This window comes from Melanotaenia boesemani, chromosome 17, assembly GCF_017639745.1.
Source record: "Melanotaenia boesemani isolate fMelBoe1 chromosome 17, fMelBoe1.pri, whole genome shotgun sequence".
Taxonomy (NCBI): domain Eukaryota; kingdom Metazoa; phylum Chordata; class Actinopteri; order Atheriniformes; family Melanotaeniidae; genus Melanotaenia; species Melanotaenia boesemani.
The window spans coordinates 28477905-28549993 of record NC_055698.1 but is presented as its reverse complement, the minus strand read 5'-3'; the positions used below and the strand labels follow the sequence as shown (position 1 = coordinate 28549993).

Here is a 72089-nt window from a genome sequence, read left to right as displayed (position 1 = left end):
TCTTTTTAACATAACTGGAGATCTAGCTTGACGCTGAGGTGAGGAAATTATATCCTGGGGGATCTGTCCACACCAGGAACCACCTCATCAATGACCACAGAGGGCGTCACCACAGGAACCGCCCAGATCAAGGCAAGCCAGGGTCAACACCACAGCCAGGTGTGCAGGGCTCTCCCAACCACCTCGACCAGGGCGATCCCCACAGCAACAACCCTGCAGATCGGGTAGGCATAGCCCCCGATGTGGAGGATCCCCATTAAGAAAACACCAGAGTTAAAAAGTAAAAACAAGATCAAAACAAAAATGGACTAAATCAAACAGGCTGTTCTACAGACAAGAATTATCCTGAAATAATATAGATTAAATAATTCTACCAAATTTCTAAAAGTCTTTTGCAATCATTTTATCTGTTTTTCTCTTTGTGACTTTCTCTCGTCATCTATAGTCTTTTTTTATTGTCCTGTGATGAAATCTTGAGCTTTTTTTAAAGGCCCAAAATGTGTTTTTCAATTTATAACAATTCTGTCTCAAGTTTAATTTCTATAAAGGTTATTTTATGAAATGGAATAGATGGAAATTGGAATAAAAGTTGAACTTACATGTTGAAGAGACCTTCGGAAGTCGTCGGAAAGGTGCCTGAGGTGACGGCTGGCGCCCTCAACTGCTTCAAAGGGCAAACTGTCATTTTCCTTTGCAGTTTTTAGCCAGTCTACATGAAATCTGAAGGACTCGCTGTACACATACAACTGAGAGTATAACTCGTCAACCTGCAAGGACATAAAACACAGATTCGCTGAATGAATGAATTTTTTTTAACCATCTATTCATCTGATATTTAAATGTAAGAATTCTAATTTCTCCTTCATTTCAGAAAACTAATGGTTACCTTCAGGGTGGTCATGGCATTTAGATGCGGTAACTTAGGAAGACTTTCCAGTCTGTTTTCTAAAGGGGCAATCCTTTTCAGTTCATCATCAGACTGGAAAGACAACAAAAAGAGGGAAGGTGGAAAAATATTTTAATGCACTTGTATGCTTTTTGCACCCTGCTCTAATGATTTATGTAAAGCACTCTGAATTGTCTTGTACATGAAATGTGCTACACAAATAAATTTGCCTTTGCCTTTGACCACATGTTAGTAATGATTTACCTTAAATTTGATCTACTCTGTTATGATAGCTACAACGACAAAGAAAAGTGACATTTCCTCAAAACCTAGATGGGAAATGTTCATCCTTTTGTTGCTTAATTGCTCCATCAATAAAAATCTAAAAGATTAAAATAATAAGTGAAATCTCACCAAATCATGGAGTTTTTTGGATAAGTTCGCCAAACTGTGAATCTGATGGTTCATTGAGATAAAATCTCTACACGTGGGCGAACTGTGGACGGGATGAGATGAGGAATGGACCAACAGCTCAGTCAACAGCAGCAGGTGGAATAGACAAGACGTGGACTTGTGAATTACTGCAAAGAAAAGAAAACAATACAAAAAATTAAGTCACAGAATCATGCTTTGAGCTTATACAAGTGTCACAATAAACAAATGCTAACCCTTCAGTGAAACAACATGTGATCTAAGATTTAGCTGTAATTGTTGCACACAGTCCCACAACAGATGTCTACAGGCTCATTCACAAGCATTACAGCATAGATTCCCTCCCTCCTCTTTGGCCCAGAGCCGCTGTGTGTGATTCAGACACAAAACCACGTAACTGGATGGATACTTGTTTTGATTTCTTAACCTCATGACCACATGATTAGTCTCAAAGCAGTTGCATGTAGCTCCTGTGAATGTTTCTGTCTGTGTTTGTCATGGCTGTAAAGAAGCCATTTGTCTGCCATAACTGTAAGCAGGGGCCAGAGGAGCATTAAGGGATATTATCCCATTTTTTCCACATGCAAGGCACTGCTGGGATTTTAATCCAGGATCTCCTGTTTACAAGACAGGCGCTTTGACCAACTAAGCCACAGCACCTGCACACAGCACTACCTGTACCACAGCAACTGGCATCTTTTTATGGACTTTTAGGATTTTTTATAAAATGAGGATTGTGACCTTTGACAGATGATCTATGAAGAGTGACATTTCCAATAATCAGTTACTAAGAGCCCATTTTTTCTGCTTTTTCTTGAGATCAATGAGGAATAAAGATGCACTCTGGCTATTTATCATAACAGGAGGGTAGAATGCACCAAAAATCTTGCCATGAAAAATTTGATGAAAAAGTTGATACTAGAAGGGATGGTAAGGTTTCCTCCAGTCGAGGTGTAAAAGGATGTTGTACCATCCTTTGGAATGTCAATTCCAGCACACCTGAGGATTGAGTCTGGCCAAAAGTCAATACTGGGATTATTTAGGTGCAATATCACTTTCGATCTAGCCTTGGAGGAATAAACCAGCTACTTCATCTTGCATTGGTAATGGACGCCGCTTGAGAATATTCCCAACAAGTCTACGTGTGTTTTGTGCTAATGAGGAAAGTTTATGACATGGTCCTTCACTGTGTCCTGTTGGATGTGATTTAATAGCATGGGATGTTGGGCATTTTGCTACTGCTCATTTGGTTTCTGACAATTTGGCATGACATTTGCATTGTCATCTGAAAGTTTGACTTCTTTCTGGAGGGTGTTGTACTCTGCCAAGCTTGCCCATGTCAGTGGTACTGATTAATGTCCAGCAGTTCAACCAAGGGCTGGTGGACTTGGAGTTCAGTTAGGTTGGGCTTGCTCCTTTTCTATCCTACAGATTATGTAGTTCTATTGGCTTCACTTCATGGGGAACAATGGTGCAGATGGAGGGCTAGAAAAGACTGACAAGAATCTGCAAGACAATTAACACATCCACATATGCCATCTGCAATGAGCAAAGGTTTGACTTTCCAGCACTGGTCTGGAATGAGTTGCTGTGACACTGAGCTGCTTAACACTTCACTGGATACTGTGAATGAGAAAGGCTCCACAGGGCCCAGCAGTACTTTTTTAGCGTAGTTACTTATTATTGTTTACTTTTGCACTGTAGTTTGATCACAATGTTTAATAGCACTTAAATCAAAGAAACTTGTGCTTTTAGAGGGTGCCAACATTGGGGATTCACAGCCTCACAAAAAAGGGAAATTACATTTAATATGATTTAATTGTCATTAGAGATAATGTGATTTCCTGTGGCCTAAACATCAGCTATTCTAAAGATAAAAATATGTTTGTTTCGGTTTAAAGATTAAATCTTTTCAAGTGTGAATGAATGCTTAGACATCAGTCAGGTCAGATACTGACTTCCTGTTTGCACATTTTTCTGCAAAATGAGCGTGGGTTAGTGAGAAGAGGAAACAGACACTGTCACTGCATTATCAATGCTTATGTAGCGTCTGGGAAACATAAATATCAGATAAACAGATGACGCAACAGGCATCTTTATGAGAATGCAGAATCAGTTTAACAGGAAACAGCAGCATCACACCTTTTCAACTTCAGTCTTTGAGATCATTAATCTCGTCATTACCTGTGAAGTTGCCCTGTTGGATTTTATTAAAACATTATTGCATTACTCCAATATTATAAAAATTTACTCCAGGTATTTGGTCAATAGAAGAGCTTTCCTCCCAACTGTAATATTTCTACCACCTGCAGTGGAAGTGACTGTGGAGACAACACTGATTTATTCAGGCCATATTATTTCTTTTCCCTTTTCTGTCTTTGGGGCTGCATGCACAGTAGCTGCAGACTTGAACTCCAAACTGCTGGCTTTTATGTGGTTTTATACATGCAGAAGCCATGCGTGGTTGCTGATGTGCAGAAAATCTGCAGGATCCCAAATTGTAATCTGCACACATTTTTCTGTGGAAGGGTTTTTATTTTGCAGGCTGGTGACCATAGTTGCACTAGACCAGGTGACCATGACTTAGTTTGATAAGCTCTTGTGAATTTAAAGTGAATGAGATGGACAGTAAAACCAAAAGGCTAAGCTTCAGAGGCTACAGAGCTGAGGCAAACTACAAAGCTTAATGATCATTCTTTGTAGGTTTGTAAATTATGTTTATAGGCAACATGGTTTAGGTTAAGAAAATACTGTAAAATATTACTATTCTGTTTTAAACATACAAGCTTAGTGTTCTTAAAAATAAATAAACTATCTTCTTGTCTTCGTATTATAAAAATTACAAAAGCAAGAATCATTTTGAGACATATTTCCCTCTGATCCTTTGTAGACTCTGGGTTTTGTCTCCTCAGCCTTTTTAATCATTGACTATTTGTCTTTGATCAAGATTAATTCATGTCTGAAAACACATTAACCTTCAGTTTATGCAACTTCAAAAACCCCAAACCCTGTGTAACAAAGAAAAGAACTGTCTGTTGGGTGTGTTAGATCATGGGCAAGGTATGAAAGGAATGCAGTGTTTTTCTTTTTTTCTACCCTGCCTGCTCTGGGCCTCCAGTTGGAAAAGAAAGGGGAAGCTGGCTATGAGGTCTGACTCTGACTTAATCTCTCTGTGGTGACATCAGCAGACCGACGCCTCGGGCTGCACTTTTTAGAAAAAAAGAAAACATCCACTTTGTCTGGAGTGTGTGGGCGCTTTAAACATGTTTTGCTACCACTCAGGCACTAACATTCACTTTATGAGTTTATATAAAGGTCAGAGTTCAACAGTGAAGAAAAACAGGCGCTTTTTTCACACTTTTGACATTAACCTTGGAAAAAAAAATTGCATGGTCTTATTTGTGTCACATCATTGTATTCCCATTAAATTAAAGGCTTTTCTTCCTTCAGTTCATCTCCGAATATTTAATGCTTTGTGGAACCAATTCCTCAAGCTTTATGCTTTGTTATGACATTTGTAAAAGATCCATTAAGCTTCTGTATGTTCACAAACTTCTTAAATTTGACTTAATATGAGCCATTGATTCATCACAGCAGAGATTTATAGAAATTAACTTCCTTGTTTTTCTTTATTAACAAACTGACCCAGCAGCTGTTTCACTCTTGGCCTACTTTGTCTGTGACCTTTAGCACATCTTACTAGATGTCTCATCAGTGTCAGATTTCACATCCGGATTTTACCAGCAAGACGAAAGTATAGCAGAACTGCAGCAGCCAGATGGACTACAGGTTTGTAAGCTGGCAGATAATGCTAGATTGTACTGAGATGGTGTTTCAGAATGGGCTGATTTAGTGTTGAATTATTAGGTTTGGGTGCATGGTAGCACATGAGAGGCTTGGGGATGAGTAAAAAATCAACTTCCACACAAAACTCACATTTAAATGTTATAAATTTGGAAAGGTAATCCTTTACATCCAGGAATTTGTTGTTTATGAAGAATTGTGTAGAGTCATGTTGCACAGGCTCACGCATTGTGCTCCATTAATCTGCTTTTCTCTTACAAATTACTGTAGAAATTTGTTGGACCTGATAAAATATATAACTTGATAAAAGTGTGGACTGCATGCAGTAATAGATGGAAAAGCACAATAAGCCTTAAATGATGTGATCTGCTTTTGCAAAAGGTCCAACAGATTTTTTACACTACTGAGCTAAATGAACAAAAAAAATTCAATACAAAATTTGGACACAAAACCTGGAAAACCAGACAAAATATCATGTTATTTCTTGAACTAAAAGCAACTCCATTGGATAATAAACTCAACAAACTGTAATAAAACACAGCTTTTTAAGCACAGTTAACAACCAAAAGCATTTGTACCAATTCACGCATAATATTCTAGCCATCGGAACTTCCAAATAGATCCAAGTGAAAGTTTCTGTATTAACCTAACCTAAAAATGATTATCCTATTATAGTGGCAGAAGATGTGAAAAGTGTCCATTTTATCCCAAGTAGCCATTAACTTTTCCTAAACCAAACCTAAACCAAAGAAAAAGAAGAAATGTGTAAAGTCCTGGGGAATTTAATCACCTGAAAGAGTGCATATATGGACTCTTTATACTTTTTCTACACTTAATGTGGACTTTTTGAAAACCAGATAAATAAAATTCATAGAAATTTCATTAGAAGCCTTCTGATGTAATCATATGGTAATTTCTGGTTTAGGAAAATCCTACTACTGAAGCCTGTGTTGTATTAGATAGCAGTGTTTCTGTAGCTTGTTTTTTATAAGGTACTATAAAACATAAATAATATTTATTTAATGTATCAACTTGTATTTATTAGTTTTTATTAGTGTTCATTGATAATTAGACAGCCTGACATGTTGGTTAGTTCAATAACAATTTCTCCTATCTTGTAATGGGTTCATTGTGGCTGAAAGTCCACTGGCTCAGACATTATGTAGCATCACTGTGCCTTCTTTTAATAAACTACTGTATCTCCTTTCTTATATAATGCTATGTTTATATGTTTGCTCTTTTAGCCTCATAAGACTTGAAAAAGGGTGCTGCATGACTGAAAAAACAATTCCCTTAGAGAGAGTTATGAAATATTGACACCTGTATTTCTCAGTATGAGTCAGACGTTAACTTTCAGACAAACATGGTACTATCTGGCCTGTGTGACGAGTTGGGGTGAGAAAATGTCTGGAAATTAAACCTTTAACCTTTTATGATATCTGTCTGCTTGCATTAATCAGGTGATTTAGTTAAACCAAATTGTCTCTGCATTTTGTGGAGCAAAGTTTAAACTGAATATCAGTGGCTTGAATGACAAATGTTTCATTACAAACACGTTTTCTATTAAGCTTCTGCAATGAATAAGTGCAAAGCTATCTGTTATCAGTTGTTGCATCATGGTCGTCACACACACAATAACAGGCTTCATTTAGCTACGGACACATGCTGGAAAGTTGGAAAAAGTTCATTTGGCTGTTGGAAAATTACTGAGGAAGGAATCAGAAAAAAGTCTGGGTCAAAGCAAAAAGAAAAACATCCACCGGCAGTGCAGCATACAGTCATGTATCTGGCAAAGTAAACAGATGTGACAGCATTACAGCTCACAGCAAAAGTTGCTTCAGAAGTAAAGTGAATGGGCCATCTTTGAAGTATTTACCAGGCCATTTTGTCAGAACACATTCACTCACGCATGAAACATCAACAAGTGTGAGCAGTGTCTCACATAATCACCCACTTCCACGGTTTCTGTTTGACTCTGTGCACACCCCCTTTTTTTTTTTTTTTTTTTTTTTGGCTGCGTCAGACAAACACAAGTTTCCTGTGTACTCAGTAAACGCCTTACTTCCTCTGCTTGCTTTACTTTTGCTCTCAAGGATTCCTAATGAACTTCTAAACAGGTGCTCTGTTAACTTTGGGAAACCTGGTGAACCACAAATGTGAGGTTTCACTTTCATGATCAGTTTTTTTTCATTCTGAGCTGAAAAATGCTGCAAAAGTTCAAAAACACAATTTGAAGAGAGTATAAATGAAATAAAAAATTCACAATTCCTCTCATCTGAACTTTTTTTGATCCTTAAGATTTTGTTATGTATAGTAGCTGGCAACCTCTGAACGTTAGTGGCTGTTTTAAACAATAACCTGCAGGAGTGAACCCTCTGCTCATCACCAAACTGCAGACAGGCACCAGTACCAGTACTAGCTGGTAAATATACAGCTGAGCATTAACCAGCTAAAGAGGCCCGATAATTCCCTTTGTAAGTGAGACAGCAACTGTTTGTTTGCAATAATAACTCTATTAATGATAATTAATAGCACATAATAAGCTGTTATGTAAAATATACAGATTGAAATCTGAAAGAAAGCATGTCTTTAATTATAAAAAAAATAACCAGAGAGAAAAGGTTATGATTTGAACAAGATCAGGTTTTGGCATGTTTGAAATCTAACACATTCAGTTTTGGTTATACAAAAATTTATAGAGAAATAGTGTGTTTTGTTGTGTGTCCCTTCAATTTTTTGAGGTTAATCATCTGATAAGAGACTTTCTAGCACTAACTTGTTGGATCTGACATCTTAAACACCCTAACATTGACAAGGAACAACAAACAAGGACATGTTACATGAAATAGGAAACTCAACTTTAACTGATTTTCCATGCAAGAAAAATGTGGTGAAACTTGTAGTTCCACAGAAAAAAGGAACATAATCCAAAACCATCAGGCATGCTATTTAGAAAATGGGAATTTCTGCAACTTCTTATATTACAATTATATTATAATTGTTTCCTTATACTTTGTTAAGCCTGATGATGGCATCAACAGCCCAGGATGAGGATATCTGAACAGTGTCCTCCAGAAAAAATGTGCCTTTATTTACCCACTACTGCACTTTAGTAATGCCCCACAAAAGTAGCCAAGGCTACATTGTACATATTAAACCATCATGGGGTACAGATGACTCATGAAATCACAGTTAAAATGAAGTATAGCTAAAACCAAAGCTTCTTAGCTACTTCAGTACAGTACCACATTGAGTCCCTGGGGGTAAACTGGCCTGGTGCTGACTCACCCCAGCTCTGAAAACATCATCATTCTGACCCCAAACAGTGAGTGTGCTCCCTCCATTACAGTAAGTGTACTGGTGATGTGCAGTGATGACATCACTGTCTGCAACATTACACATTTTTCATCTTTGCTGCACTTTCTCCTGATTTACTCTCTAATCACATTTTATTTGCCATTAAATGTGTCTTTCATGTCATATGAGTGTTATGTAATAGAACACAAAGCCAAAAGAGTCAAGTAATAAGCAACAGATGATAAAATGGGATAATAACTGGAGCACAGGTGAAAATATGAACAATAATGGCTCATTTCCAAAAAAAAAAACTTTAGAAGCATCTCAAAATCTTTTTATCTGCTCTTTTTGTGGTTGAAAACTACACAAGAAATAAGAATGATGGTTTTATGCCAGTGAACATTTTGCAGGCTTAAAGTCCACAGTAAACACAAGCACTTCCAGCTTTACTTTCATGTACAAAACTCTGTAGCGGCAATGCAAACATTCCTTGCTGGTGCCTTCAGATGGAACAAGGAAGTCTAATATGTGGTCTGAAACATCTCTCAGCAAACTAACACCACAAATTTATGACTCTGTGACCTCCAAATGACGCAATAACGGACAGAAGACAAAACACAGAGCAGTCTAACACTAGCTTGCTGAGGCATGTATTTACGCATGTATACATAATGTTAACTAGATCATTAAAACAGATGTTATTGCAAATTACGTCAAATATTTAGATGATGATGCAACACTCGGCCCAAACTGTCAGTGATTTTATTTTAGTATGTTTCCCCTTGATCCCTTTGCTGGCATAACTTTCATGTTAACCACAAAATGCAATTTGATATGAATCAAGTACTTCATACTCTTAAATTTAACCAGAAGTATTCATGTACTTCAACAGAATTCTCAATGAATCATTTTCACGTTGAATCTAAAACTATTTTCTTCACTGGATTGTTTCCAAGGGAAAACCCTAACACACACACACACACACACACACACACACAAACACACACAACGGGCCAGCCAATCACAGCCCAGCCTGAAGCTAAACAGCAGGTTATTTGTAGATTTTAAATTAAATGAAAAACTAAACACGTTTTAGCCACAAACAGCCATAATTATGCACCCTTTCATTCATTCATTCAATCATTCATTCATTCATTCATTCATTTACTCAATGATTTTCACTCTCAAACTCGCAGACTAAAAGTAAAAGTGAAGACCACGTGTAGTAAATCCCCCCTCCTCCACACAAACACACCGTCTTACATGCACACATACATCATGGTTCCTTCTCTAAAAGAAACAAGGACAAACTTACTCTTCATCTTTCTGCTGCTGCTGTAGTAAAAAAAACGTCTCTCTGAGTCCAGCGAGAGCCCCGTTCGTGTGTGTGATGGGGTTTGTGTGGACTAAATGTAAAAGTTCCCTTTTATAGTGTAGAGTATGACACATTACCTGAGTCATCAACCAGAGTTGCCATAGATGAATCAACGCCCACACTCACCGGGGCAACCCCCCCAACCCCCCACCCCCCTCCCTTCATCTCCAAAAGCTTACATTTTTCTTCATTGAGGTGATTTTGAATGAAATAAATCACATATATACTATTAAATTGAGTAATTCCTTTTGTTTCTTTCTGACTTCAGAAAGTAAAACTTCGTCTTTATGTTTCTATCTATTTCTATCCCTTTCTTTAGAAAGTTGTTAGAAATAAAACCAATGACAAATCAAAAGGATGAAAGTGGCCAAAGGAAGACGGTACAAACTTTGATCTCTGATATCTTCTTTTATATCATTCTCTTTTCTTCTTTGATGTGGTGATATGTCTATACATGTCCTCAAAACCAGGCAGAGTGCATTTTAAGTGACAACATTTCTACTGCAATGATAATTAATAGCACATAAAAGTGATTATGATGAACAAATAGTTTGTGGTTTCCTGCCAGAACTTAAATCAATAACACTGACTCGGTGACTTGAGAGGAAGTGATTTTTTTGTTTCTATCTTTCCTTTTCTATAATCCAACCCTAACCTTTATACAGATTTGGCTTGGTGAAATTTCTAAGGTTTTATAATGTAGTATTTTTTAATTTATGTTTCATAACTTCCTGGTTTGATGAAGCCAAAGATAACAGCACAAACACAGCTGATCTACTTTCCCAGGAAACTGAGGTTAAGCTGATGACGTTCTGCAGAGTTCAGAGTTAATTCTAAAGGATTGTTTGTGTGGTCCATCTTCAGGAACACATCATTTCCCCTCACCGAACATCATGACTTTTGTACAATAATGGAAATTTTTATTTGAGTTGGGTTTCAGAATTTGCAAAATTTCTCTGAATGAAATAAACTTTCATTATTAAGAAGTTGCATGGAATTTACACAAGACACAAGAGTTTCAACACCTTACTGCTCTTACAGCCTATTCACACCAGCAGGGCATCGTGCTGGCACATTCAGTCAGAAAAGAAGTTGGTTCAGGTCCTGAAAATTTGGTTCTCAACTTGAACAAACAAACAAAAACAAAAACACATGCTAACCCAAATAATCAACAAGCTTATAAAATGAAGCAGGAATACTGCAACGGTGAAAAAGACTTGGATGTGGTGTTACAGGTCCGTCTTCGGAGCTGCTGCACAGCCACCATTTCAGCCACCACCAAAGAAGAAGCCGACCGAGTACTGCCTCCTTCCCCAGAGTCTTCCACAAATGAAGATGGTGAACAGACTAAAGATCAGTTCAGATAGACGACCTCAAGCCGACCAAACACTGGAATCATTAATTCTGAGTGGAACCTGAGTGTTGCTGTGTTTCTATCTTGCCTGGAAACCTGTTTAATTTTTGGTGGGCTGGATTTATTTCGGTACGTGCTGACATCCCGACATCTTACAGAATTGTCTTGGTTCTCTGAATATGCTATTTATTTTGTTCTAATTGCAGGTTAGACTCAAGCTTACATCAACTTTCCTGACCAAATTGATCAAGCTGTTTGTTTTGATTCAGGTTAAATATCTGTGAACGCCGACAGGTTTGCTAGTAAGTACCGAGGTCATGAGACTGGAGAACAAAACCAGAACCAGATCCAGAAAGCACTAAATCTGACGAAAAACTTTACTAGTTTGATTACTCTCCCTAAAAGAGCAGACAGCTTCAAAATTTCTCTGCACAATGTATTAAACTGTGTAAAGACACAGTAAATAATGAATTTAGAAGATAGTGGATTTTGCCAATGGGTTTAACTGGAAAGATATTCTAAAAATATTCTAGCAGTATATTTACTAGTTGTCTGAATAAGCAATTATTAGTTTTTCCACTACCACTTCAGGTTGTCCACATGCTTAAAAACAAATGGCGAAGTGATGGGTATTCATAAGGCTGCAGTCTACAACTTTACTACTAGATGTCACTAAATCATCACACTGCTCATTTAAAGTTGCACTAAGCAACTTTCTGACCTAAAAAATGTGTTTCTGGCTCGTTTTGATGGCACAGTGAGTTATTATTATATTATTATGTACTTTTCTAGAGCTGTCTTTACTTAGCAGCATTCTGAGACTGAGAAAAAGCTCGACACAACTTTTATTTCCTGAAAAGTGTGTTACTTTACAGTTGAGTTTTCCCTGAATGACCATATCACACGCTAGTAACAGGATATCAACACACTGACTGTTTTGAATGCACACTGTGCCTAATTTGTTAAAGTAGAAAAGATAGAACGTAAGAGACAGCAAGATATTAGAGAAGAATCAACATCAGATTGCCCTTGTTTTTGGAGGAGAGAACTTAGTGTACAGGTAAGATGCATGATGGATACCGAATTAGTCATTATCAGGGGTCACCTCATTTAGAAAATAAGCCAAAGTTTAGTAATATGTTTTTTTGTTTTTTGCTTTTACAAATGCTGCTTTCACCACCAGATCTGAACTTGCAGTCGGGGGGTGGGTGGATATGTTGTTTGAATGATGGACAGGCCTTAATTATTCAGCACACTATTTGTGAAATAATGGCTCAAATTCTTGCACTGACTACAGAAATAACTGCAGATATTTCTGAGTTATGTCTGTAAGTTGCTAAATTTAGGATTTTTTTTTAAAATCAGTACCTTCCATGTATGTGCATATACTGTATCTAAGCTAATAATGTGGTGCTAGCAGAACGAAAGAGAAAAAAATGGAAATGTGGTTTCGACCTCCTCTTCTCCTAACTCCTCTATCTACACAGTGTAATGACTAATGATCTCAATTTCCTAATAGTATACACAGATGTGTTCACCAGATGCACCGGATGTCTATTTTCTTCCTATTTCATAGCTTTTTATGGCATTTAAATTAGATGACATTGCTAGAAACATGTTTTTGTCTCAAAATTCTTCTTTGTAATCTTTTCCAAGTGAAAGCAGTTTCACAAAGTCTGGGCATGGATTCAACTAGTTTCTGTACTGTAGCTGTGGGGTAACTTTCCACCATGCCAGTAAAGCTTTCACTTCTCACACCCAGATCAGTGATGTCCACTTCTGGTCCTCTAGGGTCTACTGTCCTACAGGTTTTAAGAACTTTCCCTACTCTAACACACCTGATTCTTATCCATTAGAACTCCTCAACAACTTGTTGTAAAGGTCTCTACACGCCTGTTAGTGATCTATTAATGTGAGGCGTATTGAAGAAGGGAAACCAGCAGCTCAATGATAAAAGATCAATGTGAAAACTGCTATTTAATAAAAAAAACAAACAAACAAAATCCAGACAGCTTGCTTATTTGAAGCTCATTTGTCACTGCAAATATTTTATTGATACTGATATAGAGCATTTACTAATACAGGAATAGTCTTATGGCACTTCTGCCTTGATTACAGTTCTCAATTTTGAAAGTTCTGACAAAAAGATAGGAGGATGTAGTGGTGAAATTACTCACTCAGTATTATCAATACTACGAGTGACTTTAATTTTAACTTTTCATGACCATCTAAACTCTCAGAAGGGAAAATTTAGTCAAACTGCACCAGATAGAAAATTGGTGAAACCAATACTAACCCTTTCTAGGTTGGGCTGAACAGCTATTTTATATGCACTGAAAACATTAAAGGCTTGCATGCTTTTACTGTATAACTATGAAATGTCTTATCTGCACAGATAAGACCCTTGTGCAGACCCTGTGTATGGTAAGTGTAGTTCAGGTTATTATTATTATTATTTTTATCTGCAAGAGTTTAACTCTTTCAGCCCTGTGTCTCATCTTAGGCCTCTGGTCAAAAACTTTGCTCAAGATGGCTGCGTGTGTGCATGCAGCGGCTCAGGGCTCTCGGCTTCGGAAGAAACTGCCAACTTTACGCACACCCTGAGCCGGATTTTATACCATCAGAGGTCCTTCGGACCACCACGGCTTTCACCATCCCTCCACTGTGGCCTAGGAGACGGAGGAGACAACGTAAACAAAAGCGGGGTAAGAGGAGCGGGGCGCGTGCTAGGCTAAAAGCCAACCCACACTGACCGGCTCTTCCCAGTCTCTTCCTGACAAATGTTTGATCACTAGCCAACAAAATTGATGAGATTCGGCTGAGGATCGTCTCATGGAGGATGGACAGCTGTGTGGCCATCATTACGGAAACCTGGCTGGACTACAATACACCCAACACCGCGGTGGAGCTAGCGGGACGCTCATTGTTCCGAGCAGACAGGACTGCAGCCTCGGCTAAAAGCAGAGGTGGAGGGCTCGCGCTTTACATCCATAGCTCCTGGTGTACAGCCACACACACCATCGGAACGCACTGCACACCCGACCTGGAATATCTGGCTGTGAAATGCAGGCCATTCAAGACGGTGAGAGAGTTGTGCTCCATTCTGATCATAGCTGTTTACATTCCACCGCGGGCTAACGCTAAGCTAGCGCTAGAGGAGCTCTACTGTTTGATCACCAGGCAGATGAACTCCAACCCCGAGGCAGCTGTGATTGTGGCTGGAGACTTCAATCACGTGGAACTCAAAGCAGTGCTTCCAAAATTCAAGAAGTTCATACACTTTCCCACCAGAGACAATAACATACTGGATCAGGTTTATTGCAACATCCCAGGAGCATACAAGGCGGCAGCAGCTCCTCACCTGGGCATGTCAGACCACATCTCTGTGAGGCTGATTCCAACATATAAACCTCTGATCTACAGCACAAAACCAACCACCAGAACAGTTCAGGTATGGACTGAGGAGGCTTCTTCAGCACTACAGGACTGTTTTGAACTCACTGACTGGGAAATGTTTAAAGATGACTCAGACCTGAAGGCCTACACATCATCTGTCCTGGACTATGTGCAGTTCTGCACTGATGCTGTTCTACCCACAAAGTCCATCAAGGTGTTTCCAAACCAGAAACCATGGTGTGACAGCACAGTGCAGTCTCTGCTCAAAGCTCGGGATGCAACCTACAGGTCAGGTGACAGGCTGGCCTACAGCAGGATCCGGACAGAACTGAAGAAGGGCATCCAGCAGACCAAACACAGGTACAGACAGCGCATTGAGGAGCATTTCACTGACAACAACCCACGTAAAATGTGGATCAAAACCTTAACAGACTACAGGAATAGCAACCAGCAGATCAGCCATGACCCCACCCTACCTGACACCTTAAACAGTTTCTTTGCACGCTTCGACACACCTGGCAGGAGAGAGACTGTTTATCTTCCACAGCGTGAGGAGCAGCCTCTCGTCCTGCAGCAGCATCAGGTAAGCTCCACCCTGAGGAGGATCAACACCAGCAAAGCAGCAGGACCAGACAAGGTATCAGGTCGGGTTCTGAAGCTGTGTGCACAGCAGCTGGCTGGAGTTTTTCTGGACATTTTCAGACTGTCCTTGCAGCTTGCTTCAGTTCCTGTGTGCCTCAAGTCCTCTATCACTGTGCCTGTGCCGAAAAAATCTGCTGTTACCTGCCTCAATGACTACCGCCCAGTCGCTCTGACACCAGTAATCATGAAGTGCTTTGAGAGGATCGTCTTAAGTCACATCAAGGACGTCATTCCTGCTACTCTTGACAGATATCAGTTCGCCTATTCACACATGACAGTTTTGCTATCCATCCCACAAACATGGTTCTGAAGTTTGCAGATGACACCACCATGGTGGGTCTCATATCGGACAACAATGAGACCCTCTACAGAGAGGAGATCCAGCACCTGACAGGATGGTGAACACCAGCAAGACCAAGGAGGTCATTGTGGACTTTAGGAGATCCAGGAAGATGGAGCACACCCCTGTCCTCATCCATGGGGAGGAGGTGGAGCGGGTGGACAACATCAAGTTCCTGGGCATCCACATTACATCTGACCTCACTTGGTCCGCACACACATCGCACCTGGTGAAGAGGGCCAAACAAAGGCTCTTCTTCCTCAGGAAGCTCAAAAGGACTGGACTCTCCTCTCAGCTTCTGATAAACTTCTACAGAGCCACCATAGAGAGCATTCTCTGTCTGAGTGCAACAGTGTGGTACGGGAGCTGTACTGCACAAGTTCCGCTCCTGGACTCAATATACGACAGCCAGGTCCAGAGAAGGGCCAGTCGTATAGCTGCAGACCCCACCCACCCAGGACACGAACTGTTTGTACCTCTTCCCTCTGGAAAGAGATACAGAAACATCAAAGCCTACACCAACAGACTGAAACACAGCTTCTTCCCCAGAGCTGTGAAATCCATCACCCCATCTCCCCCCACCCCCACCCCTCATCCATAGACTGAACACTAAACCCTTGCAGACAGGCAGACACACTCAGACTGCACTGCACTTTGGGACAATATGCTGCAATATGTGGATCACTTCCATTCCACTTTAAATACTTGATTTGATTTGCACTGTACTTGTTATTCCATTTTATTCCCTGTACTCTTTTATATATATATATATATATATATATATATATATTTATCTAGAGATATATTGCCTTTTGCCTTTCCATACTTTTTATCTTTGTGTATTACAGTGTCCTTTTAAGCCGAGAACTTCTGAAACAAAATTTCCTTGTGCCTTGCACAATGACAATAAAGATTCTTGATTCTTGATATCCATAATACCATGCCCAGAAATAAATATTTCTGCAGCTAAAATGTCTATTTGAATAGTTTGAAGTCAAAGTAAAGGAAACACTTGTGAGATTTATTAAGATGTGTAAGTATTAGTATATGTGTTATTGGTGAAGAATAAATAAAAATGGAACATAGCAGAAATGAAAATGAGTTTCAGACTAAATTAAAAATACAAACACTTTCAGTGTTAATGTGAAAATCTCTTTGCAATGATGCAGCTGTAGCTCGTAACCTCCATGAGATCATTATACAATGTGTGAACATTATCTCTGCAAAGGCCAATTCTGGTAAAGTGAAGCAGAACAAAATTAGAGAAGTTTTAGTACAGACACTTCAGGCAATATCTCCAAAATGGCCATCTGGTCTCAAAGTCCCCTAATTAAAGGACCTTTATTTCTAAAAAGTTAATAATGACTGAAGTAGGACTTTAAACCTAATGTTTGTTTTGGACCACTGTTTACTTCTTACACAGTGTTGGTTAGGTTTAGGCTTTAAGAACTTTATAGATTTAGGAAAACTATAAAAACTTTTTAAAGGAAAACTTTTTAAAGCTTCTGCTGCACAGCATGGGCAGCTGAAAACATGTAGGATAGATGACAAGCAGTTACAAAAAACCAAAAATGCAAATCTGATAACAAACATAACAGAAACCAGAAACTATGTCATTGTTTTGCTTTCTGACTGAAGCAGCTCCAGTCAGGTGACTGTGACTAAAAACTAGCCCATTAAGACTCTGTGTCAACTTGCAGTTGCATAAAACTGCTTTCACTGCTGCTTTCTGCAGCATTATCTGAAAAAATTACCTATGGAAATTTAAAGACAAGGCCTGATGAGGGATTTCTCCTCTACATTTCTGCTTATGTGCACACTGATCTCTGAAAGAGAAAATAAGGATCTGCAGAGTACCTTAAATGTTGATTATAAAAATGAAATGAGGTTTTATGTTTAATTTTTTCAAGCAATTCATTAGCCAATGTTGCAACAGTTGTCAGCTGGACCCAAATGCAGATGAAAACATGGGAGGAGGAAACTACTATGATTAACACAGAGCCACAAACCACAGAACAGCACAGAGGAAACAATGAAAATCTGGATGTGATCAGATGAAACCAAGGGGTATAGATATATATGTGCTGAGGAGCACTAACTAAACAATGAGCAGGTAAAGAAAATTAGCAAAGGAAATGAGCAGGAAGTGAACAGAACACAAATGGGAATGAACCTACAAAATGAAACAGGAAACAAGACAAATATATGTGACAATAAAAACCCAAAACTAAGATAATAGAACAAGAACTAAACCAAAAACCCCACAGACCATCACTGTCATAATAATGAATTTGTGTTTGGTTAATAGAAAACATAGGCAGGCAAAACTTTCCCTCTTAAACTAAATTCTGACATGTAGATGGGGCAGCTTAATATCAAGACATTACAACCTACTCATTCAGGTTCAGTCACTTTGGACCAAAGACTCAGCTTAAAAAGAGACAATTTTACATCATTAGAGCATCATTACCCCACTTTAATCATTAAATAGTGGTTTTTGGGCTGCTGAGTCAAAACTGCACGTCAGGATAGATCAAACATTTATCAGAATGATGTTGTTGAGCTTCTAAGAAGCTACTTGTTTCCAGTTTCTTCTGAAATGTTACATAGTTTCATCTCCACCGAGTGGGAAATGAACAAATGAACACGAGAATGTGAGAACTGTGTCCAAAAATGTGGACGTGCTTACTTCCACAAACCTCCCCACCAGCTTATGTGTTGTTATCATCAGACGCAATTGGCTTACAGATGCTGTTTCTTTTTCATTAAAATGCTGAGCCAGTGAAACTGGTGCACGGAAGCACGTCATAAAGATTGTGCATGAATCGTTCGCTCTCTTTTGTCATCAAAGATGGTGCCATATGTGGTAATGGAGGGGCTACGTGTGCTAGTGTATGTGTGCTAGTGTGTGTGCGTGTGTGTTTGGAGTGGCAGAAGGGAGCTCCTTCACAATAGCAGATTTTCACAGTTAGACCAACTTCTTTAATCATTTCCCCAACCTCCCACATTCTGGATATTTCTAACTTGTAGCTCCCGCCCCTTTCTGTCTTTTCTGTCCCTTGCTGAATGGAGGAATGTCGAGAATGTCGAAGTGAATGGGAGACTGGAGAAGCATGCAAATCAATGACGGGTGCAGTTTTATCCTTTCTCTCTGTTTTTTGGGATGTAATACCCTCAGTGAAGGAGTGTTATTTTATTATCCCTGGCAACTGTTAAACATGCTCACAGTCAGAAGAAAAAAGACCAAACAGTCCATGTATAAAATGATGTCAACCAGAACAAAGGGTTCACCATTGGGCATTTTCCCATAACCTCTTTGACACAGATGAACTATATTTAGAAACTTTCTTGTTTTTCTTAAATCACAGGTTTTTACTGGCACTACTACTAAATAATCAGGAATTCAGTGTGACAGCCAGATATCCATACACAGTAACTCAAGTATGTCATCAAAGCAAATTGCTTCAAGATGTGGTAATTTGCTCTTCTTTCTGAAACTCCACTGACTCTTGTCCCAATATCCATAAATGTAACATATGTTTTAAATTTACCTTCCCTTCCCTTCTAAAAAAAAAAAAACAAAAAAAAGGATCTGTGGTGGGCACAGAGCTGGACTTTGTGGTCTCAGTGGCAGAAAAGAGGACCTTGGACAAGATCCTGACCATCCAGGACTCCTCCTCTCACACTCTGCACAGAACTCTGAGCAGGCAGAGGAGTGTGTTCAGCCCCAGACTACTGTCCCTGACCTGCTCCACCAACAGACTCAGAAACTCTTTCGTACCCCGGGCCATCCGGCTGTACAACATCTCGCTGAGGGCGCAGGGGTCACAACCACTACCATAGTCTGAATAGTTTTTATGGACATGTGCCTTTTTCTCATTTGGAAGCACATTTGTTTTCATCTCATTCTGTAAACACTGTTTCAGCAGTTTTTGCACATCATGCACCTTGTTTGATTACTACTGTCAATATATGTACATAATTGATCACCTGTACAGTATAAATAGAATAGAAATACTTTATTAATCCCTTTGGAGAGTCCTCAGGGAAATTTGGGAATATGTACATAGACCATAATAATGACTCTTGTTGGGTCCAACTTGGAGTGTGTTTTTGCGTGATAGCATATCTAGCTGAGTATACATTACAATGAGTGTACAATAGTTTTTTTTTACCATTTTGTCTCCTTTATCTACCTTTGCCTTTATTTAATTTTAAATTAGTCTAGTTATGCTTAAGTACTAACCCCTAATGTCAAGTACTAACCTTTAATGTATGTATTATGCTACTTGATGCTTGAATTTCGCTCGGGATCAATAAAGTATCTATCTATCTATCTATCTATCTATCTATCTATCTATCTATCTATCTATCTATCTATCTATCTATCTATCTATCTATCTATCTATCTATCTATCTATCTATCTATCTATCTATGGAAGTGTGTTATCTCCCTTTTTCCTGCTGAAGGATTTTTGTGGTTTTGAACTAACATGAGGTGATGAAAACCAAACTTAAGGTTGAATGAGCCTGACTTGTCTCAAATCCATTCAGCATCATGACAATAATTCCAAACAGCCAGCCAGAGACATAAAAAGCTTTCTTTAGACATAAGACAAACAAGGATTCCTGCTTTCATACAGATGTTCTGAGCCTTGCGAGGTCCTGTTCTCAGCAACATGGGGTGAATCAGAGATAAAAATAGAAACACAAGACACTGAGATGTCCTAAATAAACACAGGAAGCATGGTTCGTTTTCCAACATGCATATTTAACATACTAGAAATACTGACTGGGATCCTTGGGGACACCAAGAATAAACTTGTAAGAAAAAATCACTAAAACACAAAATTTTCTCATATTTCTTCACATCACAAGTCTGTAACTGGAAAAATGTATTATTATTATTATTATAAATGTTATTACTGGAAACTCCTATCTGCTGATGAAGTGTGATGCTTTAAATTCAGAGCCAAACATTACATAATTAGTGATAAAAAATAAACTTGAATAGAGCATGTTGATGAAATTACAGCTAAGTTAAGTACTAATTAAGTGCTAGCTGTTACACCCGCACCAGGCCCTGCCAGGACCACACCTGTCACGCATCATGAGGTCCTTCTTAACACTAGCTTTCTGACACCACAAACAATTAAACAAGTTACCAAATGACTGATTCTGTCAAACTTGGACTTTTGCACAGAAACCTGGTCCAGTGCCACATCAGAACGACGTTACAGAACAGAGCAGCAGACTTAGCTCTCAGATGCAATTATAATATTAAATCCATGCATAAAGAGTTAAGCTGATTACATGTTAAAAAAGACAGAATTATATCCATTACTCTTATTTTTTTAGATCATTTTAGATTTCTAGACACCATTTTAAAAAAGACCCCAGTCATAAGTCATAAGAAGTTGAAATTTAGTGCAAGTAAACACACCAATCCCACTAGACATGCTGCACTTGGTAATTTCACTTTACCAATAATAAAAACTAATGCTGCCATATAACAAACCATGCAGAGGAATGCATCAGTGGAGTTTAATACCAAAATATTTCTTAAAAGCTAATAGTAAAATTCAGTATAAAATATCATTAAATACATTTTTACTGAAACAACAATGAAATGATTATTATATTAATGCTTATATAAAGCCTGAAGTTTGTTTCCATACATCTAAGAAAATCCATTGTAGTTGCTGGAAAAAGGTCAAGCAGATGGCGAAAAAAATAATGCTGCTTACACTTCACTCAAACATGTCTGAAAGCGACTAAATAAGCGACTTTGTGCACCTTATTGGCTGGTAAAACATCTCTGAAACTAACAGACAACTTTTGTATGCAATGTAAAAGTGTTTAACTGGCACTCAATCCTGCTATAAAAGGCTGGAGTTGTTGTGGGTTTTTATTGACTCTGGTCTCAGCCATGGCCCAGATGGGCACACAACACATGGCTGCATATGCTAATTTTCAGCAAGGATGTTGTGGTTGGAGCTACAACAGTGGCCAAAACATACATTCTTCTTACAGAAACTAATGTTTACTGACTGTAGTGTCACATAAAGACTCTAAAGCTGATGCTGCAACTCAGAGATAAATAGAAAAAAGATCAAAGCTTGCCAAACGTCAGATTTTAGCCAAATTTCCATCTCAATATGTTATGGAAAAGTACCAGGGGGCCTGTAGCAGGGACCACACACTCCAGTACTTGAGGGCCGAAGTTCTACAAGTATTGGATGTTTCCAATTCAACAACAAGCTAATTTTAGGTGTGTTGCAGAAGGAAATCATTCGATACCTGCAGGACACTGGCTTTCTAGGACTGAAGTTGGTCATCCCTGTGACCTATCGTCTTAAAAAAAAAACACCATCTATGAGTTATCAAAAGTATTCTCTTGTGGACTACAGGTAGTTATTGTCCATGGTTGACAGGTCAGGAGGAATGACACAAACACAAGACAGGTGGACGTTACAACTAAGATTTTATTTAAATATTAACAAATGGCAGGAATTTCCAGAACCTACAGTTAAACTAAGAAGAAATTAACTCAGGTGAGACAGAGGCTAAAAGGTCTGACAAAAAAAAAAAACTGGCAATACAATAAAGACAGAAGCAACAAAGAATGAACTGGCAGAAAAACAAATGAAACCAGACTGATTATATACAGAGAAACAAGACCTATACCTGGTTCCAAGAACTAGTTGTAACAGGAGAAGCAGTAAGTTATCCGACTACACAAGGAAATTAACTAAAAAAAAAAAAAAAAAGACAAAACAGAAACAAAACCAACACACAGAAAACTCCACCTGAACTTTAAAATAGTCACACATAGTTCTAAGAACTAATCACATGAGAACCAAAACTCACAGACCAAGACAGTAAGGAAGAAACTTATTTACAATTACACCTTATGATTGATTCCTTTCTCTCTATGTTGTTAGAGGTTTCAGGTTTTTGGTGACACAACGAGGGATGGATGCTAGAAACTCCCTGAAAAACGCCGTTCCAGTTGAAGTTTCTGTCTAATCATGTTAGGAGACAGATTCTGTCCATAGCCTCTTTTCAATCATGTCCCCTAACCTGACACAATGCTTGGAAATAAGCACCTTTATTTCACATCGGGTCATGAAAGTACAGAAGCAGAATGTGGGGGTTGAAGTTGATCCAGTGCTGATAGGCCTCTGTTCCAGCAAGGGAGGTAGTGAGAGAGGTGAAATGGCCATATCCGTTGTGAGCTTGCACACATCAACCTGCCAGTTTGATGTGTGGAAGCATACAGCAATGCAGAGCTGAGCTGCCTCTGTTTGGCGATGAGAAACTGTGACAGATTGATGAAAATGTCTTTTTTATTTTGACCAATTTGATGCAATTGACATGTAAAAAAAGGCTTCTGTTCTGACATTAGAAGAAAAAATTACTAACAAGATTTAACTCCTGAAAGAAAGAGACTTGGTTATTTTTGCACCTGGCTTTGTTGCATTTATATTTGTCTAAGTTTCTCTTTTCAAGGTGAAAAATTACAAGTGTTCTTGAGTATTTTAATGAAAAATGCAGGCTGTAGTGAAAACTGGCTGTTACCTAAGTCCAGATGGAGAATATTTTATTTGACCACTTCAGAATTCAATGACATTTCCTTCCATAAACACATTAATAAATTTGAATTTAAATGATATAGGACTTTTTATCAGTAGAAGTGATAAACTCTATTTAGATGAGACGCAAACAACCCATATTAAATCTTCTCATCAGGTTATCAAGTTTATGCTGATGTCTGCACCTGTGTCTCTGGGAAACTACAGTTATAGCTCTGAACTTGTGACTTTCTACCAATTTGGACAACTGCTGCGGTCATTATTAAAATGAACTGGTTGTGCCCGTGTTTGTAGATCAGTATAGTTTTACAATTTCACCTGCAGAGCTGGACATTTCTGTACTGCATATGATTTGCAATCATGCAGTAATTTGCTCAGTTCAATAAATTTGTTCCTTGATGTTTCACTCGACAGGGAACTTTTGCTCCAAAAATGCGGGAAACAAAAGTACAATTTTAGCACATCTGAAGGTCATCTGTGTTTTTAATATCTTTTTGATCACCCATGCTTACCTAATCATTATTTTTCTGCTACTTGCAGATTACATACAGGTCATGAACAGTAAAAATGAATCAGTGCATCTAGCATCCCATGGTCCTTCGTATGGTTTGTGCTGAACAGTTAACATCATTTTAGCAGGTGTTTAAAAGCTTAAAATGTTCCAAGAACATTGCACACATTAAACATGTGTCACTGCACACACTACAGGACTTGCAGCTCTCAGCTTGTTTTTTTTTTATTTCAGGGAAAATGAATGAGGCCAAAGCGACACTGATGTTTTCTGTGTCACAGAAGCACCTTTGAAGCTGTTTGCTTGACATGAATCTTGTATGGAAGCCAGTGAGGAATGAAAGTGGCTTTGCAGACTTTCCATCTGTCAGCTGTTTTTCTGATGACTTTACTCTCAGTGGTTCCAGTGTTTATGATGCACAATAGAAACTTTAACCTATTAAGTTTTTTTTTTCTCTCTCTCTCTCTCTTGATGAGCCATTAATCCATTAACTCTTTACTGGGACTCACGGTATGCATGAGGAGTTTGTTAGAACTAAGGGATGACTTGAAATAATATGAATCAAATTCATAAAGAATGTGAAATAGGGGGAAAAAAAAAGTATTTTGTTATATAAAAAAAAAAAAGACTTAAGCTTCACTTTCTGGGTTTCTTGTAGTCAAGAACTTCCAGAGACTACAGTAACTTGTTAACATACATAGTGAAGCAAACATATGTTCATCTGAAAATGTCTTCAGATCAGTTCAGTTTAGCTTTATCTCAAGACACTTTTACACACTTTTGCACATATCAATTCAATCAACTTCGTTGCAGTCTATTTACAATCCATTTAAAACAAATTCATTACATCCTCCACATTATTCAAATGTATGGTAACTGAAAAGAAAAAGAAAAAGAAAAAGAAGAACTGCCAGCTAAAGAAACCAAAAGATGACATTGAATCTTCTTTTATATTCATACGTTCATTCATTCAATGAATGGCCCCATTCATTCATACATACATTTTACAGTTTCTGTGTGATCTTCGTTTACAATTCAATCACCAATCCTACATCGACTGGACAGGTGGCAACAGTGGTAAGGAAAAAAACTCCCATTGACAGGAACAAATAACCTCCAGCAAAACCAGACTCAGGAAGGGCGGCCATCTGCCTCCACCAGTTGGGGTTAGAGAAGGACAGGAAAGAGGGGTCTACACTTGTACCGCAATAACCAAAGCTCCAAGCCAAGCGTATCTGAGAAACCGGAGAAAGAGAAACAAAGGGACTAGTTAATGACAACAAAAATACAATATATTTAAAGAAGAAGAATAAAAAGTAAAGACATAAAAATGGAGGATTGTGCTTAGTGCATCATAGGACATTTTCCAGCAATGTCATCCAAGCCAACCCTTCAAGCTTTATCAAAAGGAAAGTTCTCAGCCTAATCTTACAGGTAGAGTGTCTCCTTCCTAAATCCAAACTGGGAGCTAGTTTCATAAGAGAGGGGTCTGATAACTGAAGGCTCTGGCACCCATTTTACTTTTAGATACATTTAAAGCCACAGTGTGCAAGAATTACTCCCATCTAGTGGTGCACTAATATAATGCAAACAACCGAGTAGTGTTTTCTGGAACCTCACCATTTCAGCACATTATTACAACTTTGGAAGCCACGGAGAGTCATTAATGTGAAAATGTTGTGATGCTGATAAGCATGACAAGCCATGCCCTCCACATGTTTGGTACCAAGCTACTGCTAATAGCTAATGTTATCGTGTGAAATCGTTTTTCGTGACTTGCAGACTCAGAGATCATCTGATGAAGGGAGAGGAAGAGGAAAACGGTATGACTTCTGTGAAGAGTAACAACAACTGAAAACTGTTGTGACAGAGCTTTTCTACTGTAGGATAACTAACAAATTAGCCGTTTCTGCCATTTTATATAGCAAGTCACAGTAGAGGATCCTACTTAAACGGGAGGATAAAGTAGTTGCTGAACTACCTGCCCCGTTTCTCACATAACGACAAAATAGACTTCACTGTTAGATTTAAATAACTTACCTATCCAGCAGAAAGCCAACCTCCTCGTCAGTCCTTCTCCTTCAGCAATTGCCTCCATCTGGTAAATGCTCCACAGATGTACACTCTTGTTTGCTCCCGGTTATTATTTCTTTTTTTTTTCATGGCTATTTTTTCCTCTGTCTCGCAGAGCAAAGAGTATGGATGGTCCTCCATGTCAATGTAAACTGGCAAGTTGAATGATCTACAGTCATCTTTGCTTATAAGCTAATGGAAGCATGTACAATGTGAAAAGTATCGGTCCAAGCACAGAACACTGAGGAACACCATGACTTAGTTTGTTTACATAAACAAACTGGAATCTTTCAGAAAAATATGAAAAATATGACCTAAACCAGCCTAATGCAGTTCCATGTCTGAGAAGTTATATGTATAACTTATAAGTAAGTTATATTTAAAACTTTGTAGACTAGAAATAAATAAATTTGAATCTACATTACTCAAGCAAAACTTTTGTTGTGTAAGACATGATGGAACCCTTCCTCAGTGGTTTCTTCCTGTCCCAGGAAAAAAACTTTAAAGTGCCAATGAAATGACAAATCTTTTTTTATACCTACTTCAGCAGATTTGCACATGTTCAGACATACTTCATTACAACTTTGAGGGGGAAAACAATTAAGTAATTACCTGGAACATAAAGGAGACAGAACTGCTAATGGAAGCATGCACAATGTGAAAAGTATCGGTCCAAGCACAGAACACTGAGGAACACCATGACTTAGTTTGTTTACATAAACAAACTGGAATCTTTCAGAAAAATATGAAAATTATGACCTAAACCTATGAGGGGCCGTATAGGCCATAATTTATTCTTAGACTCACATATGCACATTTGAACTCATACACACATATATTCTTTTGTCATTCACGTGCATTTTAACTCACACACACATACATTCTTCTCACACATATATGCATTTTTCCACACACACACATGTATTTTAACTCTCACAGACATACATTCTCCTCTCACACACATACATTCTCCTCTCACACACATACATTCTCCTCACACACATACATTCTCCTCTCACACACATATATTCTCCTCTCACACACATACATTCTCCTCTCACACACATATATTCTCCTCTTGCACACATACATTCCCCTCTCACACATATATGCATTTTTCCACACACACACATGTATTTTAACTCTCACAGACATACATTCTCCTCTCACACACATACATTCTCCTCTCACACACATATATGCTCCTCTTACACACATATATTCTCCTGTTACACACATACATGCTCCTCTCACACACATATATTCTCCTCTCACACACATACATTCTCCTCTCACACACATACTGTACATCCCCTCTTTCATACACATATGCTGCTTTAACACATGAAATGTGTGTGAGATCTCTTTTTGTTTTTTGCTTGGCATCTGGCACAGGAAGTTCTTCTCTGTACTGGAAGTAATTCTTAAACCAGGAAATTCTTTAACAAGAATTGCTTAGCATGTCCAGAGGAGGTAATAATTTGCAGAAGAACATAATACAATGATGCTATTGAAATTCCATACGATTCCATTTTTAATGTTTTTCAATTTGGAAGTAAAAAGCAATGAAAATGATTTAAGATATTTTTTTGAAAATGTTTTGGGATGTATTGAAGAAATACAAAGAGAACCTGCAGACTTTTTTCATCAGAGGCTCCACGAAGACCTTTGTGATCATATTCATATTTTATCTGAATTACTGACAATCCCAAGTTTTGTTCAAGATTCCAGAAACAGACAAGTGGTTGGTATGTTAGAGTCTTTATATAGATGTCTACAATTTTTGGTGAGTGTCTATGAAACCAGGCAAAGAAGCAGGTCTGAGAACAACAGTTTGATGGCCCCGGAAGAAGGGTGACATCCTTGTTGAAAGTATTGTGATAATGCATTTTAGCCCTGAAAGCAGGAACACACATTACAATTTATAGGTAATATTAGATCTTTTTGGAATGTTACTAGTTCTTTTAAAATGTTAAATTAGCCATGATTGCCTTTACAAACCACACTAAACTTGAGGCACTGTAAATGCTTTGAGAGTTTTTCATGTGGGCATTATATAGATTGAGCAAATGTTCTCTAGTTGCGTTAGACATACAGTAAGCTTAAGAAATGTTTTGACTTCACAGAAACTGTTTTCAGAGCACTCTTTATCTTACTCATTTCACTTTGCATAAATGTGCCCGTTATAAAACTCAACCTAAAAAACACTGCCACTTTTCTATGTGTTTCACTAAGACAAGAAATAAAAGACAGCAACTTTTTTTTGACCTATAATTATTCTTATTTTTTATCTCCATAAGCTTTTAAATAAACTAATTATCGTCATTTGTGATCCAAATAAGTGGCCTTGTAGTTTAGAGGGTACCTGACTATTCAGTCTTAATTTCCTGTTGACAATTGCATTTTCAATTCATGATGGCCATATATCAATTTTCTATGCAAAATATGGTTTTATAATGCCATTAACTTATGAAAACTTCTAGCTCACACACATCATGCTGCTTTATTATTTTTCTTGCAACAGCAGAACCTGGCAACTCTTGTACTAAACAATAGCATTTACTCTCCTGTTTCAACCATATCACTCTACCTCGTCTCCATTATAGAACCACACAATATAATCTTAGCAAATGTGAAACTTATGTTAACTCAAATTAAGCTCATCTTAACACACCGTCAAAATCGGTTTTCGTCAGTAACGGCATTATAACTATGAAAATTGTAGTTGGATTACCCACAACTGAAAAAAAGTAAAGCCTTTAAGCAAAGCCGTTTATTTTAACGCCCAACTGTACCGAGTCTGACCTACCAGGTGTGAATGCACCTCAAATAAAGGAAAACATTTTGGTCTCCTAACAACATGATGTACCATGTGTTTGCCTTTGTTTTTTAAAAAAAAAAAAAAAAAAGAATCGGCGCTGGAGCGCCATTTTGTAGCTAACTTTGCAAAATGCAATGTAAGTATAGACTAATTGATAACCAAAAGTAAAAATGTTATTAAGGTTTAAATTTATTTTTACCTTTTCCTTGGTCGGGATGTCTAAGTACCAAAGTGCTTCTGAGTCTCATATCTTGGTGACTGCCGTAACCCTCTGGTCCTGTCTTGTGTTCTGGCCTGGCCTGCTGAGGCCAATGGCCTGAAGAGTCCTCTCATCTCGTTTTCCACCGCTGTATGAGTTATGTTAGGGACAGACGAGCCTGTCCCCTGTTGCTCAAGACACGAAGACAATGACGTAATGACTTCAGGAGATGACAAAATATTTCTTAACACACCAATAGCCTCTTGCAGTACCTCAGGCTCAATTCTTCCATTCATTTCGAGCGGGACCCAAAGACGACCCTGTTCCTGCTTCTCAGCCAATCACAATGCAATAAATTGCTTTCCTTCCATTTCCACTATACTTTTTCCTCACACATACATACATTCTTCCAGATTAAGTGTATATGAATGTGCAAGAAAGAATGTATGTATGTATGTAAGAGTGAGAATATGTCTATGTGAGAAAAAGAATATATGTATGTAAGAGTGAGAATATGTGTATGTGAGAAAAAGAATATATGTATGTAAGAGTAAAAATAGATGTATGTAAGTGTGAGAATGAATTATGGCCTATACGGCCCCTCATAGACTAGAAATAAATAAATTTGAATCTACATTACTCAAGCAAAACTCTTGTTGTGTAAGACATGATGGAACCCTTCCTCAGTGGTTTCTTCCTGTCCCAGGAAAGAAACTTTAAAGTGCCAATGGAATGACAAATCTTTTTTTATACCTACTTCAGCAGATTTGCACACGTTCAGACATACTTCATTACAACTTTGAGGGGGAAAACAATTAAGTAATTACCTGGAACATAAAGGAGACAGAACTGCTAATGGAAGCATGTACAATGTGAAAAGTATCGGTCCAAGCACAGAACACTGAGGAACACCATGACTTAGTTTGTTTACATAAACAAACTGGAATCTTTCAGAAAAATATGAAAAATATGACCTAAACCAGCCTAATGCAGTTCCCCGTCTGAGAAGTTATATGTATAACTTATAAGTAAGTTATATTTAAAACTTTGTAGACTAGAAATAAATAAATTTGAATCTACATTACTCAAGCAAAACTGTTGTTGTGTAAGACATGATGGAACCCTTGCTCAGTGGTTTCTTCCTGTCCCAGGAAAGAAACTTTAAAATGCCGATGAAATGACAAATCTTTTTTTATACCTACTTCAGCAGATTTGCACATGTTCAGCTATACTTCATTACAACTTTGAGGAGGAAAACAATTAAGTAATTACCTGGAACATAAAGGAGACAGAACTGGAGTCTTTTTTTAATTAAGTGAATTTATTTTATTTTATTTTATTTTATTTATTTTTTTTTTTGTCAATGAATATAAGCCTTGTTTTTTCTCTCAAAGCAGAAACTTATATGTCCAAAAATTCTAGTAGATCCTATTTGCTAAAGTTTCCATCTCCCCTGATAGCAGGTCACATTTTTTTAAAATGACAACGGCTTGTATAAGCAAGTGTATAATCTTCTTGACACATAAACACTGATACCATGTTGATTTATTCTTTTACTTATGACTCGTTATTGACCCTTTGCTATTACAAATGAATTGAACAACTTCAAAAGAGTGCTTCTCCTCCATAAAGACGTAATATAATCTCACAGGAGCTACATAACAGGAAAAGATGAATAAGAGCTTCAGATTCTTAAGAAATGATCTTTCAGCTAATGGAACTATTTTGTCATATCTATTTGAATCTGTTTATGTTGATAACTTTAGGCAGGATGAACTGAAAATCAGACGCAGATACATCCAACCACTCACCACCTCCACTCTCTTTTTAGCTTGTCCCTCAGTTTATTATCATGTTTCCTGCCAACAATTCATTTGAAGAACAACTTTTATCTCACTTATTTATACGTTTCATTAGAAATGAAACATTTTGACATTTTTATGAGGGCTGCAGAAAATAAATTCTTTCCTTAAAAGGATGAATTACGTATCACATATTTAAACATTAGTCATCCGAACGCCTTGCTTAATTCATATGGAGATGCAAGAAATACTGCAGCTCGGTGAGACAATAAGTAGCTTGTGACGTGTTGAAAATGTCTAGAGTTCTTATCAGATTTATGAATCAATGTCTCCATTTTTGTGTCTCTCATCAGTCTGCTTGTTAGTGTCTTTTGTGTGTGTGTGTGTGTGTGTGTGAGAGAGAGAGAGAGAGAGAGAGAGAGAAAACAACCTTACCTGCATCCTCCAGGAAAGCTCTAGGAGAGCAATGAAAACACACGAGGAATGTTAAACAGACCAATTACTAAGGATTATTGACAACTGAGATGTGGATAAACGCATAACAAGTTTTATTGATTATTAAACTAAAGAAACTGATTGAATATCAAGAAAGTGTCTTGGGAAATATTTTAATAACATTAGGGCTAGATGAAGAAATAAGGGGAAATACAATGAAGATATGAAAGTACAGTATTCACAGCATTTCATATTTCAATAAGACCCCTGCATGCATCAGGGTGTAATTAAAAGCATCACATCACATATAATGGGACGCAACATAGTGACAAAACTAAAAGCCACCTGAAACAACAAAAGGTTATTATAAGGTACTTTTTCTTAAAAAAAAATCAAAAAAACAAAAAAAACATGACTTTCATTAAATTTAATGACCTTTGTAATGGTTTTAGATTAAAGAAATAATCAGTGTGTGATGCATTCCCCAAGCAGTTTTGCAATGATGTAGATTTTATTTTTTTTTCCACTTCCTTAACTTTCTCTACTTCTCTGTTTACTGACGTTAACTATTTCCTTTATTCCTATGAACCATTTTCTTTTTTTCTGGGAATATAGACAACTGAACTGAAAGTGCATTCAATATTTACTTCAGTCATGTGTACAACATTTTTTTGTAATGAGGTGTTGACCTCTGACATGGAAGAATTATCCCAGACAGACAGGCTCTGGTAGTAGGCGGAATAATTTACTGTACATGTGTTCTGTCTGCCACTGATACAGTAGACTCCAACAACATCAAGTGGTGTATCATTAGTTAGCAAATGGGAAATCAGAGGTCACAAGATTTACTCACTGTTTTTTAATCATTAAGACATGACCTGCAGCAAATCTCCAAGGCATAGGCCAGCACTGCTTCCTCATGGATCCTGATTTTATTGATTACAAAAAAAACACAAAACGAAACAAAACGAAACAAAACGAAACGAAACAAAACAAAACAAAACAAAACAAAACAAAACAAAACAAAACAAAACAAAACAAAACAAAACAAAACAAAACAAAAAACAAAAACAAAAACAAAAACAAAAACAAAACAAAACAAAACAAAACAAAACAAAACCAAAACAAAACAAAACAAAACAAAACAAAACAAAACAAACCAAACCAAACCAAACCAAACCAAAACAAAACAAAACAAAACAAAACAAAAACAAAGGAACAAACAAACACAAAAAAAGAAATCTGTGACACTAAGGCTCTCTCAGGTTTAAACACCATGATGCTGCCTTGGCCGGCCTGAATTAGCTTCCTGTGATGAGGAGAGGTGTTAAAGCTTAATTCAAATAAACCTGATAGGTTGATTTCTGGTGTTTACAACAAAGTGAAAGGACTAAAATCCAGCCTTTTTCCTTCATGGTCACTGAACATATCTTCGTGCAGAAAGACCAAGATTTTGGATCCTTACGTGACCAAGACTACATGACAACTCAAACATGATACCTGTGTGAACACTGAGTATTATTAGTTGTGTCAGCATTCTAGCAGCATTTTCAGGTGGCAGCGCACTGTTCATGTTCTGGGGGACTGCTCACAGCCCTTTCAGTGTTGATGATGCTCAGTGACCAAAAACCAGTACTAAAAAAGCTTCCACTCAGAACTTTCAGCTAAAGTAATTTCTCTTTGACTGAATTCAATTCTATGGTCTCAGTTCAACCACTCTCAATACTTACAACACATTAGAAGGCAAACCTAAAGAAAATTAACATAAGAATGGAAATTTATGTGAAAACAAATATTTATGTAAACACGCAAGACTAAAGCCAATGGCTAATTTCTGTTCTCTAGGCAGGTAGATGGACTAATAACAAAGTATAGGGGCAGGAACATAACATGAGACATGGGGACCAGCATTCATTTAAAGCATTTATTGGTCATTTCAATAGATAGAAAATAGAAAACTGACAAAATAATTTGGATTCTTTGATTTATTAGTATTTATAATGGTTGATGTGTATCTTTTGGTCAACAACAACTTGCAATTAGACCAATCTAGTGTATAATTACAACAGTAATTACAACAATTTGAGCTTATCTGGCCGTAAAAGAAGTTGTTGGAACATTTCTACAAAGCATGAAGTTGGCGGAAAACTTTTTGTAAGCATTTTTTATTTGCTAGTTGTCTCTCTGGATGATCACTGAATTGCAGTTATAGCCTTTATATTGTTTAATTTAGATAGGGACGTGATCTTTATTCAGAATAACTGCACAGAAATATTATCAAGACAGCTGCTGTGTTGACCTTTAAAATAGTGTAATGTGTCGGAATGATCTGAAAGTACAGTAAGAGAGAACTGACTTTTATACTTGTCACAGCACAATTTTAACGCTGTGTTTTAAGGTGTGACTGACTTGCATATGCCCTCAGCCTTAAACCATAACACAGGGTACGTTTTACCTGTTAAGCATTTTTTTTAACTTCAGGAAAACACTGTTGATCATTAAGTTGTGAATGCACCTATTAGTGTAATGGCTCTTTTAAACGTTAAAATTGCCACTGTTTGCACTTTCATACGTCAGCAGTGCCTCCAGCAATGTTACGTCCGAAGGGTAGTACATCCAGCAACTTCAAGTTAAGACCTGCTTCATTAATCAAATTCTGACAAGTCAGAGAAATGCTTCCGTCTGTACCACAAATTCCCTTCAGATCATCACAGACATGTTAAAACAAGATGATGCATTGTATTGTGTCTAACATCCAGCGAGTAAGACAGATAATGTGTCAGCAAATTCTTCATTACAGCAAGAAGGCAGGAAGGAAGTCGAAGGAAGGAAGGGCTTGTCAGCTGTCAGCAAATTTATGAATCAACAAATGATTCAGTTGTTGAATGACAGCTGTCACTGATATTTGAGTAGAGGATTCAGCTACAGCATGTCTGTTGTTTTAAGAGAAACTTTTTCAAGCTGAGGCACGTGACAGGTCCCTATCCTGTACAAAGCCTCAGCACAAGTCATTATGGTCTATCAGTCTCTTGATACTTAATATGAATGCAAACGCTGAGTGTCTCCTGCAGCACGTTGAGTCTCAGAGTGTTGCTGCGCTGCCACCTTCTGTCAGCAGTTAAAGACAGATGAGGAGATGCTCCAGTTGTGATGCATGGCTGAGATGGAGGTGTAAGACATTCATACTGTTTCCCAGACAAGGTTTGAATTAAACCAAGAGTAGGACGTAATCCTGTCAGTGGTGGTTTTCTGAAACACAGGCTCATTAGAGGTAAATTTGAAACCACCTGTGTTACTCTGAGTTAGCTGGATGGAGGTTACAAAACATTGAACGGACCCAGAAAATTCTATTATAATGGAAGTGGAAAAGCAAATCCAAAGAAAACAATGATAGCAGAAAAGAGACGGCAATCATAAAACTATGCAAAGAATGAGAAACGCATGTAGCAGCAAGACACGTGATCATGGAAGATAAACAGCAAACATCTACTGTAGAATCAAATAAAAAGACTGAATGGAAATCCATCTGACCGAGACCCTGGACATAGTTAATTAATACTTGATGGTAAATTCCATTTATCCATCAGCTCACAAAACAATAAATTAAATTGAATGTGTAAGTCAAGACTTTACAAGCAGCATAATAACTAAACAGAATAAATTGCTGTGCATATCAATAAGTTTGGTAATGATGAACTGAGTAAAGGGATAAAAATGACTGATGCACTAAGATTAAAGTGTGTGATGGCAGAGGGGACAAATAAATGCCTAAACTTCTCACAGTGAAATGAGCCATTCACTTCAGTGGCTCTTTTGACCAGCAAGATGTTGTAAGTCCTGTCACTGGAAAGCCGTTATTTTACCAGTTTCTGCAGCCTCCTCCTGAATGACCTCAACCTCCTGAGAACATACAGTCGGCTTTGTCCTTCTACACAGCCTCGCTGTTACTGGACCAGTCCTGTTAGTGGTCTAAGTGGACCTTAGTAGGTCTCCACCATCACAGCATCCACATGAATCCGCACAGGCTGAAGAGAAGGCACAGTTCTTATTATGCACTCACTGAGGGACTCCATCAGCTATCTGTACCCTTCTTCCTGATCATCCCTGACGCATGCACCATCGCTGTATTGTTCAAATATTTCTGGATGTGGCAAGACCTGGAGTATACACAAACCGTGCTGTGTATAACTATGGCCTCTCAGATCATCACTGAACATTCATATTTATTAATTTACCAGTGATACTGACACAGGAGACACAATGACAGATTGACTGGCATGAAGCAGGATTTACCAACCTTCCAGTTTCCAGTTATTGGATGACCTGCTGTATTGCCGGAGCCACCCAGGCAATGTGGTTCACTAGATAATTGTGGGATCTGTGCCTATCTTTTCAAGCTTTACATCCAGACATGATGTAGCAGGTAGAGGACTGCATCCTCCACATCCAGATGTTTGCAAAATGGAGGGGGTCCATTGCATGTCCGACTTGAAGTTAAGCTCTTTTAGAAGTAGCTGCTGTAGAGTCTTCATGGTGTTTGACAGGATAGACACTGATGCACACGTCTGCAAGAGCAATAAAGTTCTTACTTTACATAGGAATTGTTTTATTACTTTAACTTCATGACCTGTGTTACTGTTTTATTGAGTGTTTATTTAATATAGGTTTTGTGGAAGAGACAGAAGTTAAAACCTGGTTGAGAACGACAAATGAAAAAACAATATATGTGTATATATATATATATATATATATATAATAGAGAACCAGAGATTTTTTCCAGTTCATTTTGACACATAAGTGTAGTGGCCAGGCTGAAGTTTAGGAGTGAATTCACAAAGAAAAGTCCCCACAGCACAATGCTGCCAATGTCTAAGCAACAGCATCATCTAGTGGCTATAATATATACAACAAGAAAGAAAAAGCATACTTCAACAGTGATATAAAGTTCTGGAGTCACTTTTATTTCATTATGTAATGTAAAAAATAGATATAGTCTAATCCTTGTGTATTGATGAATGTTGTTTGTATGTGTTAGCTGTTATTGTATTGACAATAAATCTTGCCAAAGTACGGAAGAGTAGAGCTGTCACCCAAATAAAAAAAATCGGACCTCATCACGTTATAACGTGATACTTTATTGTAAAAACGTGAAACGTATCACGTTATAACGTGATAAGTTTATTATAAGAACACAGCTTGTACTATGCAGATGTTGTTACGACCTATATTGGAGCAAAATACATTTTATGGAAAATATACTCATCAAGCAGAAGCATTTCAGTTCTTTTTGACAATGATTAATTGTTCTACTCTGGTTTATTGTTGTACAGAAATGTGGGACAGTTATGAGAAACACGTAGGTCACCTGCCTGCGCACAGTGAGACGGTGCATGACTTTGTGTCTGAACTGCCACAGAGCAGGCATCCCCAACTTGGGACCTCTTGAGCCAGTGTCCTGCAGGTTTTCAGTATGTCCATACTGCAGCACACCTGACTCAAATGGGTCGTTAAGAGGCTGGTGCAGACCTGGTTTACAGGACATGATAATAAACTTATCATGTTAACGTGATAGGTTTCACGTTTTTACAATAAACTGATCACATTATAACGTGATAAGGTCCGATTTTTTTTATTTGGGTGACAGCTCCACGCTTCCGTAAGATTTACATCATATAAACCATATTTACATTTACAGAACAAAAGTACAATGCCAAAACACTTTTACCAGCAACAAAGCAACTTTTCATTTTCGTGAAACACAATTACAAAGATAGGTGTTTCACCAAAATCTGTGACCCATCAGAATCTATGACTGCAGGGAACCCGCTGCAGGTGCATCTTGGAAGACGAGCGAAGTTTTGAAAACACTTTAATTGAAGTCTGAGTTCATTATAATGCAGGTAAAGTAAAGTAACAATAGTCTTCAATAATAGTGTTTCAGACTTTGCTTTTGTTCTAAGAAGTACATGCAAAGAAATATACACCATCGCCCCCCTGTGGTTGTGTTACACAGGACTCCAAGGAGACAAGAGCAGGTTAACTGTTTTATTACAGAACAGAACTCAGAGGAAGGATCATACTGATACCCATACTGGAAGTGGTAATGGGGTTGCGGAAGCCAGGAACGGAGAGGGAGTGAGTCCTTGATGTGTAGGTTAAGGTCCGACAGGGAATGACTGTGGAGCTGATGTATATAAGGACTGGTGAGTCAATGGGGGACAGGTGAGACAGGTTGGGATAATGCTGATGAGTGGATGAGGAACTGGTGTGGAGGATCAGGGAAGTGAGGAGTGAATGGAGGAGTGGCAGGACAGGGGAGTGCTGGAGGAGTGGCAGGACAGACTGTAACAGTACCCCCCCCTCCAAAAGGCCGGATTCCAGACGGCCTGGGAGGACGGCCAGAAGGCGGAGACGACCGGATCCGAAGCACTGGCGGACGACCACAAGGGGGAGACAACACCATCAGAGTGCAGGCGGGCGTCCTGGAGGATGGGAAAACCTGGACCGGATCCTTGGAGGAGGCCCCTGAGGACGAGCAGACCAGGGCCGGGTCATGGAAGGAGGACGACCCGGAGGGCGAGCAGACCAGGGCTGGGTCATGGAAGGAGGACGACCCGGAGGGCGAGCAGACCAGGGCCGGGTCATGGAAGGAGGACGACCCGGAGGACGGGCAGACCTGGAGCGGACCCTTGGAGGATGAGCAGGCCAGGGCTGGGACCTGGGAGGCTGGATTGACCGGGACTGGATCTCTGGAGGACGGCCCGGAGGGCGAGCGGACCAGGGCCACGACCGGATCTTGGGAGGACGAGCAGGAAGGAGGACGACCCGGAGGAGGACCAGACCAGGGCCGGGTCAGGGAAGGAGGATGACCCAGAGTTCAAAAGGAGTGGCAGGACAGACTGTAACAGGTTGCAGATTCTAATGGATCACAGATTTTGGTGAAACACCTATCTTTGTAATTGTGTTTTAGTAAACTTGTAGAAGTGTTTCATGTATGTAAAGTTGCTTTGTCACTGGTAAAAGTGTTTTGGCGTTGTACTTTTGTTTTGTAAATGTAAATATGGTTTCTATGATGTAAATGTGCATTGTGACAATATAAAAATGTTGCAGCATTTGAGTTCCTTAATGTGGCCAGACTGGTAAAATGTTTTGCTACAAAGATAGTCCTATTTTCATGATTGTAATGTAAAAGAAAAGACATGTCTGTATTCCCCAAATTTTTAATTTTGTTCACCTACTAACATAAGTTCTTCACGGTGCATAGTTCACCAGAGGACTCATGTGACCACAGTTGTTGTGGTCGACAGCAGGGACCTCCAAGGGCACTCCCTTCCCTTTTTATAGTGCAAGGATAAGGTCAATAGGAAAGAGTGAATAATAAGGTCACCCACACTGGTTCCTGAAACATAACTGACCACCAGTTGCACTTCTGCGGTGAGTAACTGACCGGCTGACAGACCTGCATCTGGAGTCTTTCTTCTTTTGTCCATACTAATGGCTGCAGTGGTAAATGGCAGTGGCTGCAACATCCAGAGGAGTATGATATCAGACTGAACCATCACACTCCCTCCTCCATGCTACATAGTTAATTCCCCTTCTCTGGAACTGAGCATCTGGAACAAAATATATCAAATCCAGATTTCTTGTTTAATGAATATTGTTATTTCTGTCTTTTAATTCAGACTTTTTATTTTTTCTGGGTCTTTTATCTTTACCCCTGGTTAAAGTGGGTGGCGTGGATCAGTGGGTAGAGCTGTCATCTTGTAGCCCGAGGGTTGCTGGTCTGATTCTGACCTGGAGAGCTCATGTTGAGCATGAACAAGGCACCGACCCCTAAATTGCTCCTGTTGGGTTGAGGTTAGCACCTTGCATGGCAGCTTCCACCATCAGTGTGTTAATGTGTGAATGTGATGTACAATGTAAAGTGCTTTGGGCACCGTTTCAGGTAGTAAAGCGCTAAATAATTATGGACCATTTACCATTTAAAGGTTCCCGGTTATCATTAAGATTTTAGTCAGCACCTCCTTCCCCATTATTATCTGCACAACTTCTTCCACTCACCTCTTTGAACATAATATATATGCCTTTTGTTTTTAATGACACTGCTAGATATACATTGCTTAATAATTCACAGTCTCATATCTGTGTTTTCTGTAACTTTAGAAATGGAATTTGAGGACTCACTTAAAAATCATATCATTTCATGCCACAAGAGGACAGCACAGTAATGGTAATCACATGTAGAAATAATACTACAAACACATACATACCAATACCTGTTTGTTTAATAGATATTTAAACCTTTTGAAGTTTTGATGTTCTTTACAATAAACACTTTACTTCTTCTTCCTTTTCCATTCCTTTTCACTGCCTTTGCATAATCTTAACAGTGCAATCACTTCCTGTTTGCAGCTCCCTTCAGGTCATGCAACAACAGGATCATAAACTTTCGATGTTGCAAGAGGTCAGAAAGGAAATATCACACACAGAAGTCTTTCAACAAGCAGAACTTCTTTTCAGACTCCATTTTAATACAAAGTGTGTAGAAAAAGATTACACTTCAATGTCTGTGAAGTTCAGTCTTGAATTGAACTGACGTTTTTGCATAAAATAAACAGATAATTAAGTTCCACGCTTTAGAATAAGTAACTGGAGTCTTACATCAGCATAGTTTTCCCTTTTAATTACAACTTTTTTCTTCACTGCTGCTACTTGTAAATTGTTTTATTTTAAAATATTTTAACTATTTTAGTATTTCTAGTTAGACAATTAAAAAGTTGCACATGTTAGTTTTATTCTTAAGCTTATGCACTCATGTCCAGCAGGTTACACAATGTAGAGAATAGCAGCATAAATCATTTCCAGGTTTTTATCACTTTAGGTTATAGAACCAAACGTGTCACACATTCTTTCATTTATATATCTGTGTACTTTGTTATTACTTCAGATGAATGAGTTGCATCAGCAGCTCAATCATCCTTTTGTGGTCTCAAGTTTTGCTTTTACTTTATTTTAGAAGCCTTATGTGAGCCGAAGAGGTTCCTGTAACCCAGAAACAGAAGTGGGTTTACTACACATGAAACATAAAAAAGAGGCTACAGCTCATGTGGAAATAAAGGGTTTTATATTTTTATGTTAATATTTGGTTTTAAAATGCTAGAAAGAAAATTAACATAACATCAAATAGGACAAAAGCAAATATCTAAAGACAGATGGGTAAGAAAAAGTCTAAGGTTATGATTTCAATAATTAGTTGTATTTTAAGGGATTTAAACAATGCTTTCAAATATTTTGTGTTACACAATATGGTTTCTTGTAAATATTTAGGAAATGAAAAAAGCAACTTTTTTGTCTGACATGCACAATAATCTTTCACTTTAGATAAATGTTGCATTAGAGGAAAAGTCTGATTAGCCATGTTGTGTGACGAGGGAAGTAATAACTCCAAAGTATGACTAGCAAGTTAATCTCCCCTTTTGTGTGTTTGTGCATTTGTATGTATGTGTGTGTGTGTGTGTGTGTGTGTGTGATAATGGCGAGAAATGAATGTAAGAAAAAGAGAAGCAGCCGCACTGAAAGGAACACAAAACCAGACACATATACAAGAGAGAAGTGGGTGTGTGTGTGTGTGTGTGTGTGTGAACATGAACACAGACACACATGATGTTTCTGGCAATAAAACCACTTGAATTCAGTGCTACTCTGTGGAACCTCGAGAGATGAATCTTCATTTCTGCCTCTGACCACTGAGACTGCAGCAGCCGACTTCAGCCCAGTCATAGCGATTCAACATCTGCAGGTAACAAATCTAGACTTTTTTCCACATCTGCCTCTAAAGACAAGCTCTTGTATGCACTTATTTAAGCAATATTTCTGACTCTCAACACGAATTATTATTGACTGTGCTTCTGATTAACCCTGAGATGATGTTATCCATAAGTTGTATTTATATTTAGATATGGTAAATAAGAACTATAATCACTCCTGGATTATACCTTTTACACGTTTTCAGACCAGGAAGAGTTAATTTTTATATATCACAATGCAAAATGAGCCATTCCTTAATTCCTTATATTTTGCTCTTTTTTATGCTTTTTTATGTACTGTATATATTAGCTGCTTTCCCACTCATTTTCTGTCCAGTCCTTCTATGAAGAAGCCTCTGACTGAAATCCCTTTGTTGTTTAATTAATCAGCATGCTGTTAATGTTTTCCATTAAATATAGCTGATTCTGCTACATTCTTCTTGTTACAATCAGCTCTCAGGCTCTTTCTATCTATTTATCTATTTATCTATCCATCCATCCATCCATCCATCCATCCATCCATCCATCCATCCATCCATGTTAGACAGATGTCTAGCTAGCTAGTTAGATAAATAGAAAAGAACAAATGTAAACCAGCATAATTAAATATGGGTGTTTATTTTACATTGTGTAATTGTGCGTGTACGTATGTAAATATGCATATGTTTTATATATGTAATATGTGGCGCATATGCGATACTTGAATTAACAATATACTTTTATTTCATAACTCTGACCATCTGCAGGTCAGAGCACAGTAGAAAAGAAGTGAAAGGAAAGTAAAAAAGTGTGAAGACAATAAAAAATATTATGCAGGCTGCAACAGGCTTTCACATCAGATTCCCCAGGAAAGCATCACACTCCATCTGTCTTATTAGCATTTGTGGGTAAATGATCAGATCTGTGGAAGCCTATAAGCCATTATGAACAGTAAAACAGAAGCTCAATCTCGATGTGTGGACGAACAAACATTTGCAGTATTTCTCAACTGCTAAAACACGAGTTTTAAAATATGCTCTCATTTTCTCACATCTTTAAACACTAAACCCATACTTCAAACTGTTTTCACAAAACGTCTGACGATTGTTGCAAAAGTGAACAATAACCTCAGTTTTATCTGCTCAAAACCAAACACTGTTGTCAGTTCATGCCCCAAGTAGCTACTGCAGAACACTACTGAGCAGCCAGTAGACACTACGCAGAAAAATGCTAAACAAAATGCTCAGAGGTGCTAGAATAAAGCTTTAATGTTCACAGCAGACTGAATGCCTTATGTCAGGAGCAAAACAAAAACCCACTCATTTTGAGATAATTGTAACATAGACTAAAAATAAATACTTTGTAAAACAACATCAAATGCAGATTTATAACAGCTGAAACATGCTTAGGTTTTGACCACAGGGGTCAGATTTTAACCTGTGTTTAGGCTTCAGTTTAGCTTAGACAATGGAGTTTAGCATCTTAGCAATCGAGAGCTACTGTAATAGACTGAAAACAACATCTTAAGTACTATAATGTTATACGTTGTTGATTGATTCGGACATGTATCACTGACCCAATTCCTCAAACCTGTAAAAAGCTACATGCCTTTGACCAATTAGTTTATAAGCTGTGGTCAACTATATAAAAAGATATATATATATATATTATAATTACAATATACAGATATATTTAGTGTAGAAATGATAGGATGCTTTGTTTAATTTGAAAAAGTATAAAGCTTAAGTTGGCTTGAAATCTAAATTTCCACAGTTTCAGGCTTTTTGTTTTGGTGTCAAACATTAAACAACATTTTTCTTTGTTATTTTCTTTTCTACCATCTTTTCATCTGTTCAGTTGTTTTTGAGATATGGCAGAACTCAGCACTGAAATAGTATTTGTGAAGAGCTCAGTGAACAAAAGTAGGCCATTTTTTTTTTCTTTCTTTCGTTTACTTTTTTTTTTTTGTGGTATTTCTGTCACTTCCTTTTAACATTGCATATGCAGTGACATTTGTCTTTGCATTCACATATCTGCTCCATCTGTCTGATTTTAAAGATTTCAATCGTATATCATATAATTTTAAAAGTCAGCAGTTTTGAAGCCTCTAAAAAATAATCTCTTCTCCTTAATATTTCCAATTTTCAGTTCATAAATAATTGCATTGGAAATCTGACATATGTGTGCTTCTGCACCTACTTGGTTATTGGGTTAATGGGCATTTAATAATTCTTTAATGTGGCCCAATAACACACAGCTGTTTGTTCCTCAGGGTCTCCTGTAATTGTACAAAATCAATTCTGTAAACTTATATTGTAAAAACCAAATAGCAGTAAAATAATGATCAGAAAACTCTGTAAAAAAACTTTAAAAAGTTTTCCACATCTCAATAAGGGTGAAACAGGAAGGCCAATGAGACCAGGAAGCCAGACTTTGGCTGGTGGATCGCAAAGCACCAGGTTAGCCCTAGCTTGTTGTCCTATACAGGAACTGCTAACAAGAGAAGACGCCAGGAAAATAAATTCACTAGCTCACCAAAAGGTGGCTTGTACATGGAATATCTTCTAGGATGGCATCAATCTTCATAACTAGTCCAGTGCTAAAATCATGCTCCTTTTAACTCCTTCCATTTTTATGCTCCTTTTAGCAGGTCTCAGTCAACAAAGACAAGACTGCAGACTTTATGTCCTCTTTGGTTTTTGTGTGGACACTGCAGGGAAATTAACTGAATCTACTTCTGCTGCAGTATAACATAAAGGCTTACAGAATCTGAAAACATGCCGACTGAGTCATTAACAACTACCTTCCTGTAAATACAATAAAATGGTTGATTTTATACACAAGCCTTCAGACAAATAAAAAGCAGCTTGTACTAAAAAAGGTTAATAACTTGACTTTTAGAGGAGATCTTTAAAGGAACTTTGAGTTTTGCATGATGGGAAACACATGTTGTTAATCAGAGTTAATCAGAATTAAGGGCCAGCTTCCTTTTTTCTTTTGTATTTATGGTTTTGTGACTGTAGTACCATTTGTGGTTCCTGCTAACTTCTCCAGTAGTTTTATCAGATTAGCAAGACACTGCCTGGTTACCCCCTGGAACTCATTCTGAGAAAAATGACAAACAGCAGATAAGATGTGCAGCATCTCATTTAACAAAACATGGGCATTGCATAATTCTCTTGCTGCATCTTAGAAGGTATTACAACTTAGCTTTGACCTTTAGACTTTTTACACTCTCATTTAAAGTGGAAGATTAAAGATATTGTTTCTGTCATGGAGCCAAATGCAGATTCTCAAGTCATTTTTTCAAAAAAAAAAAAAAAAAAAGCTGTAATTAAACTGGAAAGACTGAAATATCAAATACCAATACAGCAGAATAGAAGAATTGATAACCTCCAGAAAATAAAACAGGAATCAAGATTAGCGGTATATATAAAATGATCAGAACATGAAACACATGAAAAGAAAACAGAACAAAACAAGGGTCAAACAGAAACATTGAAACCTGGACTTAAAGATGTCAAAATGAGAACCAAAGATCAGTTTAAGGAAATAAAACCGTACTTGAAACAGAAACATAATAAGAAGTAACACAGCCAATCTGAAATCTTAGAAAGGCCCTGTAGGAAACCCTGAAATGAAGAACAAGAAATTCTTTGAAACTAGACACTGACCAGAAAAAGCTCACAGAACAAAGCATGAATTTTTAGAACTGAAAAGCAAAATACAAATCTAATACAAGCTGTATCTCTGAGTCACTGGAGGCAATTTCATGTATCTTAACTTACTAATAACGAAAACACTGATCTGAGATTTCATCATCATGTTTGCTCATCAGGAAGATTGAAGATGTTTTTGTTCTGTTAAATGTCAGCTGTTGTCTTGCTTGTGAGACAAAACTGCCGTAAGGAGACGGAGTTCTAACGCTTCATTTCATCACTTGTTACTTGCTGCATTTTTAAGCTACGCTTCTCAAACTTTTATATAAAATACCTACATTTATTTATTACAAATGGCTCTAATTCAAAGTCCTGCAAGTATTCCAAAGATGCTGCTTGCTAATACCAAATCCACGGTGTTCCTTTGTGTAAAAAAAAGAAGAAAAAAAGCGTTTGTGTGGCTATTTGTGTGTATATACTGCCTAATACTGCATGGGGCACATTTTATGGTCGCAGTCTTCATTGTTTCATCTTTTATAAAATGCTTTTTTTTTAAATAAAATTTTAAAGAAAAGTTGTTTCTCTAAGTCTAAATACACTCAAGAACTCGTTCTTAGTTTTATGTAAGGGGATCGTAAAACACTTCAAATATATGTTACAGCCCACCATATTTTAGCTAGCTGTATTAGCAAAGTCGTGTGAAATAAGCAGAGAGAAAATGCATCACATCTTGTCTAAGAAACTATAATTTAACTGACTGTTAGTCACATGACTTTATCTGCATTTGTATAAGTGCTGGAATTGGTAAAATCCCTTCAAATAAAAATGTTTTATCTGAATAAAATCTGCACGCACCTGTTCCTAGCACTGGCAACCACTATGTGAGATTGAGAAGGAAGTGGTTAAACACTGAAATTATCTTATGACTGCTGTCTCATACCTAAGTGATGGAAATGATGGCCTTACAATTCTAACCATGCTACACAGTCTCCCCTAAATATCTAATGCAGGCCAGTGTGCAAATTTGGTCCTCGATGGCCACTTTCAAAATCTATCCTCACATCCAAATATGGTGATACATGTGATGGCTGAAATAAAAATAAAACCCTGCAGTAAATAGGTGTGAAAATAATCTGAAATAAATATAGCTCTAACAGGAAAATGTGCGAGACAAGATTATTTTCCAGACAGTGTGTCAGCTGGGTACATCTGACTCATCTGGCAAAACCTCCAAAACACAAACACAGGAAAACAGGGAATGATGGAACAGGGCAATGAGCAGAACAAACCAAAAAGTACTTATACAGAGGGGTTAATGACTAAAAAAGGAGCAGGTGTTATAATCAGCAAACAGAAACCAGGGGTAACAGAGGCAAGAGAAAAACAAATGGCATTCACACCAAGATAGTCCACTAGACTCGGTCTGATTGGGGATTTGGTTCAGTTGGGGACTGAAATATTCTTCCGGACCAAGATTGCCTTTTAAATAACGTGTTGCATTCTCTGCCAGAAGCGACAGAATGAGAAGACAAGCCACACAACCAAGAAGAAAACTCATTCATCTGTTGCGTAGGATGACTCTGGATCAGATTGTCGCAGTCTCGCAAGATCATGATTTTATCAGAACTTTTACCTAATTTTTCCACATCTGACTGCGAGCTGTTTCTGCTGTTGCCTCACATGCGCTTAGACCTGCCTTTGTATGCGGATCGAGTCTGTTTCTTAAATCCGAATCAGAATTTGTTCACGTATCCACAATGCCCCAAATGAAGTGGACTTTTCAAGCAAATGGACTAAGATTGGAATCAAAAGGCTGGTGTAAATGGACCCTAAATGAAACAAGAACAAGAAAAATGTATTTCAATTGTAAATATGTTGTTGTGTGTAAAGCACACAGTTTGTGACTTTAGCAAAGAGATGCACGTTGCTAAACTCATGTAGCGCTCAGTAATCAAGGAAAGGATACTTTGATATCCTATATTGTTACTCTGTTATTATTTTATTTTATTATATTTTCCATTTGTTAAGTGCCAAATTTACACATAACCACTTGACCAAACCAGAGCTACAACAGAGGCAGAGGGTGAACAGAGGAGAGAGAGTAAAGAAAGAAAAAAAAGGAGAGTTACAAGATAGAAAATAACCACAACTATGAAATCTAACCCAAACAGGAAAACCAGACAACCAGCTGCTACACACGTAAAAGGAATAATAAATATCTTTAAGAAAACATTGCAGAGACACACCTGGGGAAAGTCATCAAAATAATCTAATTTTTAATACATAACTTTAATCAAGTAGCTTGAAATGTATAAAATGACCCATAATGACCCCTCACCCGTCTGGCAAAAGTTATTTTCTTATTTTGTCGCATAAAACAGAACATTTTGTCTGTGGTTGGTAGATTAAGTGAATGTGAGCCGTATATGTTTTACTGTGAGATTTGGTTTGGATGAACAATAAAGAAAGAGGAAACCTAACAAACCTTCTCTATAATCAGCTGCTTGCAAATGAAGATGTTTTATAAAAGGTCCCATTTCTGAAGAAAAAAAATTAATATATAGTTCTCTGAAGCTAAAACTAGACGACATTTGACAGAACTAAAGTAAAATTGCACTTTTTTTGTTGCCACTTTTTCTTTTAGGAAACGGTATAAAATCCTTCCTAATCCATCCACCCATCCATCCATCCATCCATCCATCCATCCATCCATCCATCCATCCATCCATCCATCATCTGTACCGCTTCGTCCATTACGGGTTGCGGGGAAACTGGAGCCTAAACCAGCATTTAGCAGGTGAGGGGCAGGGTACACCCTGGACAAACAACCATTCACGCTCACGCTCACTCTTAGTGAGAATTTACAGCGACCACTAACCTAACATGCATATCTTTGGATGATGGGAGGAAGCTGGAGTACCTGGAGAGAACCCATGCATACACAGGGAGAACATGCAAACTCCACACAGAAGGCCACTGTTCAAACCTCCCCCCAGCCGAGCTTTAAATCAGCAATCCTGCTGTGAGGCCTGTCTGTATTCCTAAAACTTTAAATTTTGTAGACCAAGTACCACAAATTGTTCACGATGCATTGTTTACTAGAGGATTCACGTGACCACAGTTGTTTCACTGAGGAAAGTAGAGACATCCAGGGCTCGCACATCTCTTATTATTCTGATCGTGCAATAATGAGGTCAACAGGAAAGAACAAAAATAGAGGCGAAGAATGAACCTTCTTGCTGTGAGGCTGCAGTGCTAACCACCACACCACTGCGCAGCCCCCTTCCTGATCCTTAGGTGTGAATTTATCTGAAAAAGATGATCTGAAAATGTACAATATGAAGTAAAAAATTCTTTTTTAGATATATCAGACTTTTACTGTGCAGACAGTGAACAGAGATGAAATTAAACATTTAAATTTTTCAAACTTTAAAACTTTCTTTTACAGCATCCAGATCAGATGAGCAAATATAGCCTGAGATGTTGTTAAACTATATAATTTTTTTTCCCAGATTAGACGTTTAACCTTTCAATTGTTAAAAAAAAAAATGTTTTCAATTTGCATTTTGGTTGAGAGTACTAAATATAAATATTGTGATTAATATAATTTCCTGCCTTTAAGTTATTAGCATAATGATAATCTGCTGCTGTTATGATATGAGTTGATAAAATCATATAATTCAAAACAACTCTGCAGAGTCAAAAACTGTATGAATGAAATTTAATCTGCTTTGACTCCATTTTCCTTTTACTCTTTTTCTTCTCTGAGTTAAGATCTTCTTGTATTTTTTTTTCCAGCTGTATAATGTGTCCAAACGCTACTCTGCTCGATAGTGTTGTGAAATCTTCCAAGATTGATCAGGCAACAAAGGTGAATGTGGACGCCATCATGGACAATATCAGCATCATCCTCTACACGCTGACTGTGGTGTTCGGCATCACTGGGAACTTTGCGGTGGTCTGGGTGGCTGGATTCAGACTTAAGGTGGATGCACAGTGTTCGATGTATTATTGTGATAAATACCATGACTCTGAATGATGTGAAACTTTGGGCTATTACTCAGGGCGAAAAGGGCTATTTCAGGAATAACAAATACACTTTCAGCTGTCTCATTCCTGGAAGTTTTGAAAAGCTAATGTTGTAAAGTCTTTAATTCACAAATTGCAGGAAGCTGGTTTCCAAACATTGACAGCAGCTCAAATGAAACTAATTACACTACATTATTTATCTCTCTAAAGAGCTGTCCAAACAACATCCTGTAATCATTAACCAGTGTTTGTGTTCCAGTTACAGCAGAGATAAAGCGAAAAAATCAAAATAATTGTGCTCGTATAACTATAACTGACAAATGTTCACCTGAAGCTCTCCACAGTAATTAAATGCTTCATTTTTAGATGATGTAAGATTCTTCTGAGCTGAAGAATCTGCAACCCCAATGAGTGTATAAACCTCAGATCAGGTCTAAAAGGACTGAAGATAAGCTACATATCCTAAACTAATGAGAATAAGCTGCCATAGTTGTATATTGTAGAGCAGTGGTTCCCAACATGGGGAGGATTTGGACATAAAGAGCCACTGTGATCAATGTCCACACATTGTCCCTGTTTTGAGAAAAAAAAAAACACAAGGGTATATGTTGTTAAATTAGGACTCAACCAGAAAACATTATTTATGATGAGAATCTCACTTTGAAAGCATAAAAACCAGCTTGGTTTCAGCACGGCGTGGGGCAGGGGGTCCATGGCTTTTTAGTATTTGCATGACGGGGGTCCTCAAGAAAAATAGGTTGGGATACCACTGTTGTAGAGTAAAGGTTTTAGCCAGATTCTCCTAAAACATTTTTATAATAATGCAGCATGTATCTTGCTCCAAGGTGATGAGTGAATTGTTTGGATGCTGTGAAACGTAACTTTTCATACTTTCATACTCATGAAAGCTTCAACAGAACTTTTGCAATCTTTATATGTCCTCAATTATAATATACTCAAAGACAGTTTATCATTAAGGTTGTAACAATAAATCAGTCAAATTAAATCAAATCAAATTTGATTTATAAAACACGCAAAAAGCAGCACAAAGTGTTTTACATAATGAAATCAATCATTTATGCATATTAAAAATAAATCATAAGCCTTCACACACCACAAACTAAAGACACACACCAGATCCTTGTGACTCTTACACACACACACACACACACACACACACACACACACACACACACTTCTACGATCAATCCAAAGATCAATAATATTGATACCAGCGCTGATATCAATATTGATTAATACTACTGTGATAACATCGATACATACGTGTGAGGCTTGAAAACTGTCAGAAACTTCACAAATAAAAAGAATAAAGTGTTTTTTTGGCGGATTTGATTCACAACTATGACAAGGACCCATATGGCTAAAATCAGCTGCTCTTGCAGAGATAATGCCAATTTTTTTTAAATGGCATGAGTGTGTGAATAGAAAAATATCACAAACTTAATAAATAACTAGGACATGTGTTTTTTGGTGTTTTTGGTTGATCTTGATAACAAGACACCTACGTATCTGAAATCAGCTTCTCTCACTGAGATGACGCCACATTTTGCTTTTTATGGTCTAATAGCTTTATTGAATATGTGTTAAAAAATAATGCATTAATTCAAAAAATAATTTATTGTCTTTACATTTACGTGTTAAATATAACAGTCCTATTAAGAAAGTAATAATACTGACAATACTAGCCTTTTATTTACTTGGTATCGGATTGAGACCAAAAAAAGACAGATACCAAATCTGTTAGTATCACAAACCCATAATACTGATAACTAAAGGTGTGGTGTGTAATTATGTTAAAGTTAATTAAAAATGTTTTGTTTCAGACTCTAAGTAGGAGTAATTTCTCACTATTTCCTGATTCAATGGAAACAAATATAAATTAATTTTTTGCAGTTTTCTTTAATGAGATGTGAAATTTTAAAGTTCAGACTTTACAAGAGTAAAATTACGTCTCAACATGTTTCATTTAGCTTCCTAATGTTGCTTAAAGTAAATATAACTAATGGAATCATGGAAATAATGTGTAACATTTTCTATTTTTTTGCCTTTTCTTCCACTTTATTTCCCCCTTTGTTTCCTCTTGCCTTCCATCTTCTTCTATTTCCTTCTTTCCCTCCAGCCGAAGGTCACCAACGTGTGGCTGGTGAATCTAGCAGTAGCGGACCTCATCTTCTGCTTCACACGAGTCTTCTCCCTCATTAAGAAGCTATTTTTCGACTACTGGCCCTTCGGCATGTTCCTCTGCAAGTTCAACGGCTTCTTCAAATACGCCAACATGTTCTGTTCAGTCTTCCTTCTGGCCGTGATCAGTTTGGACCGAATGCTCTGTGTTTGGAGGCCCATTTTCACAAAGCAACGGCGCACCCTGTTTGCTGCTAGGGTGGTAGCAGTCTGCGTCTGGATCCTGGCGATCATCTTTAGCACTCCCTTCTTCATCTCCCGCCATGTCTACAATGGAAAGAACAACAAGAGCAAGTGTAGCACAATGGAGGTGAAGGAGGCGAAGGACAGTGATGTCACCAAATATGCTCTCTACTTAATTCGCTTTGTGTGTGGCTTCCTGTTTCCTTTCATGGTCATTCTCATCTGTTACATCCTGGCTGGTATTGGCATCCGACGGACCCGTCTATCTGGGAAGTCCCGCCCCCTTCGTATATTAGCATCCCTGGTCATCGCGTTCTTCCTTTGCTGGGCTCCGTACCACTGCCTGCTACTTGTAAAAATGGTGGACAGTAAGAATGCCGTGTTGAAAATTTGGCAACCTTTGGCGAGCGGTGTTGCCTACTTTAACAGCTGCGTAAACCCATTGTTGTACTTCTGCATTGGGCTGGATGTGAGAGGCCAGTTCAGGCAGAGTCTGATGGGTATTTACAAGAGAGCTCTGGCCGATGACATTGAAGGACAGACGACTCAGTCCAATGAACGATCTCTGGATGAGAGCAGTTCTGTCATGGTGGCTGGACCGAGTCAGATACCAGTAGTAGTAGCTGAAGTGTAAGTGTCTTAAGATTTCAAACCCTAGCGGGATGTTCAGACCAACATTTTTAATTTTAGAGTGAAACAGAATGAGTGGCTTACAGTAATGGAAATGATCAAAAGAAAAATGAGGGCAAAAACTAAAAATATATTTCTTTGATGAAAGTTTTTGCATCCACACATGACATCAAGTTACAGAGCTGCTGCTTCATTCATGAAGGTCACTTGTATGTTTAAGTGCATAAGACAACCAGATTTGCAGGAATAAAAACAGAAAAAGGAGCATTGAATTAATGTAAAACATGAAGACCTAGAGAATATATATATACATATGTATCTTTTTTTTTTCTCTGCTGGTGTAGAAAGTGTTGCTTAAAGGGTCCAGGGAAGGGTTTTCTATGTTTTTTGTTGTGTAAAAAAGAAAAAAAAAATATATACTGTGCTGAAGGAACTTGATTTATCCAGTAGTCTCAAACTCTCTACAAGACTTTTTTATCATCTTGTCTGACATAAGACCACAGTTCCTGGATTCCATGTATGATGAAATTCTTCAGGTAGTGCTCCCTAGTGACAGCATACATGTTATCCTTCATGCAATCATTTTAAAAGCAGAAGTTTTTGCACTGCAAGAAAACTATTGCAGGGTGGCTGTTGAGGAACAGAGTAATTGAGCAGCTAGGCTATTAATCTGTCAGAGGACAACAGAGGTTTGGGGACATTCACCAGGCTGAACAAGCAGGCGTTAGCTGTTAGTCGCCAGGACAACTACGGTGCAAGTGGGTGGTAGCCAAAACCCACATGGACAGGATAGTCCAAGCAAGCAGCTAACAGCAGCCAGGGTCATTCAGACCAGTTTCTGGCTGCTATAATCCACTCAGCCCTGTCCAGCTGCTCAGCTGAGGAAGCAAACCTCTCCTCAATTCATGCAATTTGGAATTAAGGCCATTTGGGCAGTGTAAACACTGGGTTAAAACATAAAAGGGTTGAACTTTGTATTGGATTGCTCCTGATTCTTGTCAACCTGCTGTCAGTGACTCACCAGTATGACAGGAAGAACCTGCAGACCACAGAAACCGAGAGGGGCCATGCTTGAAACCCTTACAAAACAAGCTTACTAAAACAAAACAGTTTTATTCAGATATCACTTTGATTATTTTAAAAACTATGATAAACAAGAAATTCTTTCTTTCAGGTTCAGGAAGTGACCAGAATGAGACATGCATGACTTCACCTACTGTTAAAGATTCTGACTTGAGAAAACAAAGCTTCTTATCTTGTGATAACTGGTTCCAGCAGTATTTATCTTGCAAAAACTAAAAGCAGATTTCTTGAGATAAAGTTATAAAATGAAACTGAGCTTTGTGATGTTGAGATAACTGAATCAAAAATAGATAACTGTATGTATGCCTGAGCTTGGCTCCCTTATGAGATCATTATGATAATAATCAGTAATTCCAGACATTGCTGTACATGCACCTGCAAATCATAGGATGCATCTTGAACTTTTCAGCATGCTGGTGTACATGTGAATGTTTTAATGAATTAATACCAGTCTTAGTTAAAAAATAAACCACAGTCCAAAAGTCTAAAATATATTTAAATATTTAGATTTGCACACAAGTTGTTAGTGAACTGACAACCATCTATTTTAACTCATTATGTTACATGAAAAAAAGTAATGTGCTTAGACATGACATGCAAAAGATCACGATGGCAAAGACCTGAATCTTCCTGCAATTTAAACAGATTTTTCTGAGACTAAATGTGCATCGTACTAATCCACATTATGAGAAGGTACAAGCTGTTTATTTCTAATATGAATTTTTTTTTTTTTTTTACATCAAAAAAAGTAAATTTTTATGTTAGTTAGACTGCTGACCTTTCAGTGAAGACACACAGTGAGTAAATGTTCTCATAAAGGGCATGTTGTGGGAGTATGAACTGAAGTTAGATTAAATTTTTCCTCTAAAAGGTTTTTACATTGCTCCTAGTGCTTGTGATTAAAGTGGAACCATACTGTCTGGATAAAAATGAAGGCAGGGGGAAGTGAAACTATTAAAAGGAAAGCCAGAAAAAACATCAGCCATGATTCTTTCTTGTGCACAGAGGTCATGCAGTTAGATGAACTGAAACTAAACAGAAATAACCAAACACATGTGCTTGTTTTTTTTATTTTTGTTTTGTTATCTATCATCAGAAGGGCCCTTACAGGTTTTGGTTGCTGTTTGTATAACTCTAACCTAAGAACACACCTTGCCAGAAATGTATAAAACAATAAAATGCAGCCAAGATTACGGGTCACTGATCCTTAGCAACCAGCTCATAAAGCTCAGCTGTACAGTAGTTAATCTGCAGAGTACTTATGCATCACTAGGAAACCAGAGACACTGTTTATCTTGAACTTTCTGTTCTGGGAGTTTCTAACATTTCTGTTCTGTCACAGCACCATGCTTAAGTGTATAGTGTTGTCTTTGAAGCTTCAGTAATTAAATGAAAGGGTCATATTTTATTAGGTCATATCATATAAGCTTTATACATCTCTTTTGTATGTAAAATTCTGTAACATATCCAAACATAATACTACTATTATATAAAACAACTAGATGATTGTAAACACAAACTGTCATGGAAGTATAAAGACTTTAAAACGGCTTTATTTAATAAAGATGTCAACGCAAAGGTCAGAAGCTGCAATTAATTTACAAGTATTGACTATTTTAGCTCAAGCTGTTTGTTTTACATTGTATTTTGCAATAACTGGTTAATAAATGATCTCTGAATTATATTTTTGATAAATCCAATGAAATTTGAATAGTTACACTTAAATCCCACCTTGATGCAGCAAGCAAGCGCAGAGCTTGTAGTCTGCATCCCTGCAGCTATGCAAGCTTTTTAAGCATAACTAGCATTTGTTATTAAAAACTACACCATACAGTAGTCAATGTGTTTAGATTGGAGATTTAAATTTGAACCTGGTTTAAGATTACAGATGTGCATGGAATAATGGATTGAGTGAAATGTGTCATAAACCGACCAATGGTCCGATTCTGGGTTGATAATCTGGCTAAGGTTTTGCTGCAGATGCTGCATAAAGCCAAAGGGAGTTTTCTCTATGAACATCAGAGCTGTGCTCCAGCAGTAAATGCTTGGATTTAGCGGGAAAAAGTAGTGTAAGTTAAATGTAAACGCATGTTTGACAACTAGTTTGAAATACACCATCACATCTAACAACAAGGGAATCATTTTAAATTCATTCAATGGAAGGAACATTGTTTTTTAAACCAGAAATCTGTTGTGTTATATTTACAAACTGAGCATTAAGTCCGTTTTTATCTTGATTTTCATAGACTCAATCAACTTAAAGCTAAAATGGAGACATCTTTGCAATAAAACAGTTTTTATATTTAAGAATACTTAAACTAAGAGAATGTTCTAGGATAAAAACCGTCACAATACAACTTAGTTATACTTCCAGAAAGCTGCTGTAAACAGATTTAGAAAGAGAGAGAGGGGAGGAGATGGTGTGTTCTCCTTTAAAACATGAAAGCACAAAACCACATTTTTAAAGCAGAATTATGCTGTGTTGATGACTTTAAACATCATTATTTTACTTTAACAAGCACAATTGTCACTGTCCAGCTGTTTTTAGTTTTGTTGTTGCTAAATGCATTAAAACAGATATTTAGCTGATGCATAGCGTGTGTCTTTTAACCTGCCACATCTACACCACACACACATACTGCCACCTGTGTTTGGAGCAGAAGATTACAGTTTCTGTACATGCTATCAGCATGAACACTAGATTATTTCCACAGGTACATTCAGCCAAAGCTTTAAGATCTTTATGATCTTTAAGAATGTCATCAAATGTGGGCACATCTGGTGTCAGATGTGTTGAGTTTGTTCCCTTTTCCTTTACTGTTTCAACATGGCAGAGGTAAAATTGCTTATTATAAAAAATAAAGAGTATTATTATTATTATTATTATTATTATTATTATTATTATTATTATTATTTTCTTGTATTCTACACTAATGAAAACAGTTATGTATTTTCATTTTAACAAAATATTGCTCTAAATGTTGGCCACAAACTCAGGTGTTTCCTTTTTTATAAATTCAAGTAAAAACCTGAGTTTGTGTGAAAAAAGGACAAAGATGACAGGGAAAAAAATGTCTTATTTAGGTTCTTTCCACTAAACAGAGGCGTTATTTATGGGAAAATAGTATTATTTATTATACAGAATCGAATTAACATAACATTTACATTTTAAACTACAATAAACAGGCATTTTTTTTATAAATAGTACAGAACAGTGAAAAGTGACAATATACACAAATATACCTGAGAAATACGACAGCTAAAAATAAACATGAATAATTTGAATTCTGCTTTGACTACAGTTGAACATTACAGTGATGATCTGACTTATTCCTTTCAGCCTTTTAAAAATACCCTTCATTTGCTAGAATAATTTTCTTTCTTCACTTATTCCTGTAAACATTATAAAAATAATCAGTGCTTTAACAATAGCAGCAAACCCAGAGTATGACTTACTGTTTAAATCAAAACCACACATCCTTCATTTGATGGTTGCCTTCATTTGCAAAACAATACATCATATTTGTAACAGAATGATTAAAAATAAATATAAATAATCAAAAGAAATTAAGAAAAAATAATATTTTTTTGGGAAAAATTGCACCTGGCATCGTAACAATATAACAGATGGATTCACTGCGATCAAAGCTGATGAAAAATTAAAAACACTCAAGCTGATTTTTAAATGAAGTTTCACCTCCTAGCCTTTCAGTTATAAACATAAGCTTTTAAAAAATAAGAACACATTGAATAAAATGATGCAGCAGATGCTGGTTTATGAGGTCAAGAATTCTCAGGTGATGTTGACTGAAGGCTGATTAAGAAATACTTCATGAAGTCTGACACACAGTGAACTCATCCAAGTTCAGCAGTCTGTGTTTAAACCATAGTCCCTGCATTAGGATCTATGTAAGAATCATCATCATCTTCACCATCAAAACTCTCATCTTCTTCCCCAGAGCTGTAGTTTGAGTCTGTAGTGGAGGAAATGCTATCCTGGGAGGAGAATGAATAAAATGTTACCACTTAAATGAATAAACAGGAATTAAATATGAATAGAGCAACAAAATCAATCATTTATCTTATTTATGGTTTACAAAACACAAGTCTGGTTGGACACTTAGAGGGAAGTAAATCTTGTCCTTTACAGCAGTTTTAACAAATAATTAAAGGAATCAATTCCGATCCTGATTATGAAAGTAAAGATGCAGCTTCTAACTTGTAAAATATATCATTCAGTTAAAATTCTGTTAAATTGTTTATAAAGACACATTCATATACTCATCTACAGTTTGGAGCAATGTGCAGAGTAAGCAGAGTAATTATTTTCAATGTGGATGCAACCTTTGAAAGTTATATGTTCAGCAGACAGCACGTCTACCCTGAACTTCGAGCGTTTCCCATTCCAATAACTAAATACTGCCCTCTGCTGGCTTCTTGTGTGAACATCTAAAACTTCAGCGTTTGGTTTGGCAGTGGTCTGTCTGCTCAGACTCAGAGACCATTTGACATGGTTTTTACTCCTCGTGTCTCAAATATCAAAATAACCCCTTTACATGTGTCCAACAAAACCATCCTTTAATCAGCAAGAGATTGTACAGAACTCAGCTGCCACACTTCTAACTAGAACTAAGAAAAGAGAGACAGTTAATCCTGTTTTTAGCTTTACAGAGACTGTTCGTTTTAGGATTGAGTCTACGGTCTTACTGACTTATTATCTATTTATCAGGACTTTGGAAACTATATGAGACCGTAAGAAGTCTAAGATCCTCTTTCAGAGAACTTTTAGTTGTTCCAGAGACACAGTTTAAGAGCAGAAGTTGTTCCACTTGATTTTATTATTATATTTTTTTATATTTAGCATTTATTATGGATGCTGTTTGACATGTCTTCAGTTGAAAGAGCACTTTATAAAACATAAATGTCCAAAATGGAAAGTATGTAAGCATTTTTGTCCTTTTGTTTTGAGGATTACTGGACTAAATTAAAAATAATCAAATGAATTAAAAAAAATGTTCAAAACAGTAGAATTATGTGACAATGCTGCCATCTCCTGCTGTGGGAAAACTTGAATTTCCGTATAGTTTGAGGGCTTTTGGACTCTTTTTCAGATCCAGTAAAAATTCTAAAACATATCATTTTGTGTGAAATGTTTGCTACTGGATTCAGTGACTGATTTAAATTTTTGGGCCAGAAATCAAGACAAGACTAGTATATTATCAGCAGAGTTGTGATAACAGAAGCGCTTTTAAAGGCAAATGTTGAGGTGGAAGTTGTGGTGATCAATAGAAGTAATAAATACCTATAAAGCTTTTTCTTTTGCTTTCTGTCTTCTTTTCTGTTGGATGGGCTCAGTCTCTAGATAAGCTATGTAGTGGATGAGGGTGTAGACTCTGGATAAACACACACAAAAAAATGTTAGATTCTCTTTCGCTCAAGATTCTTTTTCTTTTGTTTTAACATAAGATTATACTGAGAATAAATGGAAATTTGATAGAAGTGTTTACCTGTGGTAAAACATGCCAACAAACTGGAGCAAAACTGACACAGTGAATCCCAGAATGAACATGAAGGACAAGGGCTCGATTTGGATGAAGTCTCCTGTGTTGTTTAGGTTGATATCAACCATATTTATTTTGATGGAGAAGATTTGAAAGATCTCGAGGGTAAAGGTTGCCACTAGCCACAGGGCATTCACAAAGAAGAAGGAAAAGTTGATCTGGGAAGAGAAAGAAATGAGTTTAACTTCAGATTAACTGAATGTGCTTTCTGTAGGAGATGTTATATATTTCACTCATACCTTGTTTCTCAGCCCTGTCAGGGCACTGTGCATCTCTTTTTGTTTCTCTTTGTCAACTGGCAGAGGATAAAGGTATTTTTCCCGCAACTCCTCCCAGAAAACTTTCTCCTCCTGCAAGAAAACTTGAAAAGATTTATGTGTGCTCCTTTCTTGAAGTCATTATTGGGCATTAAAAAAGGTTTTTGACCACCAACACTCATGACTAAGTTCAGCAAGAGATTAACTTAGTTAAATATCACATATCATACTAGGAAATACAAACTGTTTGGCATTACAGTTTTACAAGTTTGGAAACAGTCAGCAGAAATAATTAATTTTAATTCAAATATGTAAATATTAATTGCTATACTTTTGTACTTTAGAGCAAAACAAATGCTGGAGAAACATGGCTAACGTGATTCAAGAGATGGCCAGTCACCGCTATTATATAATGCAATTATTAGAAAACAGTTGGCTTAAACTAATGAAAATGTGTTATTTTTTATGTTATTCTTACATTACTCTAGTATTTGTGGTCTGACCCATGCTCTTTATCTGTTTATCTGTTATCTGTTTTTCATCTGTTTGCCACCAACTCTTGACCTCCAGTGTTTTACTTCCAATATTCAGATAGTAAATTTCAACAAGTTTTTACATCACAATTATGGATTTAGTTGCTAAGCTCAGCATGACCGGATCATTGTGTAGACCTTCTGGTTTTAAGTCAAACTGTAGGAGACAATTTGTTTGGTTTGTGGAAGAAATTAAGCAGAAAAATGTGTTGCCATCACGTTATGTGCTATGAATTAAGTATAAAAAGACAAGGCAGTTATTCTGTTTGACAAACATCTATCTCATCAACTTGATTTTCTACTCATTGCCTGAAAATAAGATACAGTATATTCACCTCATTAAGAGATTCCTCTTGTAGTTGCATTTGTACGTCACTTGGTAAGCTCTGAAGTTCTGTTACCCAACCTGGATAAAGAGCATAAAATAAATAAATAAATATATATATAAACATCACATTCATAAGGGGTGGGGTGTTTTACAAGAAAAGACCAGTTATTTCTTTAACTTACACTCAGTAGTTGAGTTATTAGTCTCCACTTGCCTGGAAAATAGTCAAAATATTTAACAGTACAATCCAATTCTTTGCAGGACTCTGTAGAATTGCATTATAATTATGTTACTGAATTCAGAACCTACTCTTGTCTGTCTTCAGGGGGGTCATCCACAATAGTGTTTTGGGGTTGTGGCTCAACCTGTATTGACTCTGGAATCATGATATCATGTACATCTTGAGATCTCTGGCTTGGTTCTTTACATTTGCCCCAACAGAAGAGTTGCTGGAGACTGCTTTTCACTGCAAGTGTAAAAGTATAAAAGTGAACTTCAGTTCAGTTAGCAGAAACATTAATTTTGGCCTAAAGCTGCAGTGACTTGCATGGCTGTCAAAATGTACCTCTCTGTTTGGGTGTTTCCTGGGTGACTGCCGGTGTGGCAGCCCCAGCTGCAGGCTTTGTCTCTCTGGTGCCCCAAGAGGTGCTGTTCATGTTGACCATGGAGTAAATGGTTAGCAGAAGGTAGGCACTGGGGATGCAGATGATGTAGAGAAAGCCATAGAAGACGAGAGGCAATTCCTGGGGGTGCATTAGGGCCGTGATTGTGTAAATGATAGACATGGCGATGATGAAAATGCTGCTGGGTGTGAAAATGGTCCCACTTTTGACCATTGAACCTGGTAGAAAACAAAGGAAAAATCATGTTTTAAACGTTTCTAACTAAGAAATAATTGGACAAATTCCAAATTAAATAAAGTACCTATAATAGACATGGTGACCACCAACATAAGGAATGCATACAATGCACTCAATACTGCTGCAAGAGTAATCTGAGTGTCTGCCTTGAGCTTAAAACAAAGACCCAAATAGATGGCAGGAGGTATCACAGCTAAGACCAGAGCAACAGAATTGGAGAGTCCCAGGATGAAGGACAAACTGCCTGAAAGACACACCAGACAAGGAATTGCACAAGGTCCTCTAACCTAATCATTTATAAAGGGAACACAAAAGCTTGTACAACCATTCACCTTTACAATTACACAAACAAACAGTACTAACCTGCAATCATGAGGCAGATGCTGGAAGGTGCAAGAATGGTTGCGATCATGGCAAACAGTTGGTATAACATATAGGGTTTGGAAATGGATGGGTTCCTCTTCGAAATAATGTTGGTGGAGCCAAGCAGATCCACCACATTGGCCATTGTAGAAGGCCCCCATCGTCTCCGCTGAGTAGGGAAAATAGACATAAAATCCTGTTGTGATACTTAATCTGTTCCAAATACTGGAAACAAACATTTCACTTTGCCACAGCATTACTTAAAGGGGTTTGTTTGTCTTCTGCACAGACCTGGTTGTACAGTTCTTTAAAGTCTTCTGGTGCGCTGGTGTAGGCATCAGATGCTGCATTGTACTCCACTCTCCAACCTTGCTTCAAAAGTAGAGTACACAGCCAGCGGTCTTCACCTGCAGAGAGCAAACACTGTAAAAGTTATCACCACAACTGAATGAGGAACAAAGTTATCATCAGATGTATTGTTATACACAGGAATATATTTCAGACAGTGGCAGAACTAGACTTTTATATATTGGGTAGCCAATGATTGGTGACATTTATACATAGCTGTCAAGTCGCCAGGAAACTACTTTGTTTTATACCTCTACTCTGCTGTCCTCCTATATTAGTATTTTCCTGTAAATCTCCCATATCATAAGATAATTAAAACAAAAACAAAAACAAAAAAAAACATTTGAATGTGACAAAAAAGCCATGAGCCCCAGTCAGGCTCAGCCCAAATTTCAGTAAATCAGAATATTTTCCAGTGAGGGTTGGACTCTGCCAAGGCTGCCCATTGTCACCAATTCTGTTCAGGACTTTTATGTACAGAATTTCTAGGCACAGTCGAGGCATTGGGGGGATCCGGTTTGGTGGCCTAAGGATTGAGTCTCTGCTCTTTGCGGATGATGTGGTTCTATTGGTTTCATTGGGCCATGATCTTCAGTTCTCACTGGAGCGATTTGCAGCTGAGTGTGAAGCAGTTTCTCCAAATCTAAGACCATGGTCCTCAGCTGGAAAAGGGTAGAGTGCTTTCTCGGGGTTGGCAATGAGCAAATTTACTTTCCTAAAGAGAAGCAGGATGGGGCAATGTCACACCTTTTGTAAGCCTTAAAGTAGGGGAGGTGGAGTATGGAGAAGGACCTCAGTTTGCTTGTAAAGAGATCTTTATTAGAGCAGGCACAAAGCCATTCATGTAAAGCTGTGATAACTGTTGTGACATTAGAGAAACATGAGAAATAAAACACCCACCATCCCACCCAACCATCCACCCATCCATCAATCCATCCATCCATTCATCCATCCATCCATTTCCATAAGGCTTATTCCAAATTAGGGTCACAGGAAAGCTGGAGCCTAGCAATTAACAGGCAAGGGGCAGGGTATGCCCTGGGCAGGTCACGGGTCTTTTGAAGGTATGTGGAACTTGATGTGGAAGTAGGGGCATAAGCACTGCTACATAGCTTCATGCTAGTAGTTATATTTGCAAAGGGGCAAAATCTTATTTAGAAATGTGCAGCCAAATGTCAACATATTTAAAGAATGACCAATTAGAAAAGTACTGTATATTTTAATTTAAATAAAAATATCTGTCCTCCTCTTCCAGTGACCTGTAAGTCACCTGAGGTGGCACCTGGTGTGACCTATTAGATTTCAGAGGTGGTCAGTGCCACCCATGCAACAACTGTAGCTTCGCCCCTGATTCCAGACTGTGAGATCAAAAATATAAAGCCATTAGAAACTATAACTAAGTAGAACACAGGTTTAAAAGTTGAACTTATTTTCCATACTCCAAGGTTTAACTACACAGCCGCAGGTGAACATAATGATCCCAATTACCTTGGTCATACTGGATGTAGTGGCTGGCCTCTGTGGACTTGGTGGAGTATTTCTTCATCACATTGTCATCCATTAGTGCTTCTGCCCTCAACAGACTGAAGCAGCCAGAACTACACAGCACGCAGCCGAACACATGTTCAGCTGTCTTCTGCAGCCAGTGGCTGACAGCGTACTCAAATTTCTGGAACCAAACTACAGGACCTGCAGCAGAAACCCAGAGATATTACAATCTCAGCATGGTTTCCTCTCCTTACACTACATAATCCTTATCTGATTATGCCAACCTGATCCAGTGGGGTGTATCCTGCCGCACGCCGCCCCAACACGAGGGTACATTTTCAGACGATCGATGAGCAACATCACAGATGCAGGATGGAAGTCTGTGTCTCCATCTAAAGCCAAAATGTAGGTGTTGTGCTTCTCTTTCTGCAAACAAAAGTGCAACTTGATGTGTTTTAAATTTACCAAACTTGAAATTCACCAGTAATTCTTTGCACACATGTTCAAGCTAATCCGTAATTGTTCCGCTTATCTCACCTGAATTTCTTCTCTAAGTGTGTTGTCATCCTCATACTGCTCCAAGCGATTATAATATTTGGTCATGAGTTTCCAGCCCAGAAGATAGTAAAGGTACATAACCTGGAAAACAGCTTATAACAATTAGCAAACTTAATGGCTGTCAAGACAAAAATGTTGAAATCCTTCAGGGAGTCTTTCCTACCTGAGACCATCTCTTCTTGTGGCGAATGAGGTTTTTATCCTTGAAGTGGACTATTATGTTGTTCCCATGAGGCATTTTGATGACAAGACGACCTCCATACGGTGTTCGTATGACCTTCTGATCCGGAATGTGCTGTACTCTAAAAAGCTCTTCATCAATGCCTTTGAAGATGCTGATGAGAGAGGATAAGACACCTTTAAATCTGGAAAGTGGTCATCTCTGTCAGTGTGCCAAAAGTCATTGCCAGGTCAGAAAAATACCATAACTTTAAATTCTTACCCATAAACCTCTGCAATGATAACCACAAGGGATTTTGCGTATTCATTGAGTTGACCTTTCTGACTCCTCTCAACAGATTCAAACGCATCATCAAAGTAGATATGAGCTTCAAAGGTGAAATCGTCAAACTTTGTCTCATCCTTCTCTGGCCCTTTCTTTGGTCTGTACTTGTCCAGTCTTCAGGAATCAGACAAACAAGGTTTTATACAAAGACTTCTTGAACTCAAAAAAAGCAACTTTTCTACAATGACTAACATTCAGATACCTAATTGTTTCTAGTGTTACAAAACAATTTACCAGAGGAGTCGATGTAGCTCACCTGAAAATTGAGATTATGATGTTCATCATCTCTTTGTAAGTCTCATGCCACATTGTTGCACACAAATACACCATGGCAGTGGAGTCACATCCATTAAATCTTGATATGACAAAAACACATTTTACTCTATTCAATTAATTCTAAGGAATTTTTAAATTAAAATAATTTAAAATATTGTCAACATAACAAAATGAAAAAAAAAAAAAAAAAAAAATCCACACAGTCACCACACACACTTACTGATTCTTCATGTGTTTGGTCTGGATGTGGAATCGGGTGTTGAGGAGCAATGATTGCTCAATAAAGGCTCCCTCATACAGCCTCCTGGTGAACAGGTCTTGGGTTTTCTGGATACGGTAGATGTTGAGGTTCCAAACATAGAGGGTGGCTAACAGAAGGCCAATCCACCAGGACACTGCTGCACCTAAAGGAAGAATAAGAAAAACATTATCCCAATACTTTCGTTGGTTTGGTGATGTACATAAGTACATTGAGAGAAATAAAGCTCATCCTGCAAATAGTGGGCTTAATTGTTATTAAAAGCAATGCTGTAAAACAATTTGTAGATAAAATCGGATCCAACACTTTGGACAAAATGCAGTCAAATAATGTCTAATACCTCTATTTTCAATTATCAACAATTGTACACTAAGTTTAGCTTTTATCAAATTGTAAGTATTTTGTGCTTAATTGTACCACAACTTACAAGCTCTAGTTTATTACCTGTCAACATGCCAATGTCAGTAATCTTGGACATGTCCAGGAAGCACAGAGTTTGTGTAACATCCCAAACCAGATGGGAGAACACGCTGCTGTTCAGGCTCTGATTCCTTGCATCCATAGCTACGTTACAGTAGCTTGTGAAGGTGATGCTTTCAGTTGTGTTTAGACTTATTTTGTATTCCTGGTAGTAGACAATGACAGGGATGATGAACATGGCCACAACAGCAAAGGAGGTGAAGTACAAAGGCAGGATGAAGCATCGACGAACAGCATGCATCTTGCAGGCTATCAAAGCAAACCACTGGCAAAGTGCGGAGGAGATCAGCTGGACCCCAATGATGAAAATTATAACCCTTTTCTGTAAGCTTGAAGCGGAGGTCAATAGGTGCCAGTCCAGTTTGGCCAGAGGAACATAAGCTCCAAGTACACAGGTGGTCACCACGATCCTCAGCAGGCTGGTGAGGATGTGCAGAATGTTCTGGCACTTTGTCATGTCTTTGAACAGGTTCTTGAGGAAGCAGGATCTACTCTTCTCACAGATCAGTCTTACATAGTTCTCCCACCAATTAAAGGCCACCAAGAAAGAAGCACCAACAGCAAGACCCACCCAAACGGTCATCTTCGTATCAGTAGGGTCCTTCATAATGTATAATGCAACAAACAGACAGTAACCTAGCAAAATGAGGATGAAGGCAATGATAGGGGAAATCAGGAAGCGGTTGCATTCCTTGGCAGCACACTGAGCAACTGCTTGTAGGAGCGCAGAGAGGATAGCAACAGCATTCAGTAGAGTCACGTTGGTCACAATGTCTAAGTGTGGCATCGTCACAATGGTGAGAACTGCTACACCAAAAGAAACCAGAAACTCAAAGAACAAAACCTGAAACAGAAGCAGAGAGAAGAGAATTCAATTCAACACCATGAAAGAAAAAGAAAACAACGCAGCCATGCTCAGTTTTTCATCATCAGTCAGAGATTAGATAAAGATCAGTGGTGACTCATGTATTACCAGGGCTACAGTTGACTTTCTCGGAAGCTTTGAGGTTTTGTAGCATGCTTTCCAAATGCTTTTCAGGAACAGAAGGACACTTGATGAAACGATAGCGCAACCAATACATAGAAGTGCGAGGGGTTTCTGCTCTGCTGAGAGGGTCTGTGTGTCTTCATTGGACAAAGTGATGAGGAGAAGGAAAGATGTCTGGAAAAAAGAAAGATGAAAACCACATTCTTTAATTTAGTCTAGTCCTTTATATAAATCATTCTCGGTCCTCAGGAAAGGCACCATATATATTTAAGCTATCATGATTATCTGTTATTATGTAAAATTTGTTCTGTTCTGTTATATACTTGGGCCATTCTAGACAGAGAAATTCTTCAGACAATTCAAGACTGTCTTCTCCAGTGTAGATTTAATGTTGTTTCAATGTTTCATATTATTTACTTAAAGAAACTAACCTTGCTGCATAGTGCCAATCCAAACACGGTGATCGCTACTGCAGACACAGAGATGGTCCTGAGTATTTTGATAATTTTCCAGGGTGTCTGTGCATCTTCAATGATTGGGACCTCCCGAGCGGTGTCCCATGGCTTCCTGAAAAACAACACAATATAAAACTGTGAGGAAAGAATCTAAATCACACCACAGCCAACAACTAGATTTTTATTTATTTTATTATTATTTTTTTATTTTTAGCAACAATATTTGTTTTAACACATCCAAATACATGATTTTTGATCTATGCATTGTTTTTCATTTTTCCACAACTTTATCTGACAAAATCCCCCAAAACTTGCATCAAATTTGACTGAACTTTAAACCCAAAGTAGAATTGTATCACCCTAAAAAAATTACAGAGATGCAATCTTTCCATATAGAGCATGTTTCAGAAAGAAAGTATTCAAACCTAATATTTCAAAAATGTATATGTGTCATTAAAAAGAAAACAAATAAAATAAAAACAATAAAATTCAAAGTAAAGGTGTAGACCTGGGAACCTTTGGTTTCATATTTGGTAATACACTGCATATAAATGATAAGATGTAAAAAACTAGAGATCTTAAAAATCTTTCTGAAAACTTGTTAATATTAACATTTTACATGCATTGATCATTTTTAAAATATAATTTACTTTGTATCAAAGAAATAAGTGTAAAACATTTTTAGTAATGCCTTGATATTAATTGGTATTGCTAAGACTACAAAAGCACAAATTATTGATCCCTCTACTTACTTGAGCATTCCCCTTATTTGTCTGTGCTCTGCCATGGTCATTGTGGTGTGTAGGCACCTTTCATATTCCGTTGGCAAAAAATACAAAGACCTGTGCATCTCCACTTGTAACCACCCTCTCAAATGCCTAAAATAGGACATAATATAACCTGTTTAACAGGTAGGAAGTTAAATGGAGCCGTTTACCAGAAATGTTGGCATGGCACACACACACACACACACACACACACACACACACCCAACGCAACTCCCTCCCCCCAACTCTTAACATAATAAGAATATAATTTGGCTTGACTCTACTGTGAGGAAACAATATCTCAGGGATCCGTCCACACCAGGTGCCACCTTCACCACAGAAGCTGCCACCATAGACAACTCAGGTCCGGGCAGACCGGGCCCTACACTAAAGCCATTTGGGCTGCAGTGCGGGGTCTCTAGTCACCCAGACCACAGCCATCCCCATGGCAACAATCCTGCAGACCAAGCAGGCAATGGTTCCAGCGTGGAGGGTCCCCATGAGGAATAAATAAACTGCTGAACAAAAAATGAATATCAATGTTGACCAGCCACTTGCTAGAAAGTGCTTGAAATGATTTGGTCCTCTCTGAATGCATAAGTTCCCTCGTCAGCAGCTACAACTGGAGCTGTTAAATAAATAATCGGTCACTAAAATCCAGAGCAGCAAGAAAGTAAAATCTTCTTTTAAAAAAAAGGACAGAGAGAATGTCGTACCACACTGCCGTCATGCACAAAGATAAATAAATAAATAAATAAAATGGCAACTGAACCACAAATGTTCTGATTAAATGACAGCTTGTATCTAAACAGTCCTGTTCACATTTAAACATAATCAGACCAAGACCACACCTACCACATGACTAGTTATCTATGATGTGGTTTACCCATCACTGCTGTTAGATTTTGTTTAGATAAAAAGTTTGAGATGAAGGACGGACATGATTCAGCTTAAATGCATGTTGATGTTGCACTGATATATTTTCAGTGTAACATCAACTTTTTTGTACCTTCTGTAAATTTTACCTCTAAGTTGAATACCTCAGACTTCTGGTGGGTAGTGAAGATTAATTTCATTGGTGAGTAATGAACACAGGAAACATTCACTGGTGTTTTGAATGAACAATAAAATCAATATTTAGTACCTTGTTGATTTTAATAAGAAAAAATATTGATCTTATTGTAAAACTGAGATGGACAGATGCTGTTTTTCTATTATATATTTTTCATAGTTTTTTACTAATGAAAAAAGTGTCCTTTGCAAGTTTTTATTGTTTTTTATTATTAATATTTGATTATTTTTGTGTATTTTAAGCCCAGTATGTTAATAAAATAGGTTTAAGTGGAAAATGATCAGATCAATGTGAGCTAAAACATTTTTCTACGTGCTACATAAAGGCCAGATTAAAGTATTGGAACATTCAGCGTAAGTCTCAGAGCTCTCAGGGATTTTGTTGATAGGTTATCCTTGAATTGTAAGTCAAAGTTTTGAATTTTGGTGATAAACTCCTTTAACAATGATAGGTGCCATGGCTCCATAATAAATAATTCTATAGTCTGAAATGATTATATCTAATAATCATTGTTCATGCTCTAGAGCAGTGGTTCAGTACTGTTCAGTACTGTACCCTTCCCTCTGAACAAGGCAAAATATTTCTAAGGAAAGAAACTATCATCCTGAACATGACATGAGAAACATTTAAGTTATAAGTGGTTTATTTAGTACTTTTCTGTTGATTTTTTTTAATACTAATAGTTTCACAACTCATCATTTTATTTCTCTGATGTTTTCTTTATCTTCAGTACCTCCTGCAGTACTCCATAGTACCCCTATTACTAACCACTCCCAGGAAGGCTGAATGATTCATACTTGTTGGACACGGAGAACGTCCAACAATGTCAAATATTTTATTGTCTTTTTGGTAGTTTCTGGGTGGAAGACCGGAAAGAAGGGATAGCAACAGGAGCAGGTGAAGAGAGATTAACTGAACTCTGTAAACATTTTTAACAGAGAAAAAGAGGGTAAGAAATAGAAACGCATTTTTTTCTACATAATGAAATAAAAACAGACTGTAATTGTTTTTACTGAATACTTGATTTTGTTGAAAACACCAAATAGCCTCCAGCAGCCTGTATTAAGTAGTCCAGTTAGATGTGTACAATGAGATTGAATTAGAACCATGAAAACACATCTATAGACCTTTATTATTCCCAAAATGGGCAATTTATTTCAGCAACTTGAAGCAGCTGAACCAATAAGATAGACAGTATCTACGTTAATGTTTGCAGTCTGGTAAATAAATGTATGTTATTGTTAAGTGAATTTACAAATATTGGAATTTTACAATAAAAAACAAAACACTGAAACTGAAACTGTAAATAATGGTGTTCAGTACATCGTGTTTACGTCTTTGTTTTTCATGGGGGCCCAAATTCCTGGGGGCACCCCTGCAATGTACAATTAGGTTAGTTTGTAACCTGTCAGATATCCTGTCCTTAACCAGTTTAGCACCCCGGATAAGATGGTAGGTCATGCATGCCCCCTTGCTTTCCAGTAGACTGTTTTACATATACTCATACAAGAGACTGAATAGCTTTGTATTTGACATTTTCTTTTATTTTAGGCAAACAATCATCCAACGGTAAAAAAAAAAATGCAAAAAGTAGAGCAAACTAGAAATAATGAATTACAATAATTCCCAAATGTAATTTACACAACTAACATAAAATATCAAATTTAACTGCTAACAAAATCAAGAGAAGTGAAGAGAGTTTATACTCCAAACTGATCACAGACCTTTGAAACAGATGCATTCCAAGCAGCATCAAAATGCAAAGATACTACACTGGTGTCTCACCCTCCAGCCATACCAGTTCGCCGTACAGCACTGTCCTGGTAAGAATGATGAAAATCAAATAACAAAATCAAACCGGTAAACAGGTGAAGAAATAAGTTCTTAATACTTTCATTTTTTTTTTTTTTTTTTTTTCTTTTTTTTTAAACTTGTCCTGTCCAGCATCATAGCAAGCAAAATGATAATCTGGTTGCTGTATCGTGCTAAACAAATTTGCTCTGCCAAGGGGAGGCCTATGGGTAAGGCTCCTCTTGATAATGTGATTAATTTATTTATTTATTTACTTTGAATCACGGAATCTATGTAATCTTGCTGGACCTGACCGGAGGGGAACGAAAAAGATGGAAAATAGCAAAAAAAGAGCAAAAGGGAAAGAAGAAAGGAGACAAAAAGATCACAGACAGAAGGAAAACGACCCTTCAATCCACACCATCACCAGACAAAAAACTGTTACACCTGTACATGAACACACCAGAAAATTTCCTACAACTTTTACAAAAGCAGAAACACACACAGAAAAAAAAAAAAAAAAAAAAAACAACAACAAAAAAAAAACAGGGCTGCCAGTCATTAAGAGTTTTTAAATAATAACCAAACAAATCTTCGTAACAAATAACCAAGCAAACTTCCCTCTGGATGATGAGCCTTTAGTGGCATTAGGCACCCCTGCTCCCCAGGAGGCCCCCCAGGGCAAGACAGGCCAGGAGAGGCCGCCCCCCATGATACTTTCATTTTAACACATTTGTTCTTTCTTTTCAAGCATATGAAACTGCGTTCAACTTGAAATGGACCTCTGTGACTCACTTCTCTTCATACCTTACCAGTTAGAGGAGATGGCCAGTCAGCAGGTTCAGCCTTTAATCCTGGTGCTGCATCATGAGGTGCTTCTGAGGTGGAGGAGACAGAAGGAGTGTCTATTGTTACTGAAGTGGAGATATTTATAGATGGCTAAGATTGCAGTAGTGGGATTCACACACACACACACACACACATTATTGTTATTATTATCATTTGATAGGTTTTACCATGCAGTCAAACTAATGTGGGCCACTGATGGGTGCGAGTTGGGGTGTGACGGGTCGGGACGCATTTATTCATGTTTCACACACAAAAACTGGGAAGGGTACACTAATATCCAACCCGACTCTTCCTACTGTGTTGGGATCCTTTCTTTGGGGTACCAATCTAACCAACCCAACCTGAAAGGGTGGCGCTTGACACAATGAAATCCGTTAAATGGTGAAGAAAGAAGTCACTTCGTGTGCAACCTGGCAAAAAAAAACAAAGCAGGAACAGCTCCAACATATTTTCTTTTTGTTGATTAAATCTCCATTAAAAATTACGAAGCACCGCCAAGAAGAAAGAACACAAACTGTTAGATGACCGCCGTGTTTTGGTTATACTTTAAGGAAGGCGCTGTGCTGCAGCTATTACTTAGCTGAGGCATATCGCTATCCGGCTAACACTCCGCCTCTCAAGTAAGGTTACGGTTGGCTTTGGAATCGCATCATGATTACAGTTCACAGACTATATTCTCACCATAACCGTCCCAACCTGACCCACATCTGTTGGTGGAAACGAGGCTTAAGTGCGAGAATGAGACCAAAATTGAAGAGTTGGATAGGATGACAGGGAAGTTGGTCAGTATGGTTGGGGAGATGAATGGGGCTAAATAGAGAGCAATCCTGGAAGAAAATGTGTTAGTGACTGCAAAAGATTTAAAACTGTCATAGAGGTTCACTCTGTAGCAGGACAATGACGGTAAATAAAACTATGTTAGGGTCATTTTAGAGCTACAATAGAAGGTTTATCAATGCATGTTATAACATTAAAGTGGTCCAGTCAATGCCCAGACCTAAATCTAATTGTAGTTCAGACACTCCCCATACAATCTGACTTAGCTTAAACTCCTATAAAAAGAAGAATAGCTAAAATAGCAGTCTCTTTGTGCAAACTGGTGGAGAAACACCCCCAAAAAGACGTGCTACTGTAACTGCAGTACAAGGTAAATACTTTTTTGAGGCACTGTAACATGTTACACAGAGACTACTTAGAGGAGTCAAGTAAGTGGAAGATTAATGAAGCAGCAACATACTTTACCCAGGACATATTTAGCAATGAAATGACCTTATTGAGAGGGTAGTCTGGGCTTCTCTGCTTATTCTACTCCCCAACCCCTGATAAATGGTTTTAAATGAATGGATAGATGACATATTCTTTCCTTCAACATGCTTCTGTGCAAGTAAAGCTTTTTTTATTTTCTGTCTGTCTGCTTTTGATTGTCACTGAGTAATGTAAAGTTCCTGAAAACAGGCATTTCCTTTGTTACACCCAGCAGCAAAAGCACGTGAGGAAATAACCACGGCATTCCAGTACTGTCACAACAATGTCAGGTGACCTACTTTAGAAACAGATTCCTATCCTATGAGGGAATGTTTGGCTCTTTTTACAGAAAGGGTAAAATATGGATGTGTAACTTTCCAAAAAAACATCTTTTCTTAAATAGCTAGAGTTTTTTTTAAATAGCAATAATCTCTAAACTTCATGAACCCACAAAAGTATTTTTTCCCCTATTATATAAATAATATATTTATATAATATAATATTAAATACAATTTGAAAAACAAAACATATTTGACAATTTAAAATATAAACTTATATATTTTTTTTAATTTT

The 72089-nt window shown here is 37.6% G+C and overlaps 5 protein-coding genes and 1 non-coding gene across 7 annotated transcripts in view; 1 reads left to right on the top strand and 5 right to left on the bottom strand.

The window, feature by feature from the left end:
• LOC121656448 overlaps window positions 1-8524 on the bottom strand; it is a 9284-nt gene extending 760 nt beyond the window's left edge. The window contains exons 1-4 of the mRNA XM_042011439.1: window positions 8368-8524; window positions 1301-1467; window positions 915-979; window positions 600-801 (exon numbers count right to left, since the gene is read on the bottom strand). Coding sequence (XP_041867373.1) covers window positions 600-801; window positions 915-979; window positions 1301-1467; window positions 8368-8524 — 591 coding nt within the window. The remainder of the gene's footprint in view (window positions 1-599; window positions 802-914; window positions 980-1300; window positions 1468-8367) is intronic.
• Window positions 1905-1978, bottom strand: trnat-ugu. Its single transcript has one exon. It is a non-coding gene; the product is annotated as a tRNA-Thr (tRNA).
• A 32060-nt stretch (window positions 8525-40584) lies between the features above and the next one.
• On the top strand, window positions 40585-55120 carry LOC121628354 (C3a anaphylatoxin chemotactic receptor-like). 2 transcript variants are annotated; one of them, XM_041967390.1, is made up of 4 exons: window positions 40585-40761; window positions 47051-47203; window positions 48205-48391; window positions 50576-55120. In XM_041967390.1, exons 3-4 carry the CDS (start codon window positions 48212-48214, stop codon window positions 51452-51454), a joined length of 1059 nt encoding a protein of 352 aa, XP_041823324.1. In that variant the 5' UTR covers window positions 40585-40761; window positions 47051-47203; window positions 48205-48211; the 3' UTR covers window positions 51455-55120. The 2 variants fall into 2 exon arrangements, with proteins under 2 accessions (XP_041823324.1, XP_041823325.1); XM_041967391.1 differs by lacking the exon at window positions 47051-47203.
• Window positions 55121-55725: 605 nt separating this feature from the next.
• On the bottom strand, window positions 55726-59415 carry LOC121656308 (chitin synthase-like). Its single transcript, XM_042011337.1, has 6 exons — window positions 59395-59415; window positions 59220-59290; window positions 58334-58444; window positions 58041-58252; window positions 57836-57926; window positions 55726-56529 (listed from the first exon to the last, which is right to left on the bottom strand). The coding sequence occupies exons 2-5, from the start codon at window positions 59247-59249 to the stop codon at window positions 57836-57838; spliced, it is 444 nt and encodes a 147-aa protein (XP_041867271.1). The 5' UTR covers window positions 59250-59290; window positions 59395-59415; the 3' UTR covers window positions 55726-56529.
• A 102-nt stretch (window positions 59416-59517) lies between these two features.
• LOC121656447 (chitin synthase chs-2-like) lies at window positions 59518-64533 on the bottom strand. Its single transcript, XM_042011438.1, has 13 exons — window positions 64314-64533; window positions 63831-64014; window positions 63591-63689; window positions 63272-63448; window positions 62993-63164; window positions 62809-62910; window positions 62556-62691; window positions 62272-62472; window positions 60727-60842; window positions 60436-60604; window positions 60137-60316; window positions 59778-60053; window positions 59518-59678 (listed from the first exon to the last, which is right to left on the bottom strand). Exons 1-13 carry the CDS (start codon window positions 64525-64527, stop codon window positions 59518-59520), a joined length of 2187 nt encoding a protein of 728 aa, XP_041867372.1. The 5' UTR covers window positions 64528-64533.
• Window positions 64534-64626: 93 nt separating this feature from the next.
• LOC121656446 lies at window positions 64627-66579 on the bottom strand (the record flags this gene model as incomplete). Its single annotated transcript, XM_042011437.1, has 4 exons — window positions 66545-66579; window positions 65769-65904; window positions 65323-65511; window positions 64627-65193 (listed from the first exon to the last, which is right to left on the bottom strand). Coding segments are annotated over exons 1-4 (927 nt in total), but the record flags the coding sequence as incomplete, so codon positions are not given.
• Between the last annotated feature and the right edge of the window lie 5510 nt (window positions 66580-72089).

Excerpts from the sequence above, each read along its gene's own strand:
- LOC121628354 (XM_041967391.1), top strand. The coding sequence starts at position 48,212 with ATGTGTCCAAACGCTACTCTGCTCGATAGTGTTGTGAAATCTTCCAAG. Across the intron at positions 48,392-50,575 it reads TGGCTGGATTCAGACTTAAG|CCGAAGGTCACCAACGTGTG; the intron begins GTGGATGCACAG and ends CTTTCCCTCCAG.
- LOC121656447 (XM_042011438.1), bottom strand. The coding sequence starts at position 64,527 with ATGTTCATCATCCCTGTCATTGTCTACTACCAGGAATACAAAATAAGT. Across the intron at positions 63,690-63,830 it reads ACCAAACACATGAAGAATCA|ATTTAATGGATGTGACTCCA; the intron begins GTAAGTGTGTGT and ends TGTCATATCAAG. Across the intron at positions 60,054-60,136 it reads GGTCACCATGTCTATTATAG|GTTCAATGGTCAAAAGTGGG; the intron begins GTACTTTATTTA and ends GTTTTCTACCAG.
- LOC121656308 (XM_042011337.1), bottom strand. The coding sequence starts at position 59,249 with ATGCAACTACAAGAGGAATCTCTTAATGAG. Across the intron at positions 58,253-58,333 it reads TGACAGGGCTGAGAAACAAG|ATCAACTTTTCCTTCTTCTT; the intron begins GTATGAGTGAAA and ends TTCTCTTCCCAG. Across the intron at positions 57,927-58,040 it reads GTTGGCATGTTTTACCACAG|AGTCTACACCCTCATCCACT; the intron begins GTAAACACTTCT and ends GTGTTTATCCAG.